This window comes from Nicotiana tomentosiformis, chromosome 3, assembly GCF_000390325.3.
Source record: "Nicotiana tomentosiformis chromosome 3, ASM39032v3, whole genome shotgun sequence".
Lineage (NCBI taxonomy): Eukaryota > Viridiplantae > Streptophyta > Magnoliopsida > Solanales > Solanaceae > Nicotiana > Nicotiana tomentosiformis.
This window is the reverse complement of record NC_090814.1, coordinates 69432837-69496537: the sequence shown is the minus strand read 5'-3', so window position 1 is coordinate 69496537 and position 63701 is coordinate 69432837. Positions and strand designations below refer to the sequence as shown.

The following is a 63701-nucleotide window of genomic DNA, read 5'->3' as shown; positions in this document are numbered from 1 at the left end:
GACACTGCCTCCTCATGTGACCAAACTCTCCACACTCATAGCAACTCCCCGGTGCTGGTGCTAGGGACTGAAGGGATCCCCGAGCACCGGGATAACTAGTAGAAGGACCTAGCATAGACGAGCCCTGACCCGATGGAGCACGGGATGAACTCTGAGCTGGGAGAGCACTGAGAGATGAATGGCCCTACTGATAACTGTGTGAACCATGGCTAGATGATGTACCACAGTGAATTGGGCGAGCCGTCTAAGCATGTCTAAAAGGACAACCCTTACCGTGGTGGAACTGACCCCCAGAAAGAACACCGCTAAATCCACCCTGACCACGAGGCCTCTTGTCCTCCCTCTCGACCCGCTCCTAGTTGCGAACCATCTCAATCTGATGAGAAATGTTGATAACCTCATCAAAAGTAGCACCAGACACTCTCTCTCTAGTCATAAGCAATCTCAGGTGAAAAGTGAGGCCATCTATGAACCTCCTGATACTCTCCCTATCTGTGGTAACCAACCAGATAGCATGACGTGCCAACTCTAAAAATCTCATCTCATACTGTGTCACAGACATATCACCCTGACGAAGCTGCTCGAACTGCCTGTGCAGCTCCTCTCTGCGGGATTGTGGCATGAACTTCTCCAGGAATAGACCGGAGAACTGCTGCCATGTAAAGGGTGTTGCGCTAACCAGCATACGCCTCGTGTAAACCTCCCACTAACTAAAGGCATCCCTAGAAAACTGAAAAGTAGTGAACGAGACCCTACTGGCCTCTAGAATACCTGTTATACGAAGTATCCTCTGACACCTATCTAAGAAACCATGTGCATCCTCTCCATAGGTACCACTGAAAGATAGAGGTTGGAGTCTCCCAAACCTCTCCAATCTATGATGCTCATCATCAGGCATGACAGGAACCACATAGTCCTGAGCAACTGCAACCGGCTAGGTTGGTGGTGCCCCTTGTGTCTGGAATCCCTGTACCACCTGCTCTGGTGTGCGGGCGGCGGGAGTCTAAGCACCTCCCCTGACCTGAGAAGTGGTTGTTGCGCCGGAACAGAGACCGCATAAGCAAGACTGGTACACGTGGTCAGGATTTGAGCTAAGGCCTCCTGAAGGCCTGAAATCACAATAGGCACAGGTGGTGCCTGAGTTGGTCCCACATGCTCGTCCACAACTGGAGCCTGCTCCTGAACTGGGGCCACTGGTAGATCTGCAGGTGCTGCCCTAGCTGCAGTGCGAAATGCACCTCTGCCCTTACCACAGCCTCTCCCGCGACCTTGGCCTCTCGCGGCCCTGATTGGTGGTACTGGTGGTTGTCCATCCTGCCCCGTAGTACGCGTCCTCACCATTTGTGAGAGAATTAGAATAACAGAAATTTAGTTACCAGAATTAAAAGATTATCACGACAATAATTCAAGAGTGTGAAGTTTCCTAAGGGTTCGACAGCCTCTCGAAGATAAGTACAGACGTCTCCGTACCTATCCGTAAGACTCTACTAAACCTGCTCATGACTCGTGAGACCTATGTAACCTAGGCTTTGATACCAACTTGTCACGACCCAAAACCTAACCCATCGTGATGGCGCCTATCATGATACTAGGCAAGACGACATTTCCAAAACACTTTCAACATTTAACAGAAATGAATTAAGACATTTAAAATAATCGGAGTTTTTCATAAAAACGGGATAAAACCCAAAACATAAGTGCGGAAAGAAAAAAACAAAATAGCCCGACATCGGGGTGTTACTGAGTACATGAGCATCTATACCAGAAGCAGTCTAATATAATATCTAAGGAATAAGAACTGAAATACGAATAAGATAATGAAGGAGATCCAAGGTCTGCGAACGCCATCCAGCTACCTCGATAGTCTCCGAAATCAGCTGCTCAAATATCAACACCCACTATGACCGGGAATACCTGGATCTGCATACGAAGTTGTAACGACCCGGCCGGTCATTTTGAGAGTAATAGCCCCGATCCCCTATTAACTTTTTCTCCCGTATCTTTTGGGGCACTTAGTCCCTAAAACGGAAGCTTAAGTCTTATGATTTTGACCATAGTTGAAACTATGTGAAGACGACTCCAGAATAGAGTTCTGTTGGTCTCGTTAGCTCCGTTGGGTGATTTTGGACTTGAAAGTGTGTCCGGACTGTAAATTTAAGGTCTATAGCTGATTTAGGCTTTAAATGGCGAAAGTCAAAATTTTGGAGATTTTGACCGGAAGTGGACTTTTTGATATCGAGGTCGGATTTTGATTAAGGAAGTTGCAGTAGGTCCGTAATGTCATTTTTGACTTGTGTGCAAAATTTGAGGTCAATCGAACATGATTTGATAGGTTTCGGCGTCGTTTGTAGAATTTGGAAATTCTGAAGTATCTTAGGCTCTAATTTGTGTGTAATTCGTGTTTTCAATGTTGTTGGAGGTGATTTGAAGATTTGATTAAGTTCGCATGATGTTATGAGACTTGTTAGTGTGTTTAGTTGAGGTCCAGGGGGCCTCGAGTTGATTTTCGGGTGGTTAACGGACCAAGGTTCGAAGTTGAAGAATGGCTGAATGTTTGCAACTGCTAGTGTAATCGCATATGCGGATTGGGATCGTAGATGCGTGCTCCCAGAAGCGATAAAATGGACCATAAAAGCGGCCAGGGAGGCCTTGGGCAGAGGCCGCAGATGTGGCCATTCGCGCGTGGAAGATGCTTACGCTGAAGCGCACACAGGCACGCAGATGCGGGGGATTTTCCGCACATGTGGTTGGCGCAGAAGCGGGCAAGGGGCGCACCTGCGATACCGCAGAAGCGGCCAAGTTGTTGCAGCTGCAAGACCACAGAAGCGGCCAAGTTGTCGCAGGTACGGAAGGCCTGGGCAGAGTCCTTAAATGCGAGACTTCGCGAAATTGGCTTCATTTCATCATTTTGAGCTCGGCTTTGGCGATTTCTTGAGAGCATTTTCGAGGGATTTCGTGAGGTAAGTCCCTTGTGCTTATTTTTGATCAATAATCTCGCTTCCCCATTTATTTTTTCACCTAGTTAGTGTGTATTTAAGGTGGAATTTGGGAGTTTGAGGCTAGGGATTTGAAGAGTTTATTTTGGATTTTGAGTGGTCATTCAAGGTCGGATTTTGATAAATTTGGCATGGTTGGACTCGTGAGTGAATGGGCTTTTGGATTTTGTAATTGTTGCCCGATTGCAAGACGTGGGCCCGGGTCGACATTTTAGGATGGATTTCGAAATTTTTTTTAAAGTCTTGATTTTATTAATTAGATTAGTTTATTATAATTGTATTTATGATATATAATTATTTTTTGCTAGATTTGGGCCACTCAGAGTCGGATATTCGTGGAAAAGGCATTGTTACCGATTGATTGAGCTTGGTTCGAGGTAAGTGGCTTGCCTAACCTTGTATGGGGGAAATCCCCTTAGGATTTAGACTGTTGTGATATGTGAGCGCCGTGTACGTGGGGTGACGAGTACGTACACGGGTTATTTGTTGAAAACCCCATTTTATTTCAATGAGTAGCAACCTGAGTTTCCTTTAATTTGAGTTATACCGCTTAAATGAGTATTAGTCTGTTTTCATTCTTAATTGAGCTATTCCAAAATGCGTAGTTATCCTGTTTAGTCTAATATCGCATGTCTACGTGCTTTAATTGCTTATTTGAACTCTGTGAAGCATGCTTAGTTGACTCCCTGCTTTCCTTGTTCTTTATCAGTATGACTGTAGAAATCTTGCTGTTAATTATTGTATTTATCAGTTCAAGATGTGTGTTTACTTTTGAGACTACTAGGAGGTTTCTCGGGAGTTCTCCCTGCACATTTACTTTTGCGATTATGAGGCGGTTCCTCGGGAGTTCTCCCTGTATATTTACTTTTGAGACTACGAGGCGGTACCTCGGGAGTTCTCCTTGCACATTTACTTTTGAGACTACGAGGCGGTACCTCGGGAGTTCTCCTTACATATTTACTATTGAGACTATGAGGCGGTACCTCGGGAGTTCTCCTTGTATATTTACTTTTGAGACTACGAGGCGGTACCTCGGGAGTTCTCCCTGCATATTTATTTTGGGACTACGAGACAGTATCTCGAGAGATCACCTGTTGTTTATCCTTGTGTGTTGTATTGTTATATCGCTGTGTTTTCCTTTTGTTAAATTCCAGTCTCTTATTATACTGTTATATTCTCCTGTCTCTCCAGGCCTGACCTGACCTCGTCACTACTCTATCGAGGTTAGGCTTGGCACATACTGGGTACCGTTGTGGTGTACTCATGATACTCTTCTGCATATGTTTTGTGTGCAGATCCAGGTACTTCTTATCAGCCCTGCTATTAGCTGAGAGTGTTTGCCGTTGTACGGAGACTTCAAGGTAAATCTGTCTCGCCCATAGACCTAGAAGTCCCCCTCTATTCTCTTATATGTCATTTACCTTCCGTACTTCTTTTGTTAGACTCTAGTGTATAAAGATACTAGTTTCCTTCTGTATCTTGTGATGTATGATGTTCCGGATTTTGGGAAGACTGTGTAATTATAGAGTATTGGTTATTGTACATGCCGAGCGGCATTGTTACTAGTTATTCAGTTATCCACTACTGTTAGTTGCCAAGTTTTACTTTCGTTTGTTATTTTCCGCAATTTGTCAGGCTTACCTAGTCATAGAGACTAGGTGCCGTCACGACGTTATACGGAGGGAGTTTGGGTCGTGACAGAAGTGTAGGGTGTAGTGTGAGTACAACCAATTCAGTAAGTAACAAAAATAAATAAGGAACTGAGAAGGTAGTGACGAGCAATACGAATACAGTTCATTTTCAATAATTCCAGCAAAGAATAGACATGCTTTCAAATCCGGCAGTTTAAATCAAATCAGTTTATACAGTTCAGGTAATCCGAATATAAAATCTTTCAGAAATTTCACAACAATAACAGATAGTAACTAAGTGCATCAACAAATGATAAGCAAGTACAACCTCTCAGGCCAACAGTGACTCAACTAGTCACAACAGCTCAATCACTCGGCTCTCAGCCCTCAGTACTCACACTCAATAGGTACCTATGCTCACTGGGGGTGTGCAGGGGGTGTGCATACTCCGGAGGGGCTCCTTTCAGCACAAGCACTATATCGCTGCGGCGTGCAGCCCGACCCAATCATATAAGTAGCCATAAGGCTCGTTGCGGCGTGCAACCCGATCCACAGTCCATAAAATAGCTATAAGGCTCGTTGCAGCATGCAACCCCATCCATATACCCTTATATAGCTCACAGCTCGGCACTCATGCCCTATCTCAGTCACTAACCTCTCCAGAAATCTCAGGCTTTCAGAAATCATACAAATCAACCAAAAGAGATAATAACAAGTATCAACAAGAAAACAAGAGGAAACAGAGATATGACACACAAGTAAAACTGTGACTCAGTACAAGACAACAAATAATGGCTAATTCAACAAGAACCCGCCGCTGAGGGTCCCAACAGTGATATCATATGGCCTAAGCATGGTTTCTAATACGAATGATAGTCAAATTACTAGAAGACAAAGAAAACAAGTAATTAATAATAAGCTATTCGACTTTACAGTCTCACGGTACGGAACAAGTCACAATCCCCCACGGTGCACACCCACACGCTCGTCACCTAGCGTGTGCGTCACCTCCAGGTTTCATACCCTCAGGACAAGATTTAAAATTATTACTTACCTCAAACCGCACAAAATCCTACTCCAAAATGCCTTTTCCCCTCGAATCAGTCTCCAAACTCCTCGAATCTAGCCACAAGCAGTACTGTATAATTAATATAGGCTAAAGGAATCGATTCCACAATAAAAATACGAAATTATAAGCTAAAATCCGAAATAGGCTCAACCCATCCCCCGGGCCTACATCTTAAAATTTGACAAAAGTCACAAAACCCGAAAGTTCATTCACTCACGAGTCTAACCATACAAATTTTATCAAAATCCGACACCATTTGGTCATCCAAATTCCCAAAATTCACTCTCTAATTCTCAAGCCCTAAACCCCCAAATTTCACTTCAAAATCTCACTAATTAGGTGGGGAAACAAGTTTTATGATCCAAAACGAGTACAAGAAGCTTATCTCAATAATCACCTCGAAACGCTTCTCCAAAATCGCCTAAGTTCGAGTCCAAAATGTTGAAATAAGACTAAAATCGCGAACCCTTGCTTTTAAACCTTCTGCCCAGACTTTTCGCATCTGCGGACCTATTGTCGCACCTACGACAATAGCACCTGTGGAATTTCCCACGCAGGTGAAGAAATGACTTAAGGGACTGGGTCTGCATCTACGAGCAAGGGACCGCTCCTGCGACCAAGGAGCCGCACCTGCGACCCTCACCGCTCTTGCGGATAGACCAACTGCAAAAGCGAGTCCGCTTCTGCGCAATTACCTCCACACCTGCGAACCGAGCTTGGGCTGCCAAATCCCGTATTTGCGCTCCTTCATCTGCACTTACGAGTATGCACCTGCGGTCTCCCCACCGCAGGTGCGAAACCACCAGATATTAGAAAGCTTCAACCATTTGCCTAAGTCCAAATTCAAACCGTTAAGCATCTGAAACACACCTGTGGCCCTCGGGTCCTCAACCAAATATACCACCAAGTCCTAAAACACCATACGAGCTTAGTCAAATCTTCAAATCACCTCCAACAACATCGAAAACATGAATTACACATGGATTCAAGCCCAAAAAACTTCTAAACTACCAAATTCCACAAATGATGCCGAAACCTATCAAACCACGTCTGATTGATCTCAAATTTTGCAACACAAGTCATATTCAACATTACGGACCTACTCTAGCTTCCGTAATTGGAATCCGACCCCGATATCAAAAAGTCAACCCCCGGTCAAACTTCCCAAAAATTCGACTTTCGCCATTTCAAGCCTAAATTAGCTACATACCTCAAATTCACAGTCCGGACATACTCCTAAGTCCAAAATCACCCAACGGAGCTAACGAAACCGACGGAACTCTATTCTGGAGTCATCTTCACACAGTTCCGACTAGGGTCAAAATCCTAAGACTTAAGCTTCCGTTTTAGGGACTAAGTGTCCCAAATTACTCCGAAACCACAACAAAACTTTCCGGCAAGTCACATAAGCAGAAAAAGATACGGGGGAAGCAGTAAATAAGGGATCAGGCCTAATACACTCAAAACGACCGGCCAGGTCGTTACAATATAAAATAAAAAACAAACATGTAAAATAATAAACTAACATATAAAATAATAAAAAAAAACATATAATATAATAAACTAACATATAAAATAAGTTACAAACATATACAATAATAAACTAACATATAAAATAATAAACTAATATATAAATAATATAATAAACTAACATATAAAATAATAATATAGAAAATATGTCAACCTAAGTAAAAATATCGATTAAATATTAATATAAAAAATATTGTAATTTGTTTAAAGATGTTAAACAATCGAAAAGAAAAATACTTTAATTAATATTGTTCAATTTACACACATCGTCATGGAGGTTCCCCATGTGCATCCCGGACCGGCATCTCGAGAGGTACTGCAAAAAAAATACTACGTTTATCCTTGATAATGGGTCACATTGGATGAACTGCCACATGGAATTGAATTACCACGGCTTCCCAAATCAGCTGAAGGACACTTACGGCGGTCGTGTCCTGTTTGGGAACATATGCCACATTTACGCGCATAAACGATATCACCAACATCCATTTGGTTCCGTATCCGTGTTCTTTTGTGCACTTGCCTTTGACGCTCATAATCTTTGTTACACACCATTTTAAATGGTTCCGACAGCCAATAATGCTCAGCACCCACTGGCTGCAACTGTCCACTATAGGTGTTTAAGTATGCAACAACATTATATTCTTTATCAACGTACCTCGTTGTCGTGAAACCTGTATGTTGAAAGCACTTCACGATATGTGAGCTGGCAAGTGATAGATTGACCATTTTCCACATGAGCATAATCTTCTAGCTTCATTGACGGTGTCTGTATTATTCCCGCTATTGTGATACAGGCTAGTGCGAACTTCAAAAATATTTCGCTCATTGCAATACTGCAAAAATGAATGCCATTGTGCTCGCTTCCTATATTTCTCAAATCGTTTCATTGGTTGGGGCATAAATTCAACACCCATTTCCATCAATGACGATGCACCTCTATATTTTTTAACAAACCTCTATGCCATCTGCTTGAAAGACATCCGCACCATGGCAGTGACAAGCAATCCACGTGCAGACTTCAATAATCCGTTGAAAGACTCTGACACATCTGTAGTCAGAATTCCCCATCTTCTACCACCATCCTTATGCAAAGTCCACTTGTCAAGCTCATGTCGCATCAACCAATGATATGCTTCTGGGTCGTCCTGCCTAATCAATTCCATTCGCCTCTTGAATTTACACTATTGGTGATCTGTTGCAGCCATCCACATTAAATCATGTAAGTCCTTGTTCGGATAAGCCCTCTGGAAGTTGGCCTTCAAGTGCCTAACACAGTAATGCTGGTAGGCATACAGTTCCTACCATTCACGCAAATTCTGTACAGAACTTAAAATACTGCCATGTCGATCAGATATTAGACAAATACCTGAATATTGTTTGACAACGTGCTCCTTCAAGTGGTTAAAAAACAATGTCCACGTCTCTTGGCTTTCATTGGCACAAATAGCAAATGCTAGAGGAAATATACTTCTATTAGCATCTATTGCAATGACGATCAACAACTTAATATCATACTTTCCATAGACATGAGTGTCGTCTATAGATATTAACGGTCGACAATGAACAAAACCATTAATGGTTAGTTTAAATGCCCAGAATACATATCTGAATATGTATTCTAGGATTCCTGGACTCCGCTCAAGCTTCCATTCAACAACAGTACCGGGGTTAAAGTGTTTCAATGCAACCATGTACCTTGTTAGAGCGGCAAATGACTCATCCCAGTTACCATAAACCATTTCAAACGCACATTTACGACCGAGAAATGCCTTTCGTTTGGTAATGGAACATCCATATACATGGTGGACAGATGTTCTACACTCTTTGATCTTGTACCTTATGGACGCTTCAATGTGTGGAGTCAAGACACGAGAAATCAAGTCAACATTCAAGTTAAAATGATTCCCATTGAATGTGTCCATTTCACAATTGTGGGTGCCAATGTATTTCCCCACAATCCACATATTTGTTTTCAACTTTCTCGCACGCAGCATCCAATTACAACCTTGAAACCATCTATGACAAATAACCTTGTATACTTCCAGAGATGACTCATGAACTATGATCTCACGACACTCTTTTATGTTGTACATTTGCATCGCCATGCTTAGGCGCGTTTTATCAACAAAAAACATGCCCTTTGACAGTACTGTTGCTCTAGATTCATCCCATATTGTTATCCGAATTTCTAGATCCCTTATGAGGGAATCATATCCGGTATACTTGGCAACTGATCAAGGTAGGGAATCACCCTTGAATGAAACGGTACATGGGAATCGTACACTCTTGGTCTAATGGGAAGTGGAGCATATTCCCTCATCAAAGCAGGCTCATCATTCTCCTCCTCCTCATCATCACCCCCATCATAGAAGGGTGTGTTATCTCCAGACTCATCGTCATTGTTTTCATAATCACTATCATCTTCCTGACTCTGCGCATCTGCCAAATCCCGATTAAATATGTCGTATTCGGGCAATTGAGTAAGGACAACACCTTCAAGTTGCTCGTTTTCACTGCACAACTAATAAAATAATGAGTTTTCCAAATTCATCTAAACTTTACAAAAATACTTTATCACTTAACTTACAAATCAAAATGTGTTGATATACCAGGGTGCACATTATCCTAGTGCATATAACTCCCGGGTGGACCACCATGATCTAACACACCAAAACTAGACACATTGCAACTATATGTTGGTTCATAGCTTGTAAAATTCATATCTACCCGGTACCCCATATGGAATATATGAGTTTTAATACAAATTCAATATAAAAAAATAAACTTCGTAACACAGAGGAAAATTGAAGTTTACCACTCGGCTTGTGAATTATGTAAACTTGGGGATAAATTATGTCTTCGCCCCTTTCGCTCGTGGAGATAAGTTTAGATATGGCCAAACTCTTTCGCCCGGAACCTTGTAACGACCCAATCGGTCATTTTGACTATTAGAACTCCATTCCCCTAAATAAGACTCCCCGTACATGCTTTTACTAATTTAGTACTTGTGGGGATAATTGGTTCGGGATTTGGAAGTTTTCGGGTTGAAAACGGAACACTTAGTTCTTTAGTTTGGCTTTTAAAAGGCCAAGTTTAACTTCGGTCAATATTTTGAGAAAACGACCCCAGAATCAGGATTTGACGGTTCCAATAGGTTCGTATGATGACTTTGGACTTGGTCGTATGTTCGAATCGGGTTTTGGACAACCCGGGAGCGTTTCATCGCTTAATAGTGAAAATCAACTATTTAAAGATTTAAGGTTCTTTAAATTTGGTTTGGAGTAGGTTTTGGATCAATTGAGGTCTGCTTGGAATTCCAAGTCTAAGAATAGCTCTGTATGGTAATTTAAGACTTGCACGCAAAATTTGGTATCATTCCGAGTAGTATAAATATATTTCAGCGCGTGCGGAGTAAGTTTGAAGAATTTAAAATTTCTAAGTTGAATCAATTTGGTTTGGGGTATGATTCTTAGTTTTGATGTTGTTTTATACATTTCGAGGGTTCGAGCGAGCCCGTTTTATGATTTAAAACTCGTTGGTATGTTCGGCCGGGGCCCCGGGGGCCTCGGGTGTCAACCGGACGAGGCTCAGATCAATTTCGGATATTGGAGCAGCAGCTGAAGCTTCTGGCTTCTGCTGCAACTGCACCTGCGCTTGGCCAGCCACAGGTGTGAAGCTCACAGGTGCGTGGAGGACACCGCAGAAGCGGAAGGAGAGCAGATGCGCAGATACAAGCCGCAGAAGCGCACCGCAAATGTGACTTACAAGTCGCAGAAGCGGACGGGGTCGGCTTAGGGGGAAACCGCATCTGCGATGCCTTTTCCACAGATGCGGAGTTGCAGAAGCGGCTTGCGAGCCGCAAATGCTAAACCGCTGCTTGGTAGAATGGGTTAAAAATCAGGGCTCGGCCACTTTTGAGCCCATTTTCTCCATTCTTGAGCGAATTTGGAACTTTTTGAGAGGGGATTTCAACTAGAAACTTGAAGGTAAGTTAGTTTTACACACTTTGAGTTAAATACATAGATTATGGGTAGATTATAACTGGTAAATTTTGAAAATCAAGGGTTTAGATGAAAAACCTAGATTTTTATAAAAATAAGATTTTAACCACGAAAATGGTTATGAAATTGGATGGAAATTGTATATTTGAGTTCTTGAGATTATGGGTAATGATTTCCTCCAAAAATTTCCGGAATCCGGGTACGTGAGCCCGGGATGAATTTTAGAAATTTTACCATTTTGGATAGGGTAATTTATTTAATAGTCTAATTTTGAATTATTGAATATGTATTAATTATTTTATATAACTTTTGGATAGTTTCAAATTATTCGGCATCGAATCGAGGTTTTTACGCGACATTTTGATCGGGAAGTGTACTTGGAGACAAGGTAAGTCTCTTGTCTAACCTTGTAAGAGGGAATTTACCCCATATGTGATTTTAACGAATAATTGTTGTAAATTGTGGGGGGCTATGTACGCACAATGTGACGAGAGTCCGTGCGTAGCTACTAATTATGCTATGTCCGGGTAGTTTGGACTCAAATCATGAAATACTTCTGATAATTGCATCCTCTATTTAATTGAAATATTGAGATTATATTGTAAATTGTTAAGAGAATTAATAAAAGATTGAAATTTCATATACTTGAATTTTTGTATAAATTAATTAATTGTTAAAAGGAATTGTACATCTTTATGTGTTATAATTATAATACCTTCTTATTTCGGAGGTTCATAAGAAAATGTCCTCCTTTCTTGTGGAGCGGGCCGAACGCCTCGGCAGTATAGATGCATCTATGGATCGCGTCGCATGTCCCTCGGCAGTGTATACGACACTCTGGATCGGGTTGTACGACCTCGGCAGAAATCGTGTCTAATAATAATAATTACGAGATACCTTGATATTTTAATTGCAACTTGTAAAGCTAATTTATAAATTGAAAATTTATTAAAATTTAAGGAATTAATTATTTCCGACTGGCCAAGTTGAGAGAGAGGAAGGATCGTGATTTGGACCAAGTGAGATGCATCAAGGGCGAAGATGGTAGAGTATTGATGGAAGATGCCCATATTAAGAGGAGATGACAGACTTACTTTCATAAACTTTTGAATGAAGAAGGGGATCGGGATATTGTGCTAGGCGAATTGGAGCATTCCGAGAGTCACCGTGACTTTGGGTACTGCAGGCGTATCGAGGTTGAGGAGGTCGTGGGAGCTATGCGTAAGATGAGTAGGGGCATAGCGATCGGGCCAGACGAGATTCCGGTGGAATTTTGGAAGTGTGTGGGGAGAGCAGGTTTGGAGTGGTTGATTAAGTTGTTTAATATTATTTTTAAGGGGAAGAGGATGCCGGATGAGTGGAGGTAGAGTACGGTGGTTCCATTGTATAAGAGCAAAGGTGATATCCAGAGTTGTAACAATTATAGGGGTATCAAATTACTGAGTCATACCATGAAAGTGTGGGAGAGGGTGGTTGAAGCGAGGCTGAGGATGACAATGTTTGTATCCGACAACCAGTTCGGGTTCATGCCGGTTGTTAGAAGGTTGGTGGAACTATACAGAGAGAGGAAGAAGGATCTGCACATGGTGTTTATTGACCTAGAGAAAGCGTATGACAAAGTTCCTAGAGAAATTCTCTGGAGATGCTTGGAGGCAAAAGGTGTGTCGGTTCCGTACATTATGGCGATTAAGGACATGTATAATGGGGCTAAGACTCGGGTTAGGACAGTAGGAGGCGACTCTGAGCATTTTCCGGTTGTAATGGGGTTACACCAAGGTTTTGCGCTCAGTCCGTTCTTATTCGCCCTAGTGATGGACGCGTTAACACACCATATTCAAGGGGATGTGCCATGGTGCATGCTATTTGCCGATGACATAGTTCTGATTGATGAGTCGCGAGCCGGTGTTAACGAGAGGCTGAAGGTTTGGAGACAGGCTCTTGAGTCTAAGGGTTTCAAGCTGAGCAGGACGAAGACGGAATACCTGGAGTGTAAGTTCAGTGCTGAGCCAGGGGAAGTGGGCGTGGATGTGAGGCTTGATTCGCAGGTCATTCCATGTAGAGGTAGCTTCAAGTACCTTGGTTCGGTTATCCAGGGGGAGGGAGATCGACGAGGATGTCACACACCGTATTGGGGTAGGATGGATGAAGTGGAGGTTAGCATCTGGAGTCCTGTGTGATAAGAGAGTGCCACCGATACTCAAAGGTAACTTTTATAAAGCGGTGGTTAGATCGGCCATAATGTATGGGGCTGAGTGTTGGCCCGTTAATAACTCACATATCCAGAAGATGAAAGTAGCAGAAATAAGGATGTTGCGATGGATGTGCGGGCACACTAGGATAGATAAGATTAGGAATGATGATACTCGGGAGAAGGTGCATGTGGCTCCCATTGATGACAAGATGCGGGAAGCGAGGCTTAGATGGTTCGGACATTTTTAGAGGAGAAGCCTAGATGCTCCGGTACGGAGGTGTGAGCAGCTGGTTGTGGAGGGCACGAGAAGAGGTAGAGGGCGGCTTAAGAAGTATTGGGGAGAGGTGATCAGGCAGGATATGGCGAGACTCTAGATTTCCGAGGACATGACACTAGATAGGAAGATGTGGAAGTCGAGTATTAGGGTTGTAGGTTAGGAGGTACTTGAGTCGTGCCTTACTTCGTACCATTGTGGGACTAGCCATGTAAGGTTTTTGTCTAAGATAGCTAATGGCAATGTTGTGGCTTACTATTTCGCTTTTCAGTGCATGTCCTATTTACTAGCTATCGCTTTTTCTTTGCATCTTTCTTCTAGATTTCATGGTGTTCCTATTGTTCTTATGATTGTTGTGGTGATACTAATATTTACTAATATTGTCTCCCTTTGCTTTGCATCCTTCTTCTGGATTTCATGGTGTTTTTATTTATCATATGATTGTTGTTGTGATACTAATATTGTCTCCTTTTTGTCCTTTTGTCTTTTTTTTTTTTTTAGCCGAGGGTCTTTCGGAAACAGCCACTCTACTCCTTCAGGGTAGGGGTAAGGCCTGCGTACACACTACCCTCCCCAGACCCCATTAATGGGATTTTACTGGGTTGTTGTTTAATTATTTCTGTTGTTAAGGGAATTATTGTTGTTCACATAAATCATGCTTATTAATTATTCTATATTTTAAAAATTTATTGACCCATAGTGAGTGTCAAAGTCGATCTCTCATCACTACTTCTTCGAGATTAAGCTTGATACTTACTGGGTATACGTTGTTTACGTACTCATACTACACTTGCTGCACTTTTTGTGCAGGACCTAAGACAGGTGCTATTGGAGGACCCATCGGCGTGCACCCACGTTATCCAGAGGCTTAGTGGTGAGCTGCCTTTCTAAACCGTTCTACAGCAACTAGTGCCTCTTTTTGAAATTTTATTCTGTCTATTTTATTTCAGACAGTATTTAGAATTTTTGTATAATCTAGTAGATGCTCATACACTTGTGACACCAGGTCTTGGCACACACACTAGTAGAATTTGGATTCAATTATTTTTCTTGGTTTTTAATTTAGCAGACCTTTCATATTTTTCTTAATTCTTGCAAGTATGAAGAGTTTAATTACTCGGATAATTTTAATGAAATAATTATATGTTTAAATTACTAGTTGACTTGCCTAGCTGTGATGTTGGGCGCCATCACGACCTACAAAAAATTGGGCCGTGACAAACCTGTTCGATAAAACTGCTCCAAAAAAACCACCCGATGATTGAGGGATATCCCAATTTTGCGAAACCTCATTATTGCGAACATCTTCAGCCTTGACGTACATTTCCAACATTTTTATCACAGGAAGTTCACAGTGTTCATCCGGAGTCCTCAAAAAATCTGTTAGAGTTTCATCGTCCTCGATGTCAAACTCAGCATAACAAGCAACCCTTTTGCGGAGTAACAAAATAGGGATATCTTCCGGTTACTTTAATATTAATCGAGCATTTGCTCACACTTTTTTTTAAAAATATAACAACGATAACAATCTATCGTACTCATTGTAAATGGCAACTTAACATGACACTGTGGAGAATAACTATAGCGTACTGAGTTATTCTCCACCATAACCTCACCCCCCAGTATAATGAAACCCTAATTTTTCGCTCTTCGGACATTATGACAAAATAAAAAATAACTTAACGAACAAATATTTCGGAAGATCGGAAGGATCCTGAATGGATTTTTACCAAATTTCGAAACTCCTTAAATAAGAAACAAAGCCAGTCCGGGGGTACAATTATTCCATATATAGCGCATGCATATTAGGCGTTATATATGTAGCGTGCATACTACATGCACTATACCCATATGAATTATTGGTGGGTCAGTAAAGTAGCTGCATTATTGGTGGGGTAGGAAAGTTCAAGCATAGCGCGGTTATTCACCGCGTTATACCTTAACGGACAAACGTGTCAGACTCTACTTTGGGCTTGAATAATCAGTAGAGCATCATTGGTAGCTTGTTTGGCCAAACTTTTAAATCAGGTTATTTTGAAAAGTGCTTTTAAAAAAAATATTGTTGGTAAAAAGCAGTTTGTATTTTGCTAATCTGTGATGACCCAAAATGTCATATTTAAATTTAATAATAAATTATGTATTCTAAGACCTCGAAAAGTACTATTTATTATTTTTCGACTTGCGTGTGCAATTCATAAAATTTTTTGGAAAATTTTTATGTGAAAAATGGATTAAAATGTGAATTAGAGCTTTAAAACTCAATTGAGTTGACTTTGGTCAACATTTTGAGCAAACGGACTCGGATCAGTATTTTGACAGTTCCGGTAGGTCCGTATCGTGATTTGAGACTTGGGCGTATGCCCGGAATCAAATTCCGAGATCCCTACCCCGAGATATAAAATTTTGATGAAAAATTAAAAGTTTAAGTTCAAATAGTGACCGAATATCTAATTATGTGCAAACGACCCCGGAATAGAATTTTTACGATTCCAACAGCTCCGTATGGTGATTTTGGACTTAGGAGCGTGTTCAAAAATTATTTGGAAGTTCTTAGCAAAATTAGGCTTCAAATGGCTAAAATAAGAATTTAAGGTTGGAAGTTTGACCGTGGAGTTGACTTTTTGATATCGGGACCGGAATCCAGTTCCGAAAATTTTTATAGCCTCGTTATGTCATTTATGACTTGTGCGCAAAATTTGGTGTCATTTCGAGTTGATTTGATAGGAATCGGACGACTAGAAGTCTTTTTAGAAGTTTTTGAATTCATAAGTCAAATCATGCGTTTTGACGTCCGATTCTTGGTTTTTGATGTTATTTCCGGATTTTGATCGCCCGAGTGAGTTTGTATGAGATTATTAGACTTGTGTGGATAGTTGGTGTGGAGCCCCAAGGGCTCGGGTGAGTTTCGGACGTTCAGAAGGAATGAAAAATACATCAGTTTTCTAGTGTTTCTTGGCAGCAGTTGCAGGTCTCGCAAATGCGAGAAATTGTTCGCAAATGCGAACCTCGCATTTGCAAGAAGGGCTTCGCATTTGCAAAGAAGCCCGACCTAGGCAGAGTTCGCATTTGTGACTCTTTGGTCGCATTTGCGACCCCAATAGCTGAAGGCCAAGCTTCACATTTGCTAGAGTTGTGTCGCATTTGCGACCCTCGCATTTGCGAACCTGGTGTCGCAAATGCGACATCAGAGACCTGTGCCCAGCTCATTTAATGCGCGACTTAGGCCATTTATCTCACTTTTATTTTATCTCTTGGGTGATTCTTGGAGCTTTTGGAAGAGAGTTTTCACCTAGCACTTTGAGGTAAGTTAATTCTATACCCTTAGAGTTAAATACATAGATTATGGGTAGAATATAACTAGTAAATCTTAGAAATCAAGGGTTTAGATGAAAAACCTATATTTTTATAAAAATGGGATTTTAACCACGAAAATAGTTATAAAATTGAATTGAAATTATATATTTGAGTTCTTGAGATTATGGGTAACGTTTCCATCCGAAAATTTTCGGAATCGGGGCACGTGGGCCCGGGGTGAATTTTTGAAATTTTACCATTTTGGATAGGGTAATTTATTTAATAGATAAATTTCAAATTATTGAACATATATTAATTATTTTCTATAACTTTTGGATAGTTTCGGATTTTTCGGCATCGAATCGAGAATCTTACGCGACGTGATAATCGAAAAGTGGACTTTGAGAGGACGTAAGTCTCTTGTCTAATCTTGTGAGGGGAAAATTACCCATAGGGATTAAATTGAATAATTGTTACTAATTGCGGGGGCTACGTACGCACGAGGTGAGGAGAGTCCGTGCGTAGCTACTATAAATGCTAAAGTCTGGGTAGTTTATGACTCAAAGCATGAATTACTTGTGTAATTGTATTCCTTGATTAATTAATATTAATTGATATATATGAATATATTGTGAATTGTTAGATAGAGATATTAAAGGATTGAAATCTCATATGCTTTATTTTCTGTTTAAATTAATTAATTGTTAAGAGAAATTGTTCATCCTCTCGAAATGATCTTACAATAAATATACTCTCTTTCCGGAGGTACATAAGAAAATGTCTTCCTTTCTTGTGGAGCGGGCCGAACGCCTCAGCAGGATAGATGCATCTATGGATCGTACCGCACATCCCTCGGTAGTGTACACGAAACTCTAAATCGGGTCGTACGACCTCGGCATAAATCGTGCTTAATAATAATAATAATTACACGATACTTTGACGGTTTATTGCAGCTTGTAAATCTATTTGATAAATTGGAAATTCATTGAAATTGAATTGCAGCTTGTAAAGCTATTTGATAAACTGGAATTTTTATTGAAATTGAATGATTTAATATATATATTGAGAATTATTGCATTTTAAAGGAATTTAATTATTTCTACTGGTTAAATAAATTATTGTTATATTCTGTGAATCATGCTAATTTAAATATTCTAGTTTTATTTTAATTATTATTATTGACCCATAGTGAGTGTCAAAGTCGGCCATCTCGTCTCTACCACTTCGAGATTAGGCTTCATACTTACTGGATACACGTTATTTACGTACTCATACTACACTTGCTGCACTTTTTGTGCAGGATCTGAGATACGTACTAGTGGAGGACCTATCATCACATATCCACGTCATCCCAAGGCATAGTGGTGAGTTGCCTTTCTGAGCCATTCTGCAGCTACGAGTGTCTCTTCTTATATTTTTATTCTATCTATTTCATTTCAGACAGTATATGGAGTTTTGTATAATCTACTAGATGCTCATGCACTTATGACATCAAGTCTTGGCACTCACATTGGTAGAATTTGGTATTTTATTATTTTCTTAGATTAAAAGTTTAATCAATATATGTTTGATTTATCAGTTGGCTTGCCTAGCTGTAGTGTTGAGCGCCATCATGACCTATAGGTGAAATTGGGCCGTGACAACATGGTATCAGAGCACTAGGTTCACGTAGGTCTCACAAGTTATGAGCAGGCCTAATAGAGTCTTGCGGATCGGTACGGAGACGTCTGTACTTATCTTCGAGAGGCTATAGGGTATTAGGAAAATACCTTTCTTCATATTCCATCGTGCAATCAATGTAATAATAAATATCTTTTTCTTATTCTCTCACAGATGGTGAGAACGCGCTCGAATAAGTTTCTAGACCAGGGAAGAGCTACTCCCCCAGTTGCTCGAGGCCGAGGGACGGCTCTAGGCAGTGGTAGAGGGCGAGGACGTCCCAGGACTGTTCCAGTTATGCCGCCAGTGGGTCTAGCAGAGAACACCGTTGTTGAGGAACATGATGAGGTGCCTGTGGCAGAGCCAACTCCGGTCGATTTCACATATGCACCGAGATTTCAGGATGTCATGGGTCGTATGCTGCGATTCATGGACAATATGACTCAGGCCGGTTTATTTCCGGCAGACCCAGCCACATCTCAGGCGGGCGGGGGAGTACAGACCCCTACCGTGCAGGCTCATAGACGGGCAGCTGCTGTATATCAGACCCAGGGTACACTACCCATGGGTGGAGCCCAGCCAGTGGCAACAGCTACACTTGAGCCTAGGCCAGCTATAGCCGCCGATCCTCAGAAATTATTGGACCGATGGACTAGACCACATCCTTCTGTCTTTGGGGGTGAGCGACATGAGGATCCACAGGAATTCATTGATCATTGTAGGGACAGACTGCACAACATGAGGATATTGGAGTCTCATGGGGTAGACTTTGCTACTTTTCAGCTAGGGGGCAGAGCCCGTAGATGGTGGCAGTCTTATGTTCTTGGCAGACTAGCAGATTCTCCTCCCATAACTTGGGACAGGTTCACCCGTATTTTCCTGGACAGGTATATTCCACCCTCCCAGAGGGAAGAGTTGAGGTTTCAGTTTGAGCAACTCCAGCAGGGTCAGATGTCAGTGACCGATTATGAGGCGAGGTTTTCTGAGTTATCTCGCCATGCACTTATGATACTCACTACTGAGGCGGAGAGAGTGCAGAGGTTTGCTGCGGGTTTACATACTGGCATTCAGGCCACTATGGCTCGAGAGGTTGAGATGGGTACCTCTTATGAGCGAGTCGTAGAGATAACTCGGAGGATTGAGGGTGTACGTCAGCGTAGCCGAGAGCAGGTTACTAGAGATAAGCGGTTTAGGTATTCTGGAGAGTTCAGAGGTGCTCCGTCTGGGGGCAGAGGTCAGTTCGTGAGAGGGCAGTCCAGCAGGCCCCCATATCCAGCACCACCGCCTCCTCAGGGTGCTCTAGTATAACCTTATTTCAGTGATATACTAGAGAGTTCTTATCACCCACCAGCTATTCAGGGTTCTTCCCGTGGGTATTCAGGTCCCCAGGCCAGACCTCTAGTCAGTGGCTTATTGCATCGCAGAGTTATTCGAGTGCGGGGATCCCAGTCACATACGGGGATTTTGCCCCAGGCTTCAGGGTAGACCAGTATAGCAGAGTCAGCAGCCTATGCTTACCGGACCAGTTGCTCCACCAGTAGTCCGACCACCAAGAGGTGGAGGACAGGTGGGTAGGGGTCGTCCTAGAGGCGGAGGTCAGCCAGGCGGAGGCCAGCCAGTTGGCGCTCCAGCTCGGTTCTATGCTTTTCCGGCTAGACCAGATGCAGAGGCCTCAAATGCTGTGATTACAGGTATTATTTCTGTTTGCTGCAAAGATGCCTCAGTATTATTTGATCCAGGATCCACGTATTCATATGTGTCATCTCTATTTGCTCCATTCCTGGGTGTTTCTCGTGAGTCCTTGAGTACTCCTATTTATGTGTCCACTCCTGTGGGCGATTCTGTTATTGTGAACCGGATCTACCGGTCCTGTATTATTACATTTTGTGGATATGAAACTAGAGCAGATCTCCTATTTCTTGAGATAACCAATTTTGAAATTATTCTGGGCATGGACTGGTTATCTCCATATCATGCTATTCTAGATTGTCATGCCAAGACTATTACCTTGGCTATTCCAGCATTGCCTAAGCTGGAGTGGAAGGGTTCGTCTGTTAGTTCATTTAATCGAGTTATTTCTTTTATAAAGGCTCAACACATGGTTGAGAAGGGTTGTTTGGCTTATCTAGCCTATGTTCGGGATACTACTATAGAGACTTCGACTATTGATTCAGTGCCTATAGTTCGGGAGTTCTCCGATGTATTTCCGTCAGATCTTCCAGGTATGCCACCTAATCGCGATATTGATTTCTGTATTGACTTGGCTTCAGATACCCAGCCTATATTTATCCCACTGTATCGCATGGCTCCAAAAGAATTGAGAGAATTGAAAGAACAGCTTGAGGAGTTACTAGCCAAAGGGTTCGTCAGACCGAGTGTATTGCCTTTGGGTGCACCGGTATTATTTGTGAAAAAGAAGGATGGAACAATGCGGATGTGTATTAATTATTGCCAATTGAACAAAGTCACTATTAAGAACAAGTACTCGTTGCCGCATATTGATGATCTATTTGACCAGTTGCAGGGTGCTAAGGTATTCTCTAAGATCGACTTGAGGTCGGGGGACCATCGGTTGAAGATTTGGGATTCGGATATTCCGAACACTGCTTTTCGGACTAGATATGGTCATTATGAGTTTCTGGTGATGTCCTTCGATTTAACAAACGCTCGGCAGCGTTTATGGATCTGATGAACAGGGTATTCATGCCATATATTTATTTGTTTGTCATTGTCTTTATTGATGACATATTTATCTACTCGCGCGGTAAGGAGGAACATGAGCAGCATATGAGAGTAGTGCTTCAGACATTGCGGGAATAAAAGTTATATGCTAAGTTCTCTAAATGTGAGTTTTGGCTAGAGTCTATAGCATTTTTGGGACATATTGTATCGGGCGAGGGTATTAAAGTTGATCCCAAAAAGATTGAGGCAGTTCAGAATTGGCATCGTCCCACTTCGGCGACTGAGATCAAGAGTTTCCTGGGTTTAGTAGGTTATTATCGTCGGTTCGTGGAGGGCTTTTCATCTATTGCAGCACCTTTGACCAAATTAACCCAGAAGGGTGCTCCATTCCGATGGTCTGGTGATTGTGAGGTGAGCTTTCAGAAGCTCAAGACAGCATTGACTACAACACCAGTGTTAGTGTTGCCTTCCGGTTCGGGGATGTATACAGTGTATTGTGACGTTTTACGCGTTGGTTTGGGTTGTGTATTGATACATGAATGGTAAGTTATTGCATATGCTTCACGTCAGCTGAAGCCCCACGAGAAGAATTATCCAGTACATGATTTGGAGTTAGCTGCGATTGTTCACGCTCTAAAGATTTGGAGGCATTATCTTTATGGGGTGTCTTGTGAAGTTTACACTGACCATCGCAGTTTGCAGCATTTGTTCAAGTAGAGGGACCTAAATCTGAGACAACGCAGATGGCTTGAGTTACTAAAAGATTATGATATTACTATCTTGTATCATTCGGGCAAAGCAAATGTGGTTGCAGATGCCTTGAGTAGAAAGGCGAAGAGTATGGGTAGTTTGGCTTTCATTTCAGCAGAGGAGAGGCCATTAGCTTTGGATATTCAGTCCTTGGCCAACAGACTTGTGCGGCTGGACATTTCAGAGCCCTGCCCAGTTCTTGCATATGTTGTAGCTCATTCTTCACTATTTGAATAGACCAAGGCTTGCCAGTAGGATGACCCACACTTAATGGTTCTTCGAGAAATGGTACTACGAGGTGGTGCCAAGGAAGTTACTATTGGTGCGGATGGTATTTTGCAACTCCAAAATCGTCTGTGTGTTCCTAATGTGGATGAACTAAGGAAAACGATCCTGGATGAGGCACACAGTTCTTGGTACTCTATTCATCCAGGTGCTACGAAGATGTATCGGGACTTGAGGTAGCATTATTGGTGGCGACGAATGAAAAAGAACATAGTTGAGTATGTAGCTAAGTGTCTAAATTACCAGCAAGTTAAATATGAGCACCAGAGGCCAGGCGGCCTACTTCAGCAGATGACTATACCAGAATGGAAGTGGGAACGCATCACTATGGACTTTGTAGTTGGGTTGCCGCGGACCTTGCAGAAGTTTGATGCAGTTTGGGTCATTGTTGACAGGTTGACCAAATCGACACATTTTATTCCTGTTGTGACTACGTATACTTCAGAGAGGTTGGCCCAAATTTATATTCAGGAGATAGTTCGGTTGCACGGTGTGCCAATTTCTATCATATCAGATAGAGGTTCTTAGTTTACTTCACATTTCTAGAGAGCAATACAGAGTGAGTTGGGGACCCGTGTAGAGCTCAGCACAGCTTTTCATCCGCAGACCGACGGGCAGTCAGAGCGGACAATTCATATTTTGGAGGATATGCTCAGGGCATGTGTGATTGACTTTGGAGGTCAGTGGGATCGTTTCCTGCCTTTGGCTGAGTTTGCTTATAATAACAGTTACCAATCCAGCATCGAGATGGCTCCATTTGAGGCTTTATATGGCCGGCGATGTCGTTCACCTATCGGATGGTTTGAGCCATATGAGGCTAAGTTATATGGTACTAATTTGGTAAGGGATGCCTTGGAAAAGGTAAAGTTGATTCAGGAGCGACTTCGTACAACACAGTCCAGACAAAAGAGTTACGCGGATCAGAAAGCACATGTTATATCATTTATGGTAGGTGAAAAAGTTCTCTTAAAGGTTTTGCCGATGAAGGGAATTATGAGATTCGGGAAGAAGGGCAAGTTGAGCCCAAGGTTTATAGGCTCATTTGAGGTGTTGAGACGAGTTGGGGAGGTTGCTTATGAGCTTGCATTGCCTCCTAGTCTATCAGGAATTCATCCGGTTTTCCATGTATCTATGCTCCGAAAGTATCATGCTGACCTATCACATGTGTTAGACTTCAGCACAGTTCAGCTAAATAATAGCTTGAGTTGAGAAGAGGAGCCAATTGCCATTGTTGATAAACAGGTTCGCCAGTTGAGGTCCAAGAGGATTTCTATAGTAAAAGTCCAGTGGAGGGGCCAACCAGTCGAGAAAGTGAATTGGAAGGCTGAGAAAAATATCCGGAGCAGATATCCACACTTATTCAGCACTTCGGGTATAATTCTAAACCTGTTCGAGGACGAACGTTTGTTTAAGAGGTGGAGAATGTGATGACCCAAAATGTCATCTTTAAATTTAATAATTTATTATATGTTCTAAGACCTCAAAAAGTACTATTTATCATTTCTCGACTTACGTGCACAATCCGTAAAATTTTATGGAAAGTTTTTATGTGAAAAATGGATTAAAATGTGAATTAGAGCTTTAAAACTCAATTGAGTTGACTTTGGTCAATATTTTGAGCAAACGGACTCGGATCAGTGTTTTAACAGTTCCGGTAGGTCCGTATTGTGATTTGGGACTTGGGCGTATGCCCAAAATTAAATTTCGATGTCCCTTGCCCGAGATATGGAATTTTGATGAAAAATTAAAAGTTTAAGTTCAAATAGTGACAGGATGTCTAATTATGTGCAAACGACCCCGGAATAGAATTTTTACAATTCCAACAGCTCCGTATGGTGATTTTGGACTTAGGAGCGTGTTCAGAATTTTATTTGGAAGTCCGTAGCTAAATTAAGTTTCAAATGGCTAAAATAAGAATTTAAGGTTGGAAGTTTGACTGGAGAGTTGACTTTTTGATATCAGGGCCGTAATCCAGTTCCGAAAATTTTTATAGCCCCGTTATGTCATTTATGACTTGTGCGCAAAATTTGGTGTCATTCCGAGTTGATTTGATAGGAATCGGACGACCAGAAGTCTTTTTAGAAGTTTTTGAATTCATAAGTCAAGCCATGCGTTCTGACATCCGATTCTTGGTTTTTGACATTATTTCCGGATTTTGATCGCGCGAGCGAGTTTGTATGAGGTTATTAGACTTGTGTGGATAGTTGGTGTGGAGCCCCGAGGGCTCAGATGAGTTTCGGACGTTCGGAAGGAATAAAAAATACATTAGTTTTCTGGTGTTTCTTGGCAGCAGTTGCAGGTCTCGCAAATGCGAGAAAGTGTTCGCAAATGCGAACCTCGCATTTGCAAGAAGGGCTTCGCAATTGCGAAGAAGCCCGACCTAGGCAGAGTTCGCCTTTGCGACTCTTTGGTCGCATTTGCGACCCCAGTAGCTGAAGGCCAAGCTTTGCATTTGCTAGAGTTGTGTCGCATTTGCGACCCTCGCATTTGCGAACCGCCTGTGCCCAGCTCATTTAATGCGCGACTTAGGCCATTTATCTCACTTTTCTTTCATCTCTTGGGCGATTCTTGGAGCTTTTGGAAGAGGGTTTTCACCTAGCACTTTGAGATAAGTTAATTCTACACCCTTAGAGTTAAATACATAGATTATGGGTCGATTATAACTAGTAAATCTTAGAAATCAAGGGTTTAGATGAAAAACCTAGATTTTTATAACAATGGAATTTTAACCACGAAAATAGTTATGGAATTGGATAGAAATTATATACTTGAGTTCTTGAGATTATGGGTAACATTTTCATCCGAAAATTTTCGGAATCCGGGCACGTGGGCCCGGGATGAATTTTTAAAATTTTACCATTTTGGATATGGTAATTTATTTAATAGATGAATTTTGAATTATTGAACATATATTAATTATTTTATATAACGTTTGGATAGTTTCGGATTTTTCGGCATCGAATCGAGAATCTTACGCGACGCGATAATCGGAAAGTGGACTTTGAGACGACGCAAGTCTCTTGTCTAATCTTGTGAGGGGGAAATTGCCCATAGGGATTAAATTGAATAATTGTTACTATTTGCGAGGGTTACGTACGCACGAGGTGAGGAGAGTCCGTGCGTAGCTACTATAAATGCTAAAGTCCAGGTAGTTTAGGACTCAAAGTATGAATTACTTGTGTAAATTGTATTCCATGATTAATTAATATTAATTGATATATATGAATATATTGTGAATTGTTAGATAGAGATATTAAAGGATGGAAATCTCATATGCTTGATTTTCTGTTTAAATTAATTAATTGTTAAGAGAAATTGTTCATCCTCTCGAATTGATTTTATAATAAATATACTCTCTTTCCGGAGGTACATAAGAAAATGTCCTCCTTTCTTGTGGAGCGAGTCGAAAGCCTCGGCAAGATAGATGCATCTATGGATCGTGCCGCACGTCCTTCGGCAGTGTACACGAAACTCTGGATCGGGCCGTACGACCTCGGCAGAAATCGTGCTTAATAATAATAATAATTACACGATACTTTGACGGTTTATTGCAGCTTATAAAGCTATTTGATAAATTGAAAATTCATTGAAATTGAATTGCAACTTGTAAAGCTATTTGATAAATTATAATTTTTATTGAAATTGAAGGATTTAATATATATATTAAGAATTATTGTATTTTAAAGGAATTTAATTATTTCTGCTGTTTAAATAAATTATTGTTATATTCTGTGAATCATGGTGATTTAAATATTCTAGTTTTATTTCAATTATTATTATTGACCCATAGTGAGTGTCAAAGTCGGCCATCTCGTCTCTACCACTTCGAGAATAGGCTTGATACTTACTGGGTACACGTTGTTTACGTACTCATACTACACTTGCTGCACTTTTTGTGCAGGATCTGAGACAGGTACTAGTGGAGGACCTATCATCACATATCCACGTCATCCCGAGGCATAGTGGTGAGCTGCCTTTCTGAGCCGTTCTGCAGCTACCAGTGTCTCTTCTTATATTTACATTCTATCTATTTCATTTCAGACAGTATTTGGAGTTTTGTATAATCTACTAGATGCTCATGCACTTGTGACACCAGGTCTTGGCACACACATTGGTAAAAATTGGTATTTTATTATTTTCTTGGATTAAAAGTTTAATCAATATACATTTGATTTATCAGTTGCTTGCCTAGCTGTAGTGTTGGGCGTCATCACAACCTATAGGTGAAATTGGGTCGAGACATAATCAATTTGAAAAATACGTTTGAGCAGTAATTACTGTTTGGTCGAGCTCTTAAAAATGCTTGTATTTTCTCAAAAATATTTTTTTTAAAAGTACGTGTGGAAACGACTTTTTTAGTTTCTCAAAAACAACTTCTGCTTCTACTTGATATCACTTTTTTTTTCTCTTGTATGAGCTTGGCCAAATATTTAACTTTGAAAAACCCACTTTTCAAAAAAAAAAAAAATTTACTTTTGGCCAGAAAAATAAGCTCGGCCAAACATAACTAGTCCAATTATTTTATCTTGCTTTTTGTATACACGAGATGCTTTATCGCAGTGCAATGCACGTTTACACTATGGGTATTCGTCGGTCGGTACGGTATGGTAATTAGATATTTCGGTTCGGTATTCGATTTCTTAATACCAATACAGTACCTAATTAAATTCGGTATGGTTCGATTTTTCTCCTTTCGGTTTTGGTTTATTCGGTTTGAATACTAACTAGTGAATAGAGTCATAGACTATAATATTGTAAATTAAAGTACTCAAAAGTACAAAATTAAAAATATTTGTTGACAAAAATTTTGTCCAAAACTAGCAAATATCAACCCAGAAAGAGAAAACTATACATAAAAGAATCAATTTGATCATTAGAAATGTCTTGTTACTTTCTTAGAGTTAATTGATGAACTTAATGAATAAAGAAAAGTAAATTTTAGATTTTTATATTTATGTTATAATTAATAATATGTGTATTGTGTAATATAATATATATTTCGGTACGGTATCGGTATTTCAGTATTTCATTTTAAAATATCAAATACCATACCTAATACTAATATATTTTAAAACTTAAATCAAATACCATATCGAATACCAAAATATCGAATACCAAAATTTTCGATTTCGGTACAGTAATTTAATATTTAACAAATTATGCAAAGCCCTAGTTTACACCCTTTCTTTAAGATTAGAAGTCGTTGAAATCTTCATTTCGTTTACTTCTAGATTAAAAAATCACCTTATATTAACTGACATGTCATGGCTTTTATCAGGGTTACTTTTTCTTTGGAGTGAGCAATTAGAATCTCGACAGAACGAGGGAGCTCTGAGTGGAAAATCTAATCCATTCTATCGGGTAAATGACAAGTGAACGCCCCTGCACTAGTCAATTCCCTAGAAAGTACACACACTACGGTATCGGATGAGCGGTTCAGATTAGATATGGGTTGACCAAAAACAAATAATGTAAAAACGGATAAAACCACTACTAGAAAAAGGCTAAATTCCGACAGCCAAAACGGTCGAAAATCGGTACTTTCCGATCAAAATTGGTCGGTCAGAAAATAATTTCCGACCGAATCCGTCGATGATTTCCGACCAAAGTAGTCACAATGTTCAAAAGGTCAAACGACCAAATTATTTTCAAATTTCTGATCAAAGTGGTCGGAATTTTACCGGCCGAATCAGTCGTAATAATTTAAATAAAATAAATACTTATTTAAAATTAAATATTTACTGACCGATTCAGTAGAAAATTAATAATTAAAAAATAAAATTTCTTTAATTTCCGACAGAATCCGTTGAAAATTGTTAAAAAATAATTAATTTTTTTTATCATTTCCGGCCGAATCGATCAGAAATCTGGGTGTTTTTTTGAAAAAATTGGGCAACTGTCCGAATATTTTCGACAGAAATCAGTTGGAATTTTTTGTAAACTGGGCAGAATTCTGCTTAATTTTGAGCTACATCACCTATCAAACAATTACAATACAATAACGCCAGCAACCAATCAACAAATATAACATCTAAACTAACAAATCCAACCATTAACACAATCTAAACCAATAAATCCATTAAACCTAATAATTTGGGCATAAAAATATCCAAATAGTAGCCGGCATTCAAGTTTAAAAACAAAACATAAACTTATTTCTCACAATCAAGTTTACCAATCAACTAATATCATACACCTAATCTATTACAATTATGAAGTTAGTATTTTACATATGTGCCTGACGCACGCGTCTCCACCCAGTGTTCTCTTGTACCGTCTCTTCTTTTTCTTATGTGTCTCCTCGAATACCTCAGCATGACTCATATCTCGCCCTCTTTTCTTTTCCTTCATAACAAAAGGTATGAGTTAGAAATTACAATCGTAAAATTCTATATGTAAATCTAAGAAAATTTTTATAAGTAATTACCAATCTTAGTTTGTGTGCCGCAAAACTAATCGAACCTCATGTGTGCAACGAGTCACTTTTACTGGAGGCATTGTTTGCCTTTGCTTGTTCACTCTTCTTCTTCTTTTTCCATTCTTCGGTATTCCATTTCGTAAGAAGTTTCTTCCAAATATATTCTCTTAATCACTCCGTCATTTTATCAGCCTTCCGAGCATCGAATAGAGTATCTTTAATTCGCTTAGCAGCCTTCTTCTCGAAAATAGCATTTATTTCATTTTGATATTGAGGATTCCATGTACACTTTGTCTGCTATATAAAAAAGTAACATTAGATGAAGACGATAATTATTAAATAAATGTAATCTGTTTTTACCCTAAATTGATTCCACATTTGCTCTCTGATATTGTACGGTATCTGTCTTCAAGAATTCCACGGTCATAATAAAATGGCTTCATAGAATCCACAACTAAATATGTAGACTGATAGGATGGCAAAAACCTGCATTAAAGTTAACATATATAATTAATAAACATCTTAAAGTTTCAAAAATTTTAATTATAAATAAATATTCCTTAATTTTAACATATCTAAAAGTACATTCAAAACTTTTAAAATAGTATCAGCTAGCTAGGATGTTCATATATAGAAAATTCAATAAGCCTACAACAACTAAAATTACTACAAATTTAACAATGAAAATAAGATATATGTCAACGAAGTACTTACCTCGCCGGAAAAAATACCGGAGAAGAAAGATGCCTCAGCTGCCGCTGCAGAACCGCTACTGAAAAACGAAAAAAAAAGTTAAGAAATTAAGGGGAAAAAGGAGGAGGAGGGAGAGGGAGAAGGGAGGAGGAAACGAGAGAGAGAGAGAGAGAGAGAGAGAGAGAGAGAGAGAGAGAGAGAGAAAATACATTACCTCGAACAAGGAGGATGGTGAAGAAGGACGAGAGGGAGAGAGGAGGAGGATGAGAGAAGGAGGAAGAAAAAAAAATGTGTTCTGTTTTTAGGGAACGGGGGTTGGGTAGGGTTTAAAAAAAGAATTCCGACTGATTCGGTCGAAAATATAATTAAAATTTCTTTTTTTAAAAAAAAAAAACTACCGACCGATTTGTTTGCTATTAAAGTCAAACGAGCCAAATAGTTGAATTTTAAAAATTCAATAACCGACGTATTCGGTCGGAAATAACTTCTCGGGCTTTTGCGCCAAAAATTACGACCATTTTGGTCTAAATATGGTCGAAAATATTTTTAAAAAATATAATTGATATTCTCTTTTAAAATTCCGACCGATTCCGTCGGAAATTTCCGACAATTTTTTTCCGTCGGAAATTTATAATTTTCTAGTAGTGAATATTCGACTCGCTCATATTTAATATGGATAGAAAAATGGTTAATATATGAATAATATGAATATTCATATAATTCATGGCTTCTTGAATGTGATCACTTTTGAGAGAATTTATGGCCTCTCAAATAGAGTAACTCCCCGTTTGAATCTTTGAAAATGTAAAAATTAAACACATTGATTATCCATTAATTATCCATTTTAAGTGGACAATATGAATCTTATCCGTATTTGACCAATATCTAGAAAATTCATTCTAACCCATATTTTAGTGGATAATATGAATAGATAATTTTTTTATTTATTTTGACACCACTAACACACACACACGTAAGATGCACATCGAATACAACCATGGACAGAAACAGGGAAAAATTGAGATTAACTTTTGAGGAATTAACGCAGACTACCTATAAAAACTAAAATAATTATCTATTTTTACCTACATTGAATCTATTTATATTTTATACCCATGCGATCTAACTTAATTACCCGACTACCCATTTCCCCTTGACCCATATGTTTTTCATCACTCTCATCGTATTGAATTTGTCCTCTTCTAATTAAGGTCCTCTTCTTAGTTTATTTTTGGGTATTTTTGAGTTGAAACCGTAGAGCAAACTTTTGAGAAGTAATAATTAAAATGATCAAACTCAATATTCCTTTAACTTGCAAATATACAATCACTTTTACTGTGTGGAGACATGATGAGGAGCATTTTACCTAGTCACGATAAATCCTCTAAAAAAAAATTATTATTATTTTGAACGTTCAAATTTAAAATTTAATTGAAATAGCGTATGAGTGATATGACCTAATTTTTTGTCCAATTGTTGTCCACATTTTTAATAAATAAATAATAATATTTATTAACATTAATTAATGGAATTCCATGGAGGTATTATTCATTGCATAAGCTCTCATTGAGTTAATTAGATTATGTGACAACTAATATTATTTCAGTTTAATAATTGAATTTAAAAAAAAAATTAAACTCTTTGCGTACAATTGTACACCATGTTGGTATAGATATATACTATACTAGTATCATATGTTAGTTGGAATATTTTTTGGTTGTATTAGCTACATTTAATTGGTACACTATTTGATTTTTCTTTAGTAATAGTAGAATAGTACAATATTTTGGATTTTTTTAATTTTCCTTTATGCATGTATATTATGTAATCATTTTAATTTTTTCTTTATGTGTTTGTTTTATATAATAGTATTATAGTATAATATCTTGAAATACATTCTTATATTAATATGCGGTACACTATTTTTTAATTTTTCTCTTTATGCATGTGTATTATGTAATAGTAGTATAGTCATATATAGTTGCATGGAATTAATTAGTCGAACTATATACCCTATTGGTATAATTATTGTCACGACCCGAAATTCCCACCTTCGGACCGTGATGGCGCCTAACATTTAACTTGCTAGGCAAGCCAACGTTAGAATAATATTATCTATTTTTTTTAAAATAATTTTTAAATTTATTAATAACAAAGAACAAATGCAGAAGTAAAATCTAAAATATAGTGAATAATCCATAAAAAAAATAACGGTGTCTAAATACCATCCCAGAATTGGTGTCACAAGTGCACGAGCTTCTAGAATAATACAAATAAGGGTCTGAATAAAATAAAATTATCTGAAAATAAACACACAGCTAAAGTAAAGTAGATGGGGACTTCAAAAATTGCGGACGCCGTGCATTTATACCTCAAGTCTTCTCTAGTAGCTGAAATCCGAGCAAGTATATGGTACGCCGCTAGGACCAACTCCAAAATCTGCACAAGAAGTGCAGAGTGTAGTATCAGTACAACCGACCCCATGTACTGGTAAGTGCTGAGACTAACCTCAACGAAGTAGTGACGAGGCTAAGGCAGGTCACTTACATTAACCTGTACGCAATATTAGTAATAACAACAGATAATAGAAATAAATCAGGTAACTCATTTATAATAACTGAAGCCAACCTAGCAGTCATAACCAATTATCATTTCCATCAATTTCCGTCGCAGCGTGCAACCCGCTCTCACAATATATTCATATTCAATTCTGTTGCGGCGTGCAACCCGCTCCCATAATATATTCATTTTCAATCCTCTCATATAATTATTTTTAATCAAGTATATATATATATTAACTTTTAAATAAGTCTATTGCGGCGTGCAATCCGATCCCCCAAATATTGACTTTTAATAAGTCTGTTGCGGCGTGCAACCCGATCCTCCAATATGGACTTTTTAATAAGTTTGTTGCGGCGTGCAACCCGATCCTCCAATATATCCATTTACCAATTCTTATAGAAGAAATTTTCCAAATAAATGCAACAATTAATATAAAATTACAAGACAACAAGCATACAATAGTTATGATTTAATTATGAAACAAACAATGACAAATAGCAAATTATTATGAAATCAGGGAGAAAATAGACAGTTTAATATTTAATATACTAGATGTCAAGTAGCAATTAATGCACATAATTCAAATAAGCACGTAGCAATTATTACAGGAATTCAAGAATTAATATTTGACAAGGAATTGTGAGTGAAACAATTAATATAATAATTCATTTATGATTTAAATAATTTATGATTTTTAAATAATTATGCAAATAATTAATTCGACGACGTATAGACACTCGTCACCTCGCCTATACGTCGTTCACATGCAATTCACATAACAAATAATTTAAGGGTTCTATTCCCTCAAGTCAAGGTTAACCACGACTCTTATCTCGCTTTGCAAATTCCAATCAATTACTCGACCACAACTTTTCCTTTTAAATTTATCTCCAAAAGTTTCAAATCTATTCATAAACAATTCAATATACTCAATACGAATCATAGGAATTAATTCCATATGAATTTAATAATTTTTCGGACAATAATCCGAAATTTATTAAAATATTCGACATTGGGACCCACGTATCAAATCCCGAAAAAACTTGCGAAATTCGAACACCCGTTCTGCTACGAGTTTAACCATACAAAAATTATCCAATTCCGATATCAAATGGACCGTCAAATCTAAATTTTTTGTTTTTGATAGATTTTAGAAAAATCTAATTTTTCTTCCATAAATTCACGGATTCATGATATAAACGAGTATGGAATCATGAAATATAATCAATATAGAATAATGAATACTTACCCCAATGTTTTCCGTGAAAATCGCCCAAATATTCGCCTTAACCGAGCTCAAAACGATCAAAATGTGAAAATAATATCGGACTCTTCGATATATACACTGCCCAGGCATTTTCGCACATGCGGTGCCTGGGCTCGCACATGCGAGCTCGCATCTGCAAGAAAAATCTCTCATCTGCGAAATGGGGCTGCCAGGTGAGGCCTCGCACATGCGGAGGAACACTGCGCACCTGCGCTGACCTCCGCTTCTGCGATTATTGTGTCTGCTTCTGCGGACGCGCGGGTGCATGCAGGTTTCCGCACCTGCGTACTTTTGCCCAGCCACGCCCGGGCGCATCTACGATCGAAGGCTCGCTTCTGCGAGCTCGTACATGCGGTCAAAAATTCGCAGGTGCGATTACACCAGAAGGACAAATTTCAGATTTTTGCTTAAGTCCAATTCTTGTTCCGATTTCAATTCGAATCACATTTGGGGTACTCGGGACCCCGTTCGAATATACCAACAAGTCCCTTAATATAATACGGACTTACTCGGGGTCTAAAATCACGTCAAATAACATCGAAATTGCAATTCATGCCTCGATTCGAACTTTGAGTTTTAAACTTTTCCATTTACAAATCCCGTGCCAAAACATATTAAATGAATCCGGAATCACTTTAATTTTGGCACACAAGTCCTAAATAATATAACGGAGCTATTCAAATTTCTAGAATCGAATTCTGGCTTCGATATCAAAAAGTCAACCCCGTGGTCAAACTTGGAAATCTTTAGCCTATAAATTACTAGTTTCCATTAAATGGTCATAACTTGAGCTAAGGACCTCCAAATTAAATTTCGGGCATACGCTCAAGTTCCAAATCACGATACGGAGCTACTGGAACTATTAAAATACTGATCCGGATCCGTTTGCTAAAAATGTTGACCAAAGTCAACTCAGTTGTGTTTTAAGACTCTATTTCACATTTTAATCAATTTTTCACATAAAAACTTTCCGGAAAATTTTACGGACTGCGCACGCAAGCCGAGGAATGATAATTAGTACTTTTCGAGGTTTTAGAACACAAAATTACTTATTAAATTTAAAGATGACATTTTGGGTCATCACAATTATATGTTATATTGGTATCATATGTAATTGGAATATTTTTTGGTTGTTTTAGCTGCATTTTAAGTGAATTCTATTCTGAAATAATTTATATGATCATATTTTGTTGTGTTGGATTTTATTGTACCTATGGACATAGATTTTGTGTATTATGTAATAGTTTTTATAGTTATATGCAGTTGTTGGAATGACCCCGTACAACTATATACTCTATTAGTATAGTTATATACTATATTGGTATCATATGCTAGTTGAATCATTTTTTGATTGTATTAGCTGCATTTAATTGGTACACTATTTGATTTTCTTTTAATAATAGTAATATAGTACAATATCTTGAAATGCTTTATTATATTAATATGTGATACACTATTTTTTTTTTTTTTTCTCTTTATGCATGTGAGTTATGTAATAGTAGTATAGTCATACAGTTGCCAAAATTTAACCAGTAAAGTTGTATACCAAGTTGGTATAGTTATATGCCATATTGTTATCATATGGTAGTTTGAGCATTTTTTTTTTGGTTGTTTTAGCTGCAATTTTAAGTGATTACTATTCTGAAATTATTTATATGAACATGATTTGCAGTGCTGGATTTTTTTTGTGCCGATGGACATAGATTATGTGTATTATGTAATAATTTTTATAGTTATAGGTAATTGTTGGAACGACCCCATACAACTATATACCCTATTAGTATACGGAATGAATAAGTTGCTTTCCGAATATTTAGCTTGCAATGCGAGCATGTAATTCTCTCATACTTTTATTGCATTCTTTAATGTTTTGGTACAATAGTATAGTCGCAGATAGTTGTAGCAATATTCTAGAGAAATCATATACTCTGTTGGTATACATGTATACCATATTGGTATGATATGGTACTAGAAGTCTTTTTTGCTACTTATACTTTTATTGCATTTTCTAATATTTTATTATCATTTCTATTCGAACTAGTATATATGGAGATTTGGTGGCAATAGATTATGTTTTCTTGCTCCATAACTGGTTGTGTTACTGCTAATGGTCGAGTGTGTACTGATATTTATAGGGAAGGAGATCAAAGTTTGCATGACAATCACGTGTTGATTCTTAGAATATGATTGTGTAATTTATGGTGCTCAACAGCAATTAATGTGATATTCAGTGAATTAGATCAAGTGACAACTGATATTATTTCAGTTTAATAATTGAATTTAAAAATGAGAAAAAAGACAAAAGGTATATTATACTAGTTATATTAAAAAAAAAAAGGGTGAACAAATATTTACGGTATCAATTATTTTTTCTTATTGTATAAAAAAAGAATAATAAAAAATATTGAAAACAGTAAATGAAATTAGATTTTGAAGAGAAAAAGAATATAAAAAAATAAGTTAAATGAAATTAGAAAAGGAAAAAATAAGAAGAAAACGAGAAAAAAAGAAAAAGAGAAAAGAAATAAAAAAAAGGCAAAAAGCATAGAAATAAAAAAGTATTGGAGAAAATTCCCCACAAAAACTACTATGGGTAGGAAATGTAATTAGTTTGATGGGTAGAAAAATAAATGGGTAGGCAAGGGTAAATAATTTTATTTTTGTGGGTAACCGTGTCATTCTCCCTTAACTTTTCTATTTCTTTTTTCCAAATTTCCTTTTTTTTTTGGGTTTGAATATTGTAATATGACGAATCACATGCATACATCGAGGTTTATTTATCAGCAAATAATGGGAGATTTGCAGTCGTACCCTATATTTGTGTTACCTTTTAACATGTACCCTATTTTTAAAAATTATTGATTTAGTAGCCAACTGCCAAAAAATTTGTAATAATATGACAATTACACCCTTGACAAAAGATATAAAACCTGCATCACGCATTAATCGCGTGATCTGCAACCTCATTCGTAAAAAAAGATTTCCTCCTCTCCAGCTTTATCAAAAAATCATAAACTTGTCCAGATTCATCTTTAGAATCACACTTGCATGAAGTTGTTTCACCTTGAAGCTAAAACTTCATGCTAATGTAGCATGAAGTTGTTTCATGTTGAAGCTAAAACTGCATGCTAATGCACACTGAGGTTATTTATCCTGCAGTCTACAGTTTTGTCATGAGTTTTATCCGAAACTTCAATCTAAACATGCTGAAGTTATTTAGTTCATTTGCTAAAACTTCAGACTAAACATGCTTAAGTTTTTTAGTTCATTTGCTAAAACTTCAGACAAAACATGCTTAAATTTTTTAGTTCATTTGCTAAAACTTCAGACTAAACATGCTTAAGTTATTTAGTTCATTTGCTAAAACTTCATACTAACATGCTTAAGTTTTTTAGCTCATTTGTTAAAACTTCAGACTAAACATGCTTAAAGTCTTGCAATATGTAATTTTCTAATGAGTTTTTGCTAATGCATGCTGAAGTTATTTAGTTCATTTGCTAAAATTTCAGACTAAACATGCTTAAATTATTTAGTTCATTCGCTAAAATTTCAGACTAAACATGCTTAAGTTTTTTAGTTCATTTGCTAAAACTTCAGACTAAAAAAATGCTTAAGTTTTTGAATTGCAGTATGTAATTTTCTAATGAGTTTTTGCTAATGCATGTTGAAGTTATTTAGTTCATTTGCTAAAACTTCATACCAAAACATGCTGAAGTTTGTCATGCAGTCTACAGTTTTGTCATGAGTTTATCTGAAACATCGGTCTAAACAAGCTGAAGTTTTTTAGTTCATTTGCTAAAACTTCAGACTAAACATGCTTAAGTTTGTCTTGCGGTACGTAATTTTCTAATTAGTTTTTTCTAATACATGCTGAAGTTATTTAGTTCATACCAAAACATGATGCAATTTTGTCGTGCAGTCTACAGTTTTGTCAATAGTCTTTTATTAAAGAAGGGCAAAATCATCTTTTTAAAACGCTTTTAACAAAAAAAAATAGATACGGATGCAAACAGAAAAATAAAACGGGTGTAAATTAAAAATGAGCAACCAAATATGACGTCCTATGCAATTTTTACGCAAATAATGAAGTATGCGGTGGAAGCAACACAGGAAATAATGAACCAGGGATCGAATAACTCCATCCCTGGTTGCATATGGTTGACAGTTACGCTCTAAGGTGTCTGGATACAGCCATAAGAAAACTTACGGAATTTTTTAATCAATCTCACCGTCTGTAGCGTTTATAGAGATTAAGCACCTCGTTTGCAGTCTCAATGAAAACGAAACCCATTATTTTCTCAGCAAATTTCAACTTTTGGAACACTAAAACGCATACCTCAGTTTCTTCCACTTTTGCTTCTAATTTAGATCATAATGCATGCAGAAATGGGGAAAGGGTGCCAGGGGATTTTGGTAGAGGAGCTATATGCCCGTCAAACTTAAAGCACACCTTTAGTTCCCCCGTCAAATCAGGGGCATAATTCAAAGAGTATAACCACCTACAACAAATATCTGTCCGTTTGTTTTTCCCTTTTGCCGCCCAGAGGCATGTCACCTGAGCAAGCCAGTAATAGAAACAACTTGTGTGTCCCAACAAACCTAAAGCATGTTCGACAAAGCTGAAACTTATGTCAGCCCCTTTAACTTAAATGGTACAGAAAATTTGAACTATAACATCCTTTGCACTCCCCAAAGGAAACCAAAGAGAGTAACAAGGAGACACGTCTCTCCCTACGGGAGCCCCATGCTTTCCTCGGGAAGGCCATGCAATCCGGACTAAAATCCACTAGTATGGCCTGTAGCGGGTGGGGCGTCTGAACCTTGGAATCCTTCTGTAAATGAGAAAATAACAGAAAACTTTTCAACTTAAATCAATTACCAGAAGTTTGATGTAATCATCAACAAGCAGTAGTTGGATCATGAGAAGGCAAAACATGACCATGGCAGTGAACACAAAAACAAAAGTAAAAACCACAAAACTATTTACTATTGTAGCTTTACATAGTGAAGAGCCAAGGAGGAAACGAGAGCATGCTAATTAGGACTACTATTATCCAGATCAATAAATATTTGAAGATTTACTCTTCCATTTTATTTTATTTTGTGACTTACACATCAAATACTACTTGTGTGAGGCTCCTTTTAAAACTTAACACATGGAATGCTGGATCCCACTTGCAAAAAATCTATCAGATATGATTTGGAAAAACAGAAAAAAATTCTTCCATCCTTCTGCCCTTCTCTGGTTCAAATTAAACCCACTATACCAATCTAGATATTTTCCTTCATCCTCATCCAAAAAAGACTTCAAAAGAGCAAAGATCCTAAGGTCCTATCACTGTTACTACCATTGATCCGTGGGTCGCATCTTTTCCCATAAGCATCTTTTCCACTCATCTTCAATATTCAAAATCCTTGTGGTGGGTGGCCCAAATTTTTACTGCAGTACTGAGCTTCTACAGCAAAGTGGGAGCGTGAATCATTTGTGGGTCGCATAAGAAGTTAGAATACGGAAAGGAAGTGAAGAGATAGGAATCCAAAGAGACAAAAAAAATTAAAGGCTAGATCAGTAAGAGGATGAGAAGTTCAAAATTTGAAGGTTGATATTTGATTTGAGTGTGCAATGAAAGGCCTTCTTCTGATAAGTTGGTGCGGCTATGGTTCCTCCCCAAAATTTTTAATACTAAAGGGGCGAGATTGAAATTTGGTTGGACTGAGATAAAATATTGGAACTAACAAAGCCGGACCAAGCATTCACTTGTCAAGTTTTACATGAGCCTCACACAAGTAAATTGGTGGGTGACTCGGAAAGTAAAACTTCTCTTACTCTTCCATTAAAATCTCGGGAAGTTCCAGCTCTCTGTTCAGGAAAGCATAAAGCATCCAACCAATTTCAGTTCTCTTTGATATTAAAAAGATTAGGACCAGCCTATCTTGGATACTTATAGGATAAATAGAAAATAGAATTCAATTGAACAAAACTATAACCAACAAATATTGAATCAATATAAGTTTACATGTGTCTATACATGGTGCAACAAAAATACCCAACGTGTAAGTTTTACATTATTCTCGTTTAACAGTTTAGTGATGGAACCTCTTAAAAAACAGGTCAGTGATGCATCTTTAGATAGGCATATGTAACCGTGATTGTGTAACATACATTACACACAGAAGGAGGCAATCTAGTTTATTTGAGTAAACTGTTGACTTGACCCTTCCATCAATAAGATGAGATCGTAGGTTTCATCTTCTGAAGCACACTGATAAACTTGAAAATAGACAAGTTCGAGTAGCTGAGCAGCTAATCCAGAAGCGTAAAACTATATAGGTCATATTTAGTCAAAATACCAACAGACCAAATTAACCCTTAGAAAGAACACTAAACACAAAAATTACCATTTCAGATCAACAAAATTACTATGACACATCCTCTGGCTTTACACGAAACACAACATCCTACTTCGTTTGAAGGCATTAAGCCTAAAAATGCAGCAAACCAAGTACAACTCATGATTCCATTTTATTTCAAGGCAGGGAACTCTGGACTACTGCTCAGGAAGGCAGGGGTAAAGGAAAACAACTGTTTAATTCAGACAAACGTGTGTCAAGTAGATTATGTGGACGTGCACACCCCATGAGGCATTCAGAATAGGTCATATCCAAGTTGGGGGACCACTTGACATTCAACTGGACATCCTTCAAAAAAAGTTCTGGTCATAAAAGCCTTAAGGCTCCAAGCGTATTTAATATCAACATTGACAGAGCGAGATAGCACCAAGACTTAAAGGTAAGTTCTACATAGTGGTGGTTAGACCGACTATGTTGTATGAGGTAGAGTGTTGGCCAGTCAAGAAAACCCATGTCCAAGAGATGAAAGTGGTAGAATGAGAATGCTAAGATGGATGTGTGTGCATACTAGGAGAGATAAGATTAGAAATGAAGATATTCAGGACAAAGTGGGAGTGGCCTCCATGGAGAACAAGATGCGGGAAGTGAGGTTAAGATGGTTCGGGCATGTGAAAAGAAGGGCACAACTGCCCCAATAAGGAGATGTGAGAGGTTGACCTTGGTAGGTATGAGAAGTAGAGGTAGGCCAAAGAAGTATCGAGTGTAGGTGATTAGGCAGGACATGACGCAGCTTCAGCCTACCGAGGGCATGATCCTTGATAGGAGGGTGTGGAGGTCGAGTATTAGGGTAGCTAGTTAATAGGTAGTTGAGCGTATTTCTTCACCATACCGGTAGTACTAGTATTGCTCTTGTATTTTCTTATGCTTAATTTTCTTTTACTTTGTTTCGGTTTCTTATTCTTATCCCTGTTCTTGCTTCTTTCGCTTCGGTTAATCTACTATCGTGTTGTTATTACTGCTTGCTGCTATTGCCTCTTTTTCATCTTTCCTTGAGCTGAGGGTCTATCGGAAACAGTCTCTCTACCCTCACAAGGTAGGGATAAGATTTGCGTACACTCTGCTCTCCTTAGACCCCACTTGTGGCATTACATTGGGTTTGTTGATGTTGTTATCGTATTGACAGATCGAGATAAATAACAGATGAACTTGCAACTGACAGGATTACTGGAATTTAAACTAAATTTCAAGAGTAAGAAGGAGATAAGCAAAGCATTATCTCCCAATGTTTGCAGGAGTGACAAGGGCCGGGACGGCAGTATTATGGTCAGGATGGAAACTGCTCTGATCTCTGTCCCCAGCATCTCTTTGCTCCTGTTCTAGAGATTAGTCAAAGATGGCTTACCCCAAAAGAGTGGTCGAGCAAAGATTCACTTTGTTCTGGATAAGTAAATAATATGAGGCCTTTTCTTTTTGGGTTGGAGGAGAGAAGGGAAAGTTGTACTTGAAAGAAAGATCAAGAACATAAAATATTTTTGCAACCCATTTGTTAAGATACTTCTAGCTTTTCCCCCAAATACAAAACCACCGACCGTACTCGTCATGTAAGCCACTTGCATATTCTTAATGTTGAAAATTCCTTGAACTTTTTTCATGATTTCGTAGCTCATCTAGCGTCTATGGTGGCAAGATGTACTATGAACTGCTCATATCTTGATATGCCTCTTTTAGGCCTCCCCTATCCCCTAAGACAAAACAAAAAGAAAAGAAACAGGAAAAAAGGAAAAAAGAAATTGCCCCATGTAACAGTAAAACAGTATCACTCTTGCATTAGTAAAACTGTCTAAAACAGCAAATAGCCATGGAAACAAAAGTTCAAGTTACGTAACTCAAAACCTCGCCTCTGGGGAAAACGAAAAGTAAAAAGAAAACCCGAGGGTAAGGGAGTTCTCTCAAGCACGATGGTAGAACATAGAAGCAGCTTCAAGCACTAGATGGTCATATAGAAGCAGCATCAATAGTTCCATTTGAATGTAAACAGATATATTTTTTATTTGGGCACAACAAAATAAATGTTCTACGAGGGATAGCATCATCGTTAATTACCCAAAAGGTGGAAAGACTGGAGCACCAGGCATGAATGGACGCCGAGGGCGAAATCCTGCATAAGGGTTGAATCGCCTTCCTCGAAATTGCTTCAAACCAGGAACATTTGTCCGCTTAGCAGATACCTACATGACAAAGAATACAGTGGTAGAACGTCTAGAAAGTGAAACAGCGAACAAAAGATTAAGGATTGTTATGGACCTTCAACTGCCGTCCATGAAGCTCTGATTCGTTTAACAGAAGTGCGTTTTGAACAGCCTCAACTTCAACAAATTCGACATAAGCATAGCCTTTCGGCTGGCCAAACTTGTCAGTCAGGATAGTTACCCTGTTTACAGTACCACAAGATTGAAAATGTTGCTGCACTTCCTCAGGTGTGCAAGCGTAATCTACCTGAAGTTGAAATGAAAAAGACAATTCAAATGATAATTCTGCTATCATTTCACAAAGAGACAGGTAAGAGGGGGTTGAGGGGCCGGGGACTTGCCTCCCTTCAGATATCCGGTCCCAAGAGCTTGAGCAATATAGGGAGTAAAACGAATATAGCATTACAAATATCAAACTACATCCAAAGACCAACCATGAGGGGCTTCTTAGATGTTTTTAACTAACATGATTAGTGTTACTTTTCCCCACTTGTGGGACTACACTGGGTATGTTGTTGTTGTTGTTGTTGTTGATTAGTGTTACTTTTGTAACATGTGCAGAGAACAATATCTAGTTCTTTTGCTTGTTAAAGACTTAATGTGAGGTTAGCTCTGGTCAATACAGCAAATCAAAATAACGGCGAGATGCAGCAACTAATCTAGAAAGTGAAACATCAGAACAAGCAATCCAAGGTGCTGACTTGACATACACTAGGAATCCAATAGTTGCTTGTTATAAATCTACAAGTTCATTATATAAAATAAGATCCTTCAAATCACTGACATTTTTCCTTGTCTCTCTGAAGAAAATGTCAAATGTATAAACCATGTATGCAATTTCTCAAAACTTTTGCCAACCTAGATTATAAAAGAAGAGTCATGCTATTCTGCACAAACTTATCCCAAGTTTTCATTCTTCTGCACACAACAAATTGAAAACTCAGGCTACAAGAGCAAAACCGAGAAAGCAAAACAGAAAACAAAAGGTAAAAGAACAAATAGAAGAGCAAAAAAACAAATTTCATTGTATCCAACATGAAAATAATAATAATCTAGAAGTGGAGCAATTAGACAACTGAGACACAAAATAAGTTTGTTCTAGAAAGTTGAATGATAGAGTTATTGCGTTGTAGGTGAGTTCCTGTTAAAGTTGCATGTTAGCCACACTGTTAAAGAACAACTAATAATGCAACATAGAAGGGAAAAAAGCTATAGGCAACAAAAGAGCAATGAAGTAATCTGCAGTTTCTGTCATTGGATTAAAATCGAAAGCAAATCATCAGATAAGGTTGAATTATAAATGAAGTCCTATCATTGATTAACACAATATAAGCCTTGCGAGAAGCAGGATGAAGCTATTAGGAGAAATCCATCAGACAGGAAAAAACAAATTTACATGTTGACCAAGGTAAAGGCTATAAATCTCACATTACCGACATATATGGATCGCGCATCCACCTCCTCCTTTTCAGCCTGACTAGCAGACGCAGTTGGATCTGCACACATGCACAGAAGCACAATTGATGAACAACAAATACCCCATAAGTTTGACGATTTGTATCTCGTTACTTCAAATCTAACATTTAGATACATTTTGAACATAGAAATAACAGAAGATTGATAGGATTTCCCTTGTTTTCTGAGAGGGTGGGGGTTGTATTAAAGGAATATATATATATATATACACATACATACACACACACACTCTTCAAAACCGAAAGTCCAAAACCTAGGATAACCTAAACACGTTCACTGCTCTTCTATGAGGCAGAGAGTCTAGAGACCTTCAGAAGCACCCTAAACTTCCACTCATGTTTTTAAAGCGAAAAGACACATGCAACAAGGCTTATGGGGCGTCAAGCAAATGGAAAGAAGCAACACTCACACTTGTTTGAAATGAAGCGCCCATTATTGAACCAGAAAAATTATGCAACATATATGAATGAAGTACTTATATTATCAAATCGCAATTATAATCACAAATTCTATCACCCAGTGTACAATAATGACAATATTAATCCAACAATTCAAATCAAACATCATTAACATGTAATTTCAACAGGGGCATACAAAAATAACTTCAACTTTATTGATTTTCAATTTGCAAATGATCAACCATAATAAAAAGAAATAATTTGCAACGCTCACTTTCGTTTAAAAAGGAAAAAGAAGAAGAAAGATGTAAATCAAAAGAAGTAGAGAAACATAAATAGTAGATTTTTTTAAATCCATCACAGCAGTTAAACATGTGCAAAACCTCAAGAAGAAGAAAATGATGAAAAATGTTAAAAGCGTACTGACATGCTTTTTCTTTTTATAGTCAGATTCAAAGAATCGACTACTTTTAGCTGAGATCACTTTGCGCCTCTCTGTATAAAGCGCAGTGCGCTTCAGACATGAGGCAACAAATGTGCTTCCCATTGCTTGCACTTTAAGAAACAAAATAATGACTTCTGGTCGCACTTTCTCATATAATCACCATGAAACGAGCTACGAAATAATAAAATTACTTACATTAAAAGCATCCCCATTTACCCATTTTCCTAATTTTAATGGATAGCTAATGCAAGCCAAAATTGTGCTTATTATCTACTCCCTTAGTTTCAATTTATGTGAACCTATTTAACTGGGCACGGAGTTTAAGAAAACAAAGAAGACTTTTGAAACTTGTGGTGTAAAATGAGGCACATATATTTTGTGTGGCTATAAATCATTGCATAAAGGTAAATTGTTTCCAAATATGGAAATGAGTCATTCTTTTTGGCACGGACTGAAAAGGATATAGGTTCACATAAATTGAAACGGGGGGTGTACTAGGTCTGATCTAATTAATTTCTTCCCCTTTGCATATATCAAATACTCTAGATACCTAATCGGTGAAGCCCAATTTCCCATTTACAATAGACCAGAATCGCATTGTATCTCCAAGAAATAGACGCAATTTAACTAAATTCAAGGGCCAAATGATAGTTATTTTTCTTTATAAGTCAAATGACAAGCTAGTCTGTCCAACAAGAAATTAGCACCTAAAAGAATTTCCATACGAGGATGGGCTAGATATACTGAATGCTGATTACAGGAAGGATATAGCTAATAGACACAAAAAAGGAAAAAAGGCCCAAAAAAAAAAAGAACCCGTACCAAATGACAAGCAAGTGACAAGAAATTAGCACCTAAAAGAATTTCTGAAAGAGGATGCGTTAGATCTAGAAAATGCCGATTACATGATGGATACAGAGAACAGACACAAAAAAGGGAGAAAGGCAAAAAGAAACCAATGCCAATGACAGCAATAAATCAAAGAAAGAAGAACAAACAATCAACCATTTTCACCTTGAAGTGGATTTTCTTTTTCTAGATAAATCTGAAATTAAAGGATCCGAGTGCAAAAAAGGAAAAAGAAGAAAAAGAAATGATAGCCCACTCTTAGGTGCAGGAATCGACCACAAAGACCGTTTTGGTTCAAAACAGCGAACTTCTCCAGTCATCTTGCTGCAAGTTATCTTGTCTTATAGGTGATTGGAAAGAACAAATGAAGGAAGCCAACCTAGACACCGAGGGTTTAGCTGTCCAACAAGAACATCCAACTAAAAGTAGGGTGACAGAAATGAAGATGTAACGGAGAAATCTTTAAGAAGGAATCAGATTATCCGGGGGGAATAAGTGGTCAAAGCCATTTAATAATAAAAAGGAGATGTGTCAGGGTTTATTTGGCATGAAGGTACTTAAAGTTAAAGTCTATTAATAACATACAAGAAAATTGAAATAAATACTAATTTGTGCATGTAGATAACTTTGTCATATAACTAAAACTGTACCTGAAGATAACTATTGGGATTTATGTAACATGATTCGTTCACCAATATATTACACTAGTTCATTAGTTGAGCCAAGCTCCTCATAACATAACCAATACCGGAGGAATATAATCATTATTCAAAGTAACATTTTTTCCACAATGCAAGAATAACTTGTCCCATTGCTGAAATGCAGGAGGAAATCTCATAACTAGTTATTGTAAAAATTCCACAGTTATTTTTTTATTTTTATTTTTTTGATAACCGTGGTATCCGGGCCAGCTTGCGCGCACCTCGACTAATTCTACGGGATACCTGCCACCTCCCACCAGCAACAGGTACCAGGTAACTCTATCCACCAAGGCTTGGATAGATGGGAAGAAATCACCTAGTATTTGCCTCCGCTGGGATTTGAACCTGAGACCTCATGGTTCTCACCCACTTCATTGACCACTAGGCCACACCCTTAGGTGCTTTTTTTCCTTTTTGAGTAAGGTAACACAAAAAAATCCACAGCTATTACTGTGCTAACTATGTCTACCTGATTTGGTATCATGAGGTCTGTTCCCAAACAACAAATATTTCAATATTATTACATATTTGGAAAAAATATTCAAGTACCAGTAATATATTAAGATAATCCCAAGTTTGAGAAGAAAAGAGCGTATGAAATCATTTTGAACTCTGAAGTTTTTTTTTTAGAAGGAAAAAAATTGGGATAAGATCCACCGAAGTGGGAAGCCTTAACCGGATGTGTGGTAACGGGTAAAGTCCGAAGGCTGTTCCCGACCCTATCGGGGGAGATGCCAACCATCTCTCCTTAGTCCTTTCTATGAACACCTGAAGTTTTAGATCCATTGGACAACCGGTTGCGCAGTAAGAAGCAACTAAAACAGACTTCGGTACAAGAAAGATTTGTAAACCCAATCATAGATACAACCCCTCAAAACTCAGACTCCCGGAAATCATGTAGAAGAATGTCTAGAAAGACTCTAAACTATGCAACAAAAAGAGAGTCTAAGCTGAAGCTACATGGAATTTGTTCCCAATTAAGAAAGAAGATCAATCATTAATAAGGTAAGCCAATCTTTTCATTTGTTTCCATAAGCAGTTCAAGAGCAACTTTGGGAAAATGATCGAACACAGGGAAATAAGCTTAGTACATCTTAAACATTGATCAGGAAGATACTTAGTTAGTAGGTATCAGAAATGCACGTTTTCCAACCATGTAGAACTTTCTTATGAAGATCCAACCACATATCACTTGCACTAATGAGAGACCAAGACAAGGCAACCCAAAATGATCCTTCTTCCGGTATTCAACCCACTCAGCGAACTGTTAAATCTTTGAAGATGAACAGAAGCATGACAGTTGGGGTAAGAAAAAGCAGCTGTGATACCTAGTCCGTGTTTTCTTTTCCATGTTTTGAGTAATAATATTTCTTTTCTTTTTTTTTGTGCTCGCCACATCCTTACCATTACAGAGCTTTCTCCAGATGGAGTCAATGATTTGCCTCTCTTAAATAGTTAATCAAAAGCTGGGAAAAGCCTTGAGGTTTGGGATAAAAGAACTTGGACGACATAATGAGCTTCAAAATTGTGGCAATCACATTATCAGGACCAAAAATCTTTTGTCCTTGATTAATGGGTTTTCAACAATTAGCAAAAAAAACTCTATTACATTCTGAAAATACAATAAAAAAACAAAAATATGACCAGTTACTCTAATCTTAAGCTTTAAGAGTAGAAAAACGACAAACACAAGGAAGTACAGGATCTGGCAAGTGGCAGCACATAAATCAAATCCCTGAAGCACCTCATTCTAGGATTTTGTCCACTCAGCGACCATCTAGTCCCACCTTCAACTAAAGAAAGGAAAACAACCCTCACAACCACTACTTTAGCTTGTTGCTGCACCTGAATACCATGTAGCTATCTTTTTCCTACAACAAGCACTCCCTTCGTAATATTCATCTTGCTCCTCGAGTGGACATCCCAACAACTCTTGAGGAAATGATGACATACATTAGACAGAGGTAAAAGGTATTAAAGGTTTAGTTGGATTCTTATTTAAATTTGTTTCTTTTTTTTTAGTTTTTGGTTAAGTCGGATTCTTATCTAAATATAATCGATATTTTAAAGTGAGTGGATTCATTCAGGTCCTAAGGCCCATTAACAACATTGAAGCAATAACCATTGCTTGACTAAACAAAGTAAGAACTAACTTTAGTGAATCCATAAAGTTAATTGCAACCAAGAGTTGCCTGCCCACAATTGCAGCAGAGAGATACAATCCCAATCACTTTGTAGCATTACTTTGTTTTCATTTACCAATAACTGGCTCGCAGACCCAAACAATCTTCTCCAACAAAAATGGAAAGTGTATAATTCTGCAACTAACAACTCTTTAAAACCTAAACCAAATGAAATGAGACGTCAAAAACTTTGTTTGAAGAAGATTGAGAGGTCAAAAACTACAATACAATTTTGACAAGTTTTTAAGCCTTTGAATTAATATATAAAACCTTCCAAGTGTAGTGTGTCCACGAATAAACTACATTAATTGCAACCAAGAGTTGCCTACCTACAATTGAAGCAGAGAGATACAATCCCAATCATTTTGTAGCACTGCATTGTTTTCATTTACCAATAACTGGCTTGCATACTCAAACAATCTTCTCCAACAAAAATGAAAAGTGTAATAACTCTGCAAATAACAACTTTTTAAAACCTAAACCAAATGAATTGAGACGTCAAAAAAATTGTTTGAAGAAGATTGAGAGGTCAAAAACTACAATACAATTTTGACAAGTTTTTGAGCCTTTCAATTAATATATAAAACCTTCCAAGTGTAGTGTACTGTATCCACGAATAAACTACATTAATCATGAAACTTAATTTTCTTCCTTACGGCGACCTAGCTTAAGCACAACATATTTAAGGAGACAGTACTTGATTAAAATTAACGAAGTTGTCTAACCATCAGAAAAGAAAATCAGACTGTATTAACTGATACTTGTCAAAAGTCAAGCTAGGGTTTCTTACCGTCAAATCTTGAAGTCTGAATTTGGCGGCTTTATTTGATAATATTTCTTAGAGCTTTCTGAACTGCTTAATCAATCAGATAACTTTTGCACTTTTTTTCAAGCATATTGACGGTTGAATATTTGAAACCAGATAAAATTCATCACTAGCATCTGAAGGAGGTCCTAAGCAGCTGGAGAAGTCAAATGACTAGGAAACAACTAACGACATTGTGAACACTGTTCCATTATGCATAATGTGGACAATTTGGAAGGAAAGAAAGTCAGGATGTTTTAAAGGGAAGGCAATTGCAACTCATTGTGTAAAATATAGATGCTTAAAATTGTTGGCATTTTGGTGTAACTTAAAAAATGTAAATCATCTTGATACTCTTTTGGACTTTATAGACTGCTTTGAGCCGAGGGTCTTTCGGAAACAGCCTCTCTACCTTCATAAGGTCCGGGTAAGGTCTGCGTACACACTACCCTCCCCAAACCCCACTTGTGGAATTTCACTGGGTTGTTGTTGTTGTTATAGTAGGAAGGAAAAAGTTGATCACAGTGTACTTGTGCAGTTTCTAGCACGCACTTGGTGTTGCTCCGTGAATAAATACTTACCTTTCATCCAAAGAAATCATATATTAATATTAAGTTCTCCTGAACAAAATTCAAATTAGGAAATTAAACCATCTAAAGCTAATATACTAATAAGTAAGTATAACTCAAACTTGCTATGTTTACACTTCATAAGTGATGAATACCAAGTATTCTTCCAAACTTGATTTTACTTCAACTCATTTATATTTTTAATGATTGATAATTAGACTTAGAAAAACCGATATTCTATAGATGAAATGCTTACATTGCTCTAGAAGCACAAACTGTTAGTGATAAAGCAAACTGATTTTGCATCTCATTTATCTGATAAGGTAGAAAATTTAAATTGCATCTCATAAACTGGCATCTTCTACTAGGCAAGTGTTAACCCATTACTATAACTTGCCCTCTCTCCCTTCCCTAAAAAAAGGGCACATGAAAGAGAGTCAACCCCACGATCTTCTCTGATTCAGGTTGCTAGTATCAAGATTTTTAAATTAATAAAAAAACATAGGAAAACGAAGTTTAAAAATTAAAATGAGCATATTCATTTTATTTATTATATTGCATAAATCAGACATACTTATGATTCTACTGTGACTTGGTTCAACTGAGCTATGTTTTGGGAAACTGTGAACTGATACCAATTAGTACCTTAATAACATATTTCAGAGGAACTACAGTCAAAGGCAGCAGGAACCAGATCAAGCTCTAGCGAAAACTTCACAAAAGTAGCCTACCCAAAATGATGTACCCAAAGTCAAAATAACTATGAACAGACCATTGTTCCTTTGCTGATCACCTTATTAGGAAACCACTGATGGAGGTTTCATCCCAAACTTTGAAACTTGCATCTCAGCGATAGACCAGTGCACTTGGCTCAAATTTTCTTCACCACAATGCTTAATACTTGTATTTTCTCGCTTTTTTTAGAAGATTCTTTCTTTCACGTTTTCTTTCATCTTTGAGCCTTTCTATTTGCACAAGGTAGGGGTAATGTCTGCATACACACCATCCTCCCTACACTCCACTTGTGGGAATACCCTGGGTATGCTGTTGTTAACTTGTTATTGTAACGTTTCCCCTTTCCAAGGTCTTTTATAAGTGCCAACTTAAAGGAAATTTTTTATTCTGAATTTGAGATGATTTTTTGAGTCTGAAATCAAGATGATTTTTTTCTATCAAACCTAACAATACGTCACAAACAGTCAGCAATTGTGAGAATGGAAACTAACTTGCCTAGTATAAAACTCTTGCAAGTAACGTAAGGAAACAGTAAAAACGAATAATCTGATAAATTTTCCAGTATGCTCAGCTTAGTCGACTAGAGCAAAAAAAAAAAGCAATGCAAAGTTAGGCTGTACGAGCATCAGCAATACATGATATGCTAAAACCACATACATAGTCCACTGCAAATACCCCTAACCACCTTTATGCTTCTACCTCTTGCAAACGAAATTTTTCATTAGAAGGATATTTTTCATGAGACTATTCACTCTTTCTCCATCACCGGCATAAGACCTTAAAGAGTATAAGCCACTATATTGTTTTCCTTTTTTTTTATTTCATAAAAAGAGTATAAGCCACTACTTACAGGGACAAAAAAAGTCTGAACTTTAAAGAAAAGGAAAATGAAAAAGACACCACAGATTATAGATCTGATCCACACATCACAGGCCTGGCGCTGCGAAGACCAATGGATGACTCTAATATAAGTTCCGATTGGACCTTCCAGAGGTGTCAATATTGCACAGTATTGCAAAAGAACAGACAGAGGCACTGCCAAATCTACAGAATTGTGATATTCAGATGAGTAAAACCTTGTGCAGAGCCCATCTCTTTCTCGACCTTGGCCTGCATTTCACGAAGAGCGCCTGCTTCATCCTCTATCTCCTTCAATCTCTTCTTCATATTTTCTAATTCCTATAGGATAAATAAATGACGGTTATTACACACCTTAAATACCAGTAAAACGAAAAAAAAAATCAAAAAAAAAAGTGATGCTAACAACCTTAGCATTTGGGTCATCCTCAGACTCAGCGGCGGCAGATGTTTCATCATACTCGGCATCCATCTCTCCTTCTTCATCGGGTATGTCTCCTCCGTAAACCTCGTGCTCATGCTCCTCGTATTCGTTCTCCTGGTGCTCCATCTCCTCTCTTTTAAGTGTATATAACGCAGCGTTTAATTCTGTTGAATGCGGGCGGCACGGCACGGCACAGCGCGGCGGCCGAGTGAGATTTTGCTGCGATTGATTTTCTAGGTTTTCAAATACGGGGATTGGAGAAAGGAGGAAATAGGGAATTTGGGGGGAATAAGTCGGTCGGTGATCGACGGAGAGGATGATAAGTTGAAGTTAACTGTCGTTTTATATCATTTACTACTCAATATATGGGTTTATGGATTTCGGTTAGGTGTCAATGACAAGTGACAACTTATTATGGGGCAACAAGGAAAATTGCCCATTTGGGAAAAGACATCGGAAGCCGGAAGTAATAAACTAATTTGATTCAGTTGGTTCACGATCTACTCTGGTAAGTACTACTAAACAAACGTACAGAAAGAAAAAAAAAATGATAATACTTTATCTGAATATTTTTTTTGGTTAATAGGATAATGTTTTCATTAATAAGGCATTACAGCAGGATCACTGGGATCATTAAGTGGTCACTGGGATCATTAAGTACACAAAGATTACCCATATTTTCTAATATATTACACACAAATTTAGAAACACGTTTAGTAAACACAAAGTTATTACAAATCGCACGACTTCCCAACTTCCGCGACAAGAACCTGCAATCATAAATAATTTTGTTATAAGTAAATAATTGTTAATATCAAGCAAATGTAAAAAAAAAAAAAAAAAAAAAAAAAAACTCTCTCTAGGTTTTTTCTCTTAGGCGTACGCTAGGGTGTTCTATTGCGCCGTTGCCGGAAAATGCCTAGGGGGAGGCCAAAAAGGAATGGTAACAAAGCTCCGGTGATGGACACGATATGGATACTGACGAAAGGCAACTCTCCGGTGGAAGGGGCAATTGCCGTAATGCCAAATCGCAACGGAGGGGTTTCAACTGTAAATCCAAAATCTGCACAGCTTGCCTCAAATGCAAGGAGTTCTACAGTAACACCTACTATCAGCACATAAGGGAATGGAAAAACGAAGGAGGTTACTCCATGTGAGAATAGCCTCGATGGTGCTAAGGAGGGAGAGAAAGGTGCAAATCAACCTGAAGGAGCGCCAGTAGCACAACGGAAAATTGATTTGCAACCAAAACAGGAAGGGAAAACCTGGGCGAATTTGTTCAATGGCAATAGATTAGCAGCCTGAGGTATGAAACTGACATATGTATCGCCAGTCATACAGAAAGGGAAATGAGTAGTTCAATTGCAAGAAGATGAACTTGCAGAAGAAACGGCGAAGTGGAATCAAGCTCTAATACTATATGTTGTGGAAGAATCACCATCAATTAGAGAAGTAGAATGATTTATTTCAACAAATTGGAACTCTACGGCTAAACCTAAGGTATACTATCACAATGATGACTACTTCGTTATTAGATTTACTAGTGTGGAAGACAGGGACGAGGTGTTGTACTCGGGACCTTACACGATCAACAATAGGCCTATAATTGTTAAGACATGGGCGGCTGATTTTAATTTGAATGATGAAGTGTTACGCACTATACCTATATGGGTACAATTGCCAAACCTGCCGCTTAATTGTTGGGGAATGAAGACCCTCAGTACAATTGGGAGTGGACTGGGAGCACCCCTATATGCAGATGAATGCACTTCAGTTGTTGAGTGCATATCATATGCCAGGATTCTTGTTGAAATGGATGTTACGAAGGAGATACCATCAATCATTAGAGTTCAGGATCTAACTAGTAAATTCTTCACACAAGTGGTAGAATATGACTGGAAACCATTATACTGCTACACATGTTTACAAGTTGGTCATCAATGTCAAACGGAGCAACATCAATCTAATGGTGGACAGAAGCAAGGCCGGATGAATCATCAACTAAAATAGAGGGGACAAGGGCAAATGCAATCTGGACTACAGCTAAAGGACAACCAACAGAAACCAAAAATAACAAAGCTAATGTGGTTACAGAAGAAGAACAATGAAGGTGCGCAGAGTAGGAATACTCTCCTTGTACAACAAAGTGTTAACACACGAGGAACAGATCAGGAAACATGGAATGGCTGGAAGCAGGTTAAAGGCAAATCAGTAAAAAAATGCCCAAGTGCATCTATCTAAGACATTTGTTATAACAAATGGTTTTGGAGTGTTGAATGAAAATGCTACTTCAGAGGCCATACAAGATTAGGCGCAATGTAGTTATGTGAAGGTTGATAGCCTTTAAGATTTTCCTAATTTAATATGAAGATTGTAGCTTGGAATGTTAGGGGCATAAATAAAGTTCACAAGCAAAAGAAGTTAAAGGTGTTTGTGAAGGAGAATAGAGTAGAGTTGCTAGTGGTAACTGAACATAGAGTTGTCCAACCAGCTGCTGCCTCGATAATAAAGAAAATAGATGGAGGATGAGAATGGTACAACAATTATCATGCCAATGGAAAGGGGCGAATTTGGGTACTATAGGATCCAACTCAATGTGATTTTCAGTTATTAGCATCTAGTACTCAATGGATGTATGGAATAGTCAAGCTAGCAAACATTGAACTCAAATTTACCGGAGTCTATGGGTTACACACTATACAAGATAGGAAACTATTGTGGCATGAATTAAATGGGATGGCTAATTTTCAAAAAGGTATGTGGTTATTAATGGGGGACTTCAATGCTATTAGGAACACAGATGATAGAATAAATAGTAGCCCTGTACAAGAAGTAGAAGTGAAAGACTTCAATGACTTTATAGAGGATGCTGCGATGGCTGAACTCAAAACTGTGGATAGAGAGTTTACTTGGACCAACAATCATGTGTACAACCGTATTGATAGAGCATTAGGGAACTCAGAATGAATGCAACAATGGCCTCACCTTGAAGCAATACTATTAGACCCATCTTTCTCTGATCATGCTCCCATATGTGTAAATTTTGGAGGAAGGCAAACTAAGAGGATCAAACCCTTCAGATTTTTCAACTACTTGGATGATCACCAAGACTTCATAAGAATTGTAGGAGAAATCTGGAGAGGCACAAGTGAAGGAAGTGGAATGCAACCAGTATGGAGATGATTACAAGCCGTAAAGTGGGAACTAAAATATTTATCTACAACCCAATACATCAGGGTTGCAGATAAAATTAAAACAGCGAGGCAGTAGCCTAGTGACTTGCAAGGGCAGATAAGAACATGTAATCAACATAGTAGTCTGTTCGAAGAAGAGAAAGGCCTAAAAATGCAGCTAAAGAAATGGCCTTTGGTGGAAGAAAGCATCACTAGACAAAAAATAAGAGTCCAATGGTTGCGACTAGGGGACTCAAACACTAAATTTTTCTTTGCTTGTATGAAGAACATAGAAGCTCACAATCATATCAGAAGCTTGGTAGATGAACAGGGAAGGGTACTACAGAATGACAAAGTTGTTGAAGAGAAAATAACTGGCTACTATAAGCATCTATTAGGTTCTTCAACATCTCAGCTGCCTTGTATTCAGGCAATTGTAATGAGGAATGGCCATGTACTTAAAAGAGAACAACAACTGAAGCTCATTGCTTCTATAACACAAGGTGAAGTGAGTAAGGTTATAAGAGAAATCAATGATCAAAAGGCCCATGGATGTGATGGCTTCATTGTACTATTTTTCAAGAGGGTTTGGCCCATTGCATGAGAAGATATTACTAATGCAGTTATGAATTTTTTTGACACGTGTGAACTGTATAAACTCATAAATTACACAACAGTTACCTTTGTACCTAAGGTAAAACATCTTTCAAGCATGAAGCAATATAGACCAAGGAGCATTTGTACCTGGGAGTATAATAGCTAACAGTATTGCCTGGGAGTATAATAGCTAACAGTATTGCCCTCAGCCATGAACTGGTCAAAGGATATGGGAGGAAAGGGATTTCACCTAGGTGCATGATGAAGATTTACATGCAGAAGGCTTATGACTAGGTGTGGTGGGTATTTCTGGAGCAAGTATTGAATGAATTGAACTTTCCTACCATATTTACTAAATGGATCATGAAGTGCATTAGTATTGTCACATACTTTATTGTGATAAATGGAAGCCTGACCAAGCCATTTGAAGCTAGTAAGGGCTTGCGACAGGGTGACCCCTTGTCCCATTTTCTCTTTGTACTGGTCATGGAGTACTTGAGCATATTACTAAAGACATTGCAGCACAACTCTGAGTTCAAGTATCATCCTAGATGTTCCAAATTACAGATAGTTTAACTTAGCTTTGCAGATGACCTATTACTATTATGTAGAAGGGATCTGAAGTCAGCTTGAGCATTATTTGGGTGCTTCCAACAGTTCTCACAAGCACCATGCCTCGTTGCAAACCTAAATAAAAGCTCAGTATACTTTGGAGGGATGAACCCCAATATGCAACAACAAATTCTGGACCTACTGGGATTTGACAAAGGGGAGCTACCCATACGATATCTTGGAGTTATATTAAACACTAAAAGACTCTCAGTTATTCAGTGTAAACCCTTACTAGAGAAAATTCTAAGCAAGATAACTTGTTGGACTTCGAAAATGCTATCATATGCAGACAGGGTCCAGTTGCTGAAAAGTTTCCTATTCTCTATCCAAATCTTTTGGTCGTAAATCTTTGTGCTGCTAAAGAAAATTGTGTTGCTAATTGAACAAACATGTAGGAGATTTCTATGGACATGGGGAAATGAGATCTTCAGGAAAGCATTGCTGGCTTGGGAGAAATTATGCATGCTATATTATGCAGGAGGCCTAAACATCTTAAATGTATCACTCTGGAACAAGGCAGCTATATGTAAGCTAATATGGAACTTATGTAGGAAGAAAGATAAACTATGGGTACAATGGATTCATGAGTATTATGGGAAAAGGGGGGTCCTATGGGAGGCCAATTATAATCAAGCTTCATGGATGGTAAAGAAGATTTTTAAAGCAAAGGATAATTTGGTGGCTGATGGATACTATGAATAAGATTTGCAGAATTTGGGGTGCTTCTCCATAAATGCTATATACTTGAAGCTACTTGGAGAGTTTCCTAAAGTCCACTGGAGAAGATTGGTGTGCAACAACCTCGGCTCCCCCAAATGGATCTTCATTATGAGGTTGATAACACACGGGAGATTATACACTAGAGATAGATTGGCACTTTGGAGTATAAAAGATAATAAGACTTGCCCATTATGCAATACAGAACAGGAAAGCATATTTCACTTATTCTTCCAATGTCAGTTTTCAGCTGCTATATGGAGTAGATTACTACAGTGGCAAGGTATCAACAGACATGCTTTAGCTTGGGAGGATGAGTTGGTTTGGGCAGTGACTCATTTCAAGGGGAAAAATAGTACAATTTATATCTACAGAATGACTCTAGTGGGGTGTTTGTACTATGTCTGTCAAGAGAGGAATGGAAGAGTTTTCTAGAAGAAGACAGGATCGGCTGTAGCCATAGTGAAGAAGATTATACAAGAGGTATTCTGCAGGGGTAATATTAGGCCTAAAGTAGCTAGGAAGTTGCAAGAGCTAAATTTCTATCCAATCTGAGTAGTAGTTTGGGTGGTAGTGAGGAAGTAGATTGTAGGCTTGTTAGCACTCGGACTATTGTCTAGTGCAACAATTTTGTTTCTCTCTATTTGTGAGATGTAAATATTTTTTAATGGTAATAAAGTATTTTAATTACCAAAAGAAATACATATATCAAGCAAACATATTAGTTCAGTAATCGGTTTCAACTTTCAACGGATTTACTTTTAACTGTAATCTAGTTTGGAGTGCTAGGAGTTTCACATGCATGTGCTGATAACCAAAAACTCTCAAGTTGAATTTTATTACCGAGTTGCCTTGACAATTGCAAACTAATCCTTTAAATCTCCAATACCACCTGGTTCATAGTTGTCATTAAAGGCTCTATATATGATGAGCTTGGAATATCATGTTAATGATGGATGCCACTTGGTGGAGAAGGGTTTTTTCTGGAGCGGGATTGGCTCAGAATTAGTAGTGAAAATGAATTCCACGGGGAGCATATTAACTAAGAAAAGTTGCAAGTGGCCAAAGAGATTGTTAAAAATATAATTTTTTTCTATTTAACCAAATGTAATGTCATGATCGGTCATTTTGCTTTCTAGATCTTCATTCCCCTAATTAAGACTTTCTACGTGTTCTTTTACTATTTTATGACTTGCGGGAATGGTTGGTTAGGTTTGGAAGGGTTCGAGTTGAAATCGGAACACTTAGTTCCTTAATAGTGGCCTATGATGGCCAAGTTTGTCTTGAGTTAACATTTTGAGTAAACGACCTCATAACTGAGATTTGATGGTTACAATAGGTTCGTATGATAGTTTTGGACTTGGACGTATATTCGGATCGGGTTTCGGGTGATCTGGGAGTATTTCGGCGCTTGATGTTGAAAGTTGATTTATTGAAGGTTTTCTAGTTCTTTAAATTTAGTTTGGAGTAGACTTTGGTGTTATCGAGGTCCGTTTAGGATTCCGACACTGGGAGTAGGTCTGTCGTGTCATTTATGACTTATGTACTAAACTTGAGGTCAATCGGAGTTGTTTTGGTATGATTCAATGTTAGTTTTGGAAGTCGAATGTTCATAGTTTCGATAGGCTTGAATTGGGTTGTGATTCGTAGAATCGATGTTATTTGATGTGATTTTTGGCCTCGAGTAGGTTCGTTATATGTTTTGAAACTTGTTGGTATATTCGGACAGGCTCCCTATGGCCCCGAGTGAAAATCGGATCATTTTTGGACTTAGTTATTTTGGCTGAAGTTGTTGTTGTTCTGGTGTCTTCGCACGTGCGGAGGGTTTGGCTGCAGGTGCGGATATGCAGGTGCGCGTGTTTCATCGCAGAAGCGAAGGTGGCCAACCCATGCCTGGGTTTGCAGGTGCGGACTCCTGGGCACATATGTGCATCTGCAGGCGCGAGGCTTCTTCTGCAGAAGCGGAAGTGTGAGGGGCTTGTCTGGGATCGCAAGTGCGATCCATTTTTTCGTAGAAGCGGCCAGCCCATGCCTGCATTTGTATGTGCGGATACCTGGGCACAAATGCGCATCCGCAGGCGCGAGGTTTCTTCCTCATAAGGGGGAGTGTAAGAGGCTTGTGTGGGATCGTAGGTACGATCCATTTTTCCGCAGAAGCGAGCATTGGTCCGCATAAGCGAAGGGATCCATCCTAGGTAAGGATGGATTTTTTCGTAGGTGCGGGGTCGCAAGTGCGACTGTTTGGCCGCATAAGCATATATCGCTGGGCAGTGGAGGGCATTTAATTCGGAACTTAGCCTATTTTTGACACACTTTCACTTGGCTTGGACGATTTTGAGAGCACTTTTGTGGGGGATTCTCCTCAACATCACAAAGTAAGTAGACTCTACCCATTTTTAAGTTAAATACGCAAATTATGGGTAGATTAAACATGGAAAATTAGTAAAACTTTTGGGATTTTGTGAAGAACCTAGGGTTTAAGTAAAATTGAGATTTGATCATGAATTTGGTTATGAAAATTGGCATGAATTATATCTTTGAGTTCGGGAGGTCATGGATAGCATTTATCTTCGAAGATTTCCGGAATCTGGGCACGTGGGCCCGAGGTAAATTTTAGGAATCTTCCAAATTGGGTTGGGTAATCGCTCTAATAGTTAAATTATAAACTTTTGAGCAATTATTGATTAGTTTGTACAACCTTTGGCTAGTTTCGAATTGTTCGGCACCAACTTGAGGCTTTTAGAGCGATTTGTGGACCGAAAAATGGACTTGGGAACGAGATAAGTCTCTTATCTAACCTTGTAAGAGGGAATTAACCCCATAGGTGTTTAAATTATTATTTGCTAATAATTGTGGGTGCTACGTACGCATGAAGTGATGAGAGTCTGTGCGTAGCTAAAATTCATGTTTTGTCCGGGTAGACATAAGCCTTGATTATGCTATCACTTGTACATTTGGATTCAAGTTGCTAGTTTAATTGCTTGTATTAATAAGTAAAATTTGGTTAAAGATTATGTTAAATCGAGATTCATTACTTAGACATAAGCCTTGATTATGCTATTACTTGCATATTTGGACTCAACTTGCTAGTGTAATTGCTTGTATTAATAATTAAAATTTGGTTAAAGATTATGTTAACCTCGGAGTCGTAAGTATGAAATTTGAAATCCGAATAGTTTCCCTATTCCTGTGGATCGGGCCGAAGGCCTCGGTAATACTTTTATATATATATATATATATATATATATATATATATATATATATATACATGGATCGGGCCGTACGACCTCGGCAGTGTATGTACACGATTATTATGGATTGGGTCATACGACCTCGTCATAACTCGTGCGAGTTGTCACTCGTAGACCGATTTTACTTGATATGTCTGTCATGACTTAAGGATTTATAACCCATGTTAAGCCCTTTCTTGTTGAGATTAATATGTGATATTTGGGGACTTTTAAGCGTTATTTTGATAAATGGTCATTTAATTATTGCCTCTTATACCATTATGGCCGCTGTACTTCATGCCGATTAAATAACCATGTACATTATATATATTGCCCACTAATAAGTGTCGAAGTCGACTCCTCATCACTACTTCTTCGAGGTTATATTAGATAGTGTGTACATGTTGTTTATGTATTCACGCTACACTTCTGCACATATTATGCAGGTTCTAAAGTAGGTACATCTGGAGTTCATCCGGGCGGGTATCCGCATTACCCGCCCGGTGCTTAGCGGTGAGCTGCTTTCCCATGCTCCATTCTGCAGCACCCAGAGCCTCTTGTTATGTTTTTATCATTTCTTTCTATTTTGTTTCTGACAGTAGTTCTTAGAAAATTTTGTATATTCTACTAGATACTCATGCACTTGTGATACTGGATTTGAGAATATCCTAGTAGATATTATATTGCTTTGAGTATTAAATTTACTATTTACTCTTTCGTTATTTTATGGTTTACATTACTACAATCATCCCTTCATCGTTCTCTTATTAAATAAAAATCAAATATTTTTTTAAAAAAATATTAAAGTGAGAATTAAATGAACGTTGGGTGCCATCACGGCCTATAGTGGAATTGGGTCGTGACACCAAAGATGCCACAAAAGGTAAGAAATTGGCTCTGTTCAGAAATCTGTTATAAAGGGTAAAATCGGTATTCTTTGTAGCTAGCAGGCATTAATCATTTTGGTTAGACAAAGTAAATAAAGCGAGGCATAAAAGTTAGTGGCTATGGGGAATTGGATAAATATACTAGTAGATAGTTTTGTTGTGCCGCTTTGTAAACTAGACATATTGCGTAAATGTGGATACCAATTTATGCGAGTAATTGTTTTTAAGAAAACATTAAAACCTAAAAGAATCAACTTGACAATACATACATCTTCTTCCTTTTTTAAATACAATTAGCTCATCAATGGCGTATGGTTTCTCCTCAGTTTCTTTTTAAGGAAACTATCCGATTATTGCCTCTTATACCATTATGACTGTTGTACTTCATGTCGATTAAATAACCTTATAGATTATGTATATTTCCCACTAATAAGTGTCGAAGTTGACCCCTCGTCACTACTTCTTCAAGGTTATATTAGATAGTGTGTACATGTTGTTTACGTATTCACGCTACACTTCTGCACATATTATGCAGGTTTTGAGGTAGGTACATCTAGAGTTCGTCCGGGCGGGTATCCGCATTACCCGCCCGGGGCTTAGCGGTGAGCTGCTTTCCCATGCTCCATTCTGCAGCACCCAGAGCCTCTTACAACAACAACAACAACAATAACCCAGTATAATCCCACTAGTGGGGTCTGGGGAGGGTAGTGTGTACGCAGACCTTACCCCTACCATGAGATAGAGAAGCTGTTTCTAATAGACCCTCGGCATCCTTCCCTCCAAGAACTCCCCACCATGCTCTTGGGGTGACTCGAACTCACAACCTCTTAGTTGGAAGTGGAGGTTGCTTACCATCAGAGCACCCAGAGCCTCTTGTTATGTTTTTGTCATTTCTGTCTATTTTGTTTCTGACAGTAGTTCTTAGAGAGTTTTGTATATTCTACTAGATACCCATGCACTTGTGATACCGGATTTGAGAATATCTTAGTAGATATTATATGGTTTTGAGTATTAAATTTACTATTTTACTCTTTCGTTATTTTACGCTTTACATTACTACAATCATCCCTTCATCGTTCTCTTATTAAATAAAAATTAATTATTTTTATAAAAAAAAATATTAAAATGAGAATTAAATGAGTAGTTCACCGTTCGCTTGTCTAGCGGCGACGTTGGGTGCCATCACGACCTATAGTGGAATTAGGCCGTGACACCAAAGATGCCACAAAAGGTAAGAAATTGGCTTAGTTCAGAAATCTTGTTATAAAGGGTAAAATTGGTATTCTTTGTAGCTAGCAGCCATTGATCATTTTGGTTAGAGAAAGTAAATAAAGCCAGGCCCAAAAGTTAGTGGCTACGGGGAATTGGATAAATATACTAGTAGATAGTTTTGTTGTGCCGCTTTGTAAACTGGACATATTGCGTAAATGTGGACACCAATCTATGCGAGTAATTATTTTTAAGAAAACATTAAAACCGAAAAGAATCAACTTGACAATACATACATCTTCTTCCTTTTTAAAAAAAAATTAGCTCATCAATGGGGGATGGTTTCTCCTCAGTTTCTTTTTTAAGGAAACTATCTGATTTGACAGCTCAATATTGACCTAACTCATATATTATTATCTAATTTGGCCCGAAATCTTTTTTCTATTGTGGCTAATGCTTTCATCTTTGCTTCTCTTCTACTTAAGAAACTAAAGGTATCATTTTGCAAAGCCTCCAGCCAAAATGACAACTCTTCACCATTTCTTTACACACTTCTCATATTGATTATCTCATTTTTTGTAAAGCATCAACTATCCCACTAACTTCAACAATCTAAATCAGAAAACTAAACCAGTAAATCCAATATTGAAGCTTGCTTGACTTCGAAAAATTTAATTTTTCGCAATTGAATTTTATTTTGAGTGAGTATTATTAGAACAGATCAGGTACCTCTCGAAGAGTTACTTTCATCCATACAAAAATATTTGGTTAATTAAAAATTGAAGAAGATGAGCTAAAACTCCATTGAAAGCCATTAAAACTCGCTTAAGATTAAGTTAAAAAATTTGAGTTTCCGAAATTGGAATTTGTTTCTAGTGGATATTGTTGGAATAAATTAGGTATATCTTTGAATCTCGACTTTGTAACAATTTTAGTGGAGATTCGAGGTGATTTGAATTGGATTTTGAGTCAATTCAAAATGGGAGAAATTAAAAAATAGCCAGATTTACAAGTGGTCATTCAAAAATAGGCACAATTTGAAAAGTCATCGAAATTTAGCCACTTTTCATGTAAAGATAAATGTGTACGAAAACACTGTTCAAAATCCGGAAAATACTCCAGCATAATATACTGGAATTTCAGTATAATATGCTGGAGTTCCAGCAAAGTATACTGGAACTCCAGTATATACTGGAGCGAGCAAAGTATACCGGTTCAACATAATATGTTGGAAGTTCATATACAGGTACACCGAACTCCAGTATATTATGCTGGATCGGTCTTTATTGTAGCAAAATAGTGGCTATTTTTTAATGACTTGGCAAACACCGACAAAATTCGAAGAGTTTCTCTATTCCTGTGGATCGGGCCGAATGCCTCGATGAGTAAAAAAAATAAAAATAATAATAAAATAATATATATATATATATATATATATATATATATATATATATATATATATATTATGGGATAGATCCATGGATCGGGTCGTACGACCTCGGTAATGTATGTACACGATTATTATGGATCGGACCGTACGACCTCGGCATAACTCGTACGTGTTGTCACTCAGAGTCCGATTTCACTTGATATGTATGTCATGACTTTAGAATTTATAATACATGTTAAGCACTTACTTAATGATATTAATATGTGATATTTGGGGACTTTTAAGTGTGATTTTGATAAATGGCCATTTAATTATTGCCTTTTATACCATTATGGTTGTTGTACTTCATGCCTATTAAATAACCTTGTACATTATGTATATTGCCCACTAGTAAGTGTCGAAGTCGACCCTTCGTCACTACTTCTTCGAGGTTAGACTAGATACTTACTAGGTACATGTTGTTTATGTACTCACGTTACACTTCTGCACATATTATGCAGGTTCTGAGGCAGGTGCATCTGGAGTTCGTCCGGGCGTG

The 63701-nt window shown here is 38.1% G+C and overlaps 3 protein-coding genes and 1 non-coding gene across 4 annotated transcripts; 1 reads left to right on the top strand and 3 right to left on the bottom strand.

Moving 5' to 3' along the window:
• Window positions 1-7562: 7562 nt before the first annotated feature.
• Window positions 7563-9151, bottom strand: LOC138907968 (uncharacterized). Its single transcript, XM_070198595.1, has 3 exons — window positions 8596-9151; window positions 7885-8024; window positions 7563-7829 (listed from the first exon to the last, which is right to left on the bottom strand). Exons 1-3 carry the CDS (start codon window positions 9149-9151, stop codon window positions 7563-7565), a joined length of 963 nt encoding a protein of 320 aa, XP_070054696.1.
• Window positions 9152-37732: 28581 nt separating this feature from the next.
• Window positions 37733-51786, bottom strand: LOC104120983 (polyadenylate-binding protein 1). Its single transcript, XM_009632866.4, has 6 exons — window positions 51334-51786; window positions 51143-51245; window positions 43334-43401; window positions 41961-42152; window positions 41760-41884; window positions 37733-38137 (listed from the first exon to the last, which is right to left on the bottom strand). Exons 1-6 carry the CDS (start codon window positions 51472-51474, stop codon window positions 38092-38094), a joined length of 675 nt encoding a protein of 224 aa, XP_009631161.1. The 5' UTR covers window positions 51475-51786; the 3' UTR covers window positions 37733-38091.
• On the bottom strand, window positions 46409-46542 carry LOC117273580 (U6atac minor spliceosomal RNA). Its single transcript, XR_004503585.1, has one exon. It is a non-coding gene; the product is annotated as a U6atac minor spliceosomal RNA (small nuclear RNA).
• Window positions 51787-54693: 2907 nt separating the features above from the next.
• Window positions 54694-55125, top strand: LOC138907967 (uncharacterized). Its single transcript, XM_070198594.1, has one exon. The coding sequence runs from the start codon at window positions 54694-54696 to the stop codon at window positions 55123-55125; it is 432 nt and encodes a 143-aa protein (XP_070054695.1).
• Window positions 55126-63701: the final 8576 nt, after the last annotated feature.

Excerpts from the sequence above, each read along its gene's own strand:
- LOC138907967 (XM_070198594.1), top strand. The coding sequence starts at position 54,694 with ATGCAGCTAAAGAAATGGCCTTTGGTGGAAGAAAGCATCACTAGACAA.
- LOC104120983 (XM_009632866.4), bottom strand. The coding sequence starts at position 51,474 with ATGGAGCACCAGGAGAACGAATACGAGGAGCATGAGCACGAGGTTTAC. Across the intron at positions 51,246-51,333 it reads AGGATGACCCAAATGCTAAG|GAATTAGAAAATATGAAGAA; the intron begins GTTGTTAGCATC and ends TTTATCCTATAG. Across the intron at positions 43,402-51,142 it reads AGAGATGGGCTCTGCACAAG|ATCCAACTGCGTCTGCTAGT; the intron begins GTTTTACTCATC and ends GCATGTGTGCAG.
- LOC138907968 (XM_070198595.1), bottom strand. The coding sequence starts at position 9,151 with ATGGACACATTCAATGGGAATCATTTTAACTTGAATGTTGACTTGATT. Across the intron at positions 8,025-8,595 it reads CGTTGTCAAACAATATTCAG|CCTGTATCACAATAGCGGGA; the intron begins GTATTTGTCTAA and ends AGTTCGCACTAG. Across the intron at positions 7,830-7,884 it reads ACAGGTTTCACGACAACGAG|TTGCAGCCAGTGGGTGCTGA; the intron begins GTACGTTGATAA and ends TATAGTGGACAG.